At 49.8% G+C, this 71702-nt stretch overlaps 1 pseudogene; it reads right to left on the reverse strand.

Annotated features, from left to right (window-relative positions):
* Positions 1–28572: 28572 nt before the first annotated feature.
* Positions 28573–41198, reverse strand: LOC115659803 (annotated as a pseudogene).
* Between the last annotated feature and the right edge of the window lie 30504 nt (positions 41199–71702).

The following is a 71702-nucleotide window of genomic DNA, read 5'->3' on the forward strand; positions in this document are numbered from 1 at the left end:
TCTTGCCAGCACATCACGTTTGGCAGTTGAGCTATTCCTTCAGCTCCAAAGTGACAGTGAGGAGTCCGACGATGATATTGAGTCGCCTGACGCTTATGACACTAAATTGCTTGTGGCATTCACGGAAATGCTCAGCACCATGGAACGCCGCTTTTGGGCTCGGGAAACAAGCTCTGAGTGGTGGGATCACATCGTCATGGAAGTCTGGGATGACGAACAATGGCTGCAGAACTTTCGGATGAGAAAAGCCACTTTCATAGGACTGTGCTGAGCTCGCCCCCACCCTGCAGTGCAAGGACACGAGATTGAGAGCTGCCCTGCCAGTGGAGAAGTGTGTAGCTATTGCAATCTGGAAGCTGGCAACTCCAGACAGCTACTGATCGGTCAGGAACCAGTTTGGAGTGGGAGAGTTGACCATTGGAATTGTGTTGATGCAAATTTGCAGGGCCATTAACAGCATCCTGCTAAGAAGAACCGTGACTTTGGGGAATGTGCAGGACACTGTGGATGGCTTTGCACAAATGGGTTTCCCTAACTGTGGAGGGGCGATAGATGGGACGCATATTCCTATTCTGGCACCACTCCACCTAACGTCTGAGTATGTTAATCTGAAGGGGTATTTCTCTATGGTTCTCCAGGCGCTTGTGGATCACTGTGGGCATTTCATTGACATTAACACAGGCTGGCCTGGAAAGGTGCATGATGCATGCATCTTTCGGAACAGTGACCTGTTCAGGAAGATGCAGGCCGGGACTTTTTTCCCAGACCGGAAGATCACAGTAGGGGACATTGAAATGCCCATTGTGATCCTTGGAGACCCCGCTTACCCTTTAATGCCTTGGCTCATGAAACCGTATACAGGGAAGCTTGACAGGAGCAAGAACCGGTTCAACTACAGGCTGAGCCGGTGCCGAATGTCTGTGGGGTGTGCTTTTGGCCGTTTAAAGGGGCGCTGGTGATCTCTGTATGGGAAGCTAGACTTAGGGGAAAGCAGCATCCCTGCAGTTATATCCTCGTTCTGTACCCTCCATAATATTTGTGAAGGGAAGGGTGAAACATTCAGTCAGGAATGGACCTCTGAGGTTCAACTCCTGGAGGCTGAATTTGCACAGCCAGACAGCAGGGCTAGTAGAGAGGCCCAGCACAGGGCTCCAAGGATTAGGGATGCCTTGAGAGAGGAATTTGAGTCTGAAAACCAACAGTAATGTTTGGTGCCTTGCACGGGAGTGAAGTGCAGTGGTTACAATGTCAGCAGGAATCTGTTTTTCCTGAAATTATTTACAGTGCCTGTTTCTTTCCCGGGCTATGGTATCTTTCACTTTCTGCAATAAAAAAGACTGTTTTCAAAGCCATGAATTCATTTATTGAAACGAAAATAACTTTCTTGACACACACACAACATTTTGGGAACCTAAAAGGGCAGGCAGGTGTGGTGGTGAACTGTACAGTCACAGGTTTGAATAGGTCCTGTCTGGAGTGTTGTGCAATGACTGCTGCACTTCAGGATGAAAATACTGCATGGTGATGGGGGTTGAGTGCAGAGAGTAAGGGTCGTAGTTCTCAGGGCTGGTTGGCGAATGTACAGGTGTTGGGGGCAGCTGGTGGTGGTAAGAACCTCGATGCTGGGGAAGGGGGTTTGGAGCTGACATTGGGGCACAAGGGAAAGAGCTTTGGGACTGGGGGGGGAGGCCGGCACGGTAGTGCTCTGCCTGCATGGCAACTCATAGACTCATAGACTCTAGGACTGGAAGGGACCTCGAGAGGTCATCGAGTCCAGTCCCCTGCCCTCATGGCAGGACCAAATACTGTCTAGACCATCCCTGATAGACATTTATCTAACCTACTCTTAAATATCTCCAGAGATGGAGATTCCACAACATCCCTAGGCAATCTATTGCAGTGTTTAACTACCCTGACAGTTAGGAACTTTTTCCTAATGTCCAACCTAAATCTCCCTTGCTGCAGTTTAAGCCCATTGCTTCTTGTTCTGTCATTGGAGTCTAAGGTGAACAAGTTTTCTCCCTCCTCCTGATGACACCCTTTTAGATACCTGAAAACTGCTATCATGTCCCCTCTCACTCTTCTCTTTTCCAAACTAAACAAACCCAATTCCTTCAGCCTTCCTTCATAGGTCATGTTCTCAAGACCTTTAATCATTCTTGTTGCTCTTCTCTGGACCCTCTCCAATTTCTCCACATCTTTCTTGAAATGCGGTGCCCAGAACTGGACACAATACTCCAGTTGAGGCCTAACCAGCGCAGAGTAAAGCGGAAGAATGACTTCTCGTTTCTTGTTTACAACACACCTGTTAATGCATCCCAGAATCATGTTTGCTTTTTTTGCAACAGTATCACACTGTTGACTCATATTAAGCTTGTGGTCTACTATGACCCCTAGATCTCTTTCTGCCATACTCCTTCCTAGACAGTCTCTTTCCATTCTGTATGTTTGAAACTGATTGTTCCTTCCTAAATGGAGCACTTTGCATTTATCTTTATTGAACTTCATCCTGTTTACCTCAGACCATTTCTCCAATTTCTCCAGATCATTTTGAATTTTGACCCTGTCCTCCAAAGCAGTTGCAATTCCTCCCAGTTTGGTATCGTCCGCAAACTTAATAAGCGTACTTTCTATGCCAACATCTAAATTGTTGATGAAGATATTGAACAGAACCGGTCCCAAAACAGACCCCTGCGGAACCCCACTTGTTATACCTTTCTAGCAGGATTGGGAGCCATTAACAACTACTCTCTGAGTATGGTTATCCAGCCAGTTATGCACCCACCTTATAGTAGCCCCATCTAAATTGTACTTTCCTATTTCATCTATAAGAATATAATGCGAGACTGTATCAAATGCCTTACTAAAGTCTAGGTATATCACATCCACCGCTTCTCCCTTATCCACAAGGCTCGTTATCCTATCAAAGAACGCTATCAGATTAGTTTGACACGATTTGTTCTTTACAAATCCATGCTGGCTATTCCCTATCACCTTACCACCTTCCAAGTGTTTGCAGATGATTTCTTTGATTACCTGCTCCATTATCTTCCCTGGCACAGAAGTTAAACTAACTGGTCTCTAGTTTCCTGGGTTGTTTTTATTTCCCTTTTTATAGATGGGCACTATATTTGCCCCCTTCCAGTCTTCTGGAATCTCCCCCGTCTCCCATGATTTCCCAAAGATAATAGCTAGAGGCTCAGATACCTCTTCTATTAACTCCTTGAGTATTCTAGGATGCATTTCATCAGGCCCTGGTGACTTGCAGGCATCTAACTTTTCCAAGTGATTTTTTACTTGTTCTTTCCTTATTTTCTCTTCTAAACCTACCCTCTTCCTGTAAGCATTCACTATACTAGACATTCCTTCAGACTTCTCAGTGAAGACTGAAGCAAAGAAGTCATTAAGCATCTCTGCCATTTCCAAGTCTCCCGTTACTGTTTCCCCCTCCTCATTGAGCAGTGGGCCTACCCTGTCCTTAGTCTTCCTCTTGCTTCTAATGTATTGATAAAAAGTCTTCTTGTTTCCCTTTATTCCCATAGCTAGTTTGAGTTCATTTTGTGCCTTTGCTTTTCTAATCTTGCCTCTGCATTCCTGTGTTATTTGCCTATATTCATCCTTCGTGATCTGACCTAGTTTCCATTTTTTATATGACGCCTTTTTATTTTGTATGTCACGCAAGATCTCAAGGGTAAGCCAAGGTGGTCTTTTGCCACATTTTCTATCTTTCCTAACCATCGGAATAACTTGCTTTTGGGCCCTTAATAGCGTCCCTTTGAAAAACTGCCAACTTTCCTCAGTTGTTTTTCCCCTCAGTCTTAATTCCCATGGGACCTTGCCTATCAGCTCTCTGAGCTTACCAAAATCCGCCTTCCTGAAATCCATTGTCTCTATTCTGCTGTACTCCCTTCTACCCTTCCTTAGAATTGCAAATTCTATGATTTCATGATCACTTTCACCCAAGCTTCCTTCTACTTTCAAATTCTCAACAAGTTCCTCCCTATTTGTTAAAATCAAGTCTAGAACAGCTTCCCCCCTAGTAGCTTTTTCAACTTTCTGAAATAAAAAGTTGTCTGCAATGCAGTCCAGGAACTTATTGGATAGTCTGTGCCCCGCAGTGTTATTTTCCCAACATATATCTGGATAGTTGAAGTCCCCCATCACCACCAAATCTTGGGCTTTGGATGATTTTGTTAGTTGTTTGAAAAAAGCCTCATCCACCTCTTCCGCCTGGTTAGGTGGCCTGTAGTAGACTCCCAGCACGACATCACCTGTGTTTTTTACCCCTTTTAGCCTAACCCAGAGACTCTCCACACTTCCGTCTCCTATGTCCATCTCCATCTCAGTCCAAGTGTGTACTTTTTTAATATATAAGGCAACACCTCCTCCCTTTTTCCCCTGTCTATCCTTCCTCAGCAAACTATACCCATCCACACCAACATTCCAGTCGTGTGTATTATCCCACCAAGTTTCAGTAATGCCAATAATGTCATAGTTGTATTTATTTATTAGCACTTCCAGTTCTTCCTGCTTATTACCCATACTTCTTGCATTTGTATATAGGCATCTAAGATACTGGTTTGATCTTGCCTCCCAGCTTTGCCCTGACCCTCCTTCCTCTCTGCCATTATAGCCCGTGCTCCCTCCTGTTTCCAACCCATCTCCCAGGTCTTGTTCCCCACTTACCTGTGGGTTTTGCTCACCTGTCCCCGTCGAACCTAGTTTAAAGCCCTCCTTACTAGGTTAGCCAGTCTGTGCGCAAATAAGGCCTTTCCCCTCTTCGAAAGGTGAACGCCATCTGTTCCTAGCAGTCCTTCCTCAAATAGCATCCCGTGGTCGAGGAAGCCAAAGCCCTCCTAGTGACACCATCTTCGCAGCCAGGCATTCACCTCCACGATGCATCTGTCTCTGCCCGGACCCCTACCTTCAACAGGAAGAATCGAAGAGAATACCACCTGCGCTCCAAACTCCTTAACCCGTACTCCCAGAGCCCTGTAGTCACTCTTGATCTGCTCAGTGTCACATCTCGCAGTATCATTTGTGCCCACATGGATGAGTAGCATGGGGTAGTAGTCAGAAGGCCGGATAATCCTCGACAATGCCTCTGTAACATCTCAGACACGGGACCCTGGCAGGCAGCATACCTTCCGGGATGAACGGTCAGGGCGACAGATGGGTGTCTCCGTCCCCCTCAGCAGAGAGTCTCCAACCACCACTACCCTACGTTTCTTATCAGTGGTGGCAGCAGACCTCCCAGCCTTAGGGGTACGAGGCTTCACCTCCTTAACTGTTGGGGGTGATTTCTTCTCTCCTGTATCAAGAAGAGCATAATGGTTATCTTTTACCATAGCAGGAGGGTTCGCAGCAGCGGTGGAGCACTGCCTGCTGCTAGAAGTAACCAGCTGGCTGTGTCCACCCTGAGCCTCCTCCTCCACTGGTGTGTCAGATACACCCTGAGGCATCTCCTCCTCCACTGGAGTGTCGGTAGTCCTGTCAACTGGGACAGCACCGTCAGCTGTCTCCACATGGATACTGTCCAGGAATTGCTCATGGATATGGATGTTCCTCAGCCTAGCCACCTCCTCCTGTAGCTCTCCCACCTGCTGCCTGAGAGATTCCACCAGTAGGCACCTTTCACATTGGATGCCACCCCCAGCCTGGATATCAGTAAGTGGAAATTGCAAATTACAGTCTTTGCAAGCCCACACCAGAATCTGGGTAAAAGCATCCATGCTTTGGTACTCTGTCTGGCTACAAGCGCAGGTGGAGGAGACAGAAACAGTGCTGGCACAGGTGTTGCGGGTCCTCCTCACCATTGTAAGCCTCCCTCTGTCAAACTCTCTCAAATTTCCGTCTACAGCTCCCTGTAGTGACTGGATAGAATCCGCTTGGCGTGATAGGATGCTTATCAGCTGTTTTGTGCTTTTCTTCTTAGCCACTGTGTTTCTCTGGCGGATCCTGCTCTCCCTTTCCCTCCAGTCCTGCAGTTTTTTACTCTCTCTGGCAGAGTGATCCATAACTGCTTTCTGCATGTCTTCTTTGCTTTTTCGCGGCTTCTTCCTGAGGTTTTGTAGCCTCTGAGCAGTCGATGATGCGGGCAGTCGAGTAGTGAAGGACACTTTTCAAAAGGCAAAAATGGCAACAGTTAACAGAGGCAGCATTGTTTATAATCTCCTCCAGACAGTTATTCCCATACAGTGAAGGAGTTTACAGTCTTCACTTTAGCATGCTTTTCCCATACCAAACAGAGCGCACATAACCCACGGAAGCCACAAAATGGTGAGTAAGGGGGACTGATTGCTTCACGGATGTGCAGGGGTTTCTGTGCGTTGGGGAAAGCAAACAGCTGCTACACTGAACACTCTCCCAACATTTTCCAGAGGAGTTAATCCTGGAAGATATCTCGCTGCTGTGGGTCATCTAGGAAGGGGGAATGATTGCTTCAGGGCTGTGCAGGGGTTTCTATGCCTTGTGGAAAGGAAACAGCTGCAGGGGGCACCTACACTGAACACTCTCCCAACATTTTCCACAGGAGTTAATCCTGGAAGATATCTCACTGCTGCGGGGTCACCTGGGAAGAGCGGGAGGGTCTTCTACAACAATGTGGATTCTGCCCTGGCCCCTATGCAGCTTGTCTGTGTGCAGTAGTGGTCACCCCACCCCTCGCGACACAGTGGCACGGACGCGTTAGCCTGACTGGGACAAGGACCACAGTGGAGCTCCCTATAAACTTGCACAAGCGCATTGCCCACGCTCTGGCTGAAACTTTTGAAGAGATTACAGAGGCCGATTACCGCAATGTGATAGACCACATCAATGGGCTATTCCACATCTAGGCATGCATGCATGCAGCTCTAACCCCCCCTCCTCTCCTGAAACATTTCCAGCCTGAAAATAAAAGCCGCTTACCGGTAACCCACTTCTCTGCTTCTCCTTCACCAAGTACCGGCTGCTGCGACTGGCTACCTTCCTCCTGGCTTGAGAAGAGCTCCTGGCTGCATGCCTCCTGGGACTGCGGGGTGTCTCCCTCCACCCTAGTACCCTCACTCTTGGTTTCCTCCCCCCCACCCTCCCTCCCCCACGCTGAAGTGTCCATCATAGTTGTCGGATTGGCAGTGGGGTCTCCCCCAAGTATCGTGTCCAGCTCCTTGTAAAAATGGCAGGTCGTGGGGGCAACGCCGGAGTGGGGGTTTCCCTCGCGGGCTTTGCAATAGGCACTCCGCAGCTCCTTCACTTTAACACTGCACTGCACTGCGTCCCGGTCATGGCCCCTTTCCAGCATGGCCCTTGATCTCTGCCCATAGTTATCGTAATTCCTACGGCTGGAGTGCAGCTGTGACTGCACAGCTTCCTTCCCCCAAACACTGATGAGGTCCAGCAACTTGTCATTGCTCCATGCTGTGGCTCGTTTGGTGTGTAGAGGCACGTTTGGCGCGTGGAGGCAGGTCACCTGGAAAGATTCACTGATTGCACTCCACACCTGGCTAAGCAAACAGGAAGAAGATTTTTAAAATTCCCGGGGCATTTAAAGGGCAGGTCACCTGAGGCCAGGGCAGTAGAGTGTGAACTGATGAGCAGAGTGGCTGAACAGGAATTCTGGGATACCTCCGAATACCTCTGGAGGCCAATTACAGAGTTTTTGGTGGCCACACTGGTGGAGCAGCGCTACATCACCAGCGTTGCAATCGTTATACCCCAGGCAGAGCAGGAGTACAGCCAGCGCTGCAGCCAGGGAGCTGCAGCGCTGTATGTGCCTTGCAAGTGTGGACGGTGAGTAAGTTGCAGCCCTGTAAACCCACCATCAGCGCTGCATCTCTCCAATGTAGCCAAACCCTGGAAAAGGGCAAATATAGTGCCCATCTTTGACAGGATAACGAGTCTTGCAGCTAAGGGAGAAGTGGTGGATGTGGTATACCTAGACTTTAGTAAGGCCTTTGATACGGTCTTGCATGATATTCTTATCAATAAACTAGGCAAATACAATTTAGATGGGGCTACTATAAGATGGCTGCATAACTGGCTAGATAACCGTACTCAGAGAGTAGTTATTAATGGTTCCCAATCCTGCTGGAAAGGGATAACAAGTGGAGTTCTACAGGGGTCTGTTTTGGGACCGGCTCCCTTCAATATCTTCATCAACAACTTAGATCTTGGCATAGAAAGTATGTTATTAAGTTTGCAGATGATACCAGACTGGGAGGGATTTCAACTGCTTTGGAGGGCAGGGTCATAATTCAAAATGATCGGGACAAATTGGATAAATGGTCTGAGGTAAACCGGATGAAGTTTAATAAAGACAAATGCAAAGTGCTCCACTTAGGAAGGAACAATCAGTTGCACACATACAGAATGGGAAGAGACTGTCTAGGAAGGAGTACGGCAGAAAGGGATCTAGGGGTTATAGTGGACCACAAGCTAAATATGAGTCAACAGTGTGATGCTCTGGCAAAAAAAGCAAACATGATTCTAGGATGCATTAACAGGTGTATTGTGAGCAAGACACGAGAAGTCATTCTTCCACTCGACTCTGCACTGGTTAGACCTCAACTAGAGTATTGTCTCCAGTTCTGGGCACTGCATTTCAAGAAAGATGTGGAGAAATTGGAGAGAAGAGCAACAAGAATGATTAAAGGTCTTGAGAACATGACCTATGAAGGAAGGCTGAAAGAATTGGGTTTATTTAGTTTGCAAAAGAGAAGACTGAGAGGGGACCTGATAGCAGTTTTCAGGTATCTAAAAGGGTGTCATCAGGAGGAGGGAGAAAACTTGTTCACCTTAGCCTCTAATGATAGAACAAGAAGCAATGGGCTTATATTGCAGCAAGGGAGATTTAGGTTGGACATTAGGAAAAAGTTCCTAACTGTCAGGGTGGTTAAACACTGGAATAAATTGCCTAGGGAGGTTGTGGAATCTCCATCTCTGGAGATATTTAAGAGTAGGTTAGATAAATGTCTATCTAGACAGTATTTGGTGCTGCCATGAGGGCAGGGGACTGGACTCGATGACCTCTCGAGGTACCTTCCAGTCCTAGAGTCTATGAATCTATAAAGAATGTTTTCACCTCTTAGCCAGAAGTATTACAGTCATGCATGACTGTTTTTGTCAGTACATTCAGAAACTGACAGTAGATACCTGGAGGTTGGCAAATGCCTGTAAAATGTCTTCATTACCCCTTGAATGGCTCTTTAACAGTTTCAGTGTTGTGCTAAGAGGTCTTGGAGGCTGGAGGCTTTTTCTCTTTTAACGACTAGATCCCCTTCCCAGGAAGACTTCCCAGGAACCTGCAGGAAGGGTCAGAACAGGGATAGGAAAAGCAGGCGGGTGGACACTGTCACGGAGTCACCGGGCGATGCTCTGGAACAGCTCCCCACCAAGCCAGTCAGGACTTTGGGGAGCCTCCTCTCCCTTGGAGCAGACTTGTTCAGGGCAAGAAGCTCACACGTCTTCACCTCCTGGGTCTCTCCTTGGAGCATTCAGCATCCTCTGCCCCTCCGTGCGCTTCCCACAGCGAGTCCACCCCAGCGAGGTCCTGGGGAAGCCACCGGGTTCTGCGCCCCCACTTTGCAGTCAGACGTGAAGGAGGCTGGGCTGTGGGGGTGGCCGGAGAGTCTGTGAGGAGGAAGGGACAGATCAGCCCTGAGGATGGGATCTGGGCTGTGGGGGATGTGTTGGATCAGTTCTGGGCTCTCCCCTCCCCTGTGACCCCCCTGCCCCTGAGCCGGCCCCCAGCAGGATCCAGGTTTGTCTGGACTGTGACAGGGGGCAGGGGACATTTATCGATGCTGGTGATGAGGCCCCGATCTTCGCTTTCCCGCCGGGCTCCATCCCTGGGGAGAGAATCCGACCCTGGCTCCGGGTGCTGGGGGTAGGATCCCGGCTCCGCCTGTGTCCCTGAGACCATCGGGGTGCGGGGGGGGAGAGGAGCCTGACATCAGCCCTTCTAGCCTCACACAGTCTGGTCTCTAGGACCTGCCCCTGGGACTGTCTATCAGGAAGTCTCTGTGCCCCAGGCAGGTGCACCCGGGCTCAGCTCTGGGCAGTCTCTGGTGTCACACCATAGAGACCATTAGGGCGGGGAGGCAGAGAAGCCGATCTCGGCACTGCCCAGGGATGGTGCAGCCTGTTTGCTGCTGTACTCTATGGTACAGGAGGACTCTGGGGATCCCTGGTCAGTGTCACTCACATGGGGGGAGGAGCCCCTGGGAATGAAGAAATGGGCTTCTCTAGCCACAGTCATCCTAGTCTCCATGACCTGGAGGTCTCCTGTCTACCCAACCCCGATAGCTCATCTCTATGGCCCCTGAAAGCTCCTCCCCCCCTGCACCCCAGGGATGGGAGGGGGAGGGGGCAGAACCCCTGGGGCTGCAGGAGGAGCAGAGGGGCCCTGAGGGCAGACGTGGGGCTGCAGGGGCAGAACTGAGGTCGCGGCTGGGGGCAGAAGTGATGTGAGGCTGGAGGAGTAGAATTAACAGCCGGGCTGGGGACAGGCAGACGTGGGGGTGGCAGGGACACAGAAGTAATTAGGATTTGGGGTTTGGGGGAGAAGCTGGAGGCTCCCCGGGAGCAGGGAGCCTGGGAGAGGGAGACCCAGAAACTGGAGAGTGTGACCTACAAGTCATGAGAGAAGGGAGGCTGTAGTGGGAAGCGCTTATAGGGTGTGGAGGGTCAAGTACAGGGTAGGTTGAACCAAAATGGGGGAAAGAAATGAAAGAGTAAAAGAGAAAAAATAAAGTAAAACCAGTGCAAGGACAGAAGCCCGGAGAATTGGCGGGAAACTCAACTGAAGAGTGAAAGCGAAATTGTCCTGAGAGGGGAAATGCTGTGGGGCAGGCAGCAAGAGCGGAAGGGATCTCAAGCTGCAGTGGGGATTCAGGATCCAGATGCCTAGCAACTTTAATAGCTCTTAGGCATGGATGTCAGTCATGTCCATATTGACTGTTACCGGACAAGAATATCCATGGTTGTTAGGAAAGTGATACTCTCACCACTGGAGCCTATTCAGTTGCACTTAGTATTGGGCAAGTAACTGACTTTTTGGTTCACTGGCAGTTTTGCACACACACAAAAAACCCAGCAAACCAAACAGAAAAATCATTATTGGGACGGCAGGACTGACCTCGTTGGCAGGAGCAATTTTAATTACTTGGACGCATTTTAATGCTACGTAGGACTTGCTGATTATGTTTATAACATGTCTCCATTTATTATTAATTGCCCAAACATCTTCTCATTGTCTCTCTTGCTGAAGGCAGATTTCCAAAGGCGGTCAATATCCCAGCCATGTCATTTTGTCCCTCCGCTTCATACACTAACAGGCCTCCTTCTCCAGCATTTTTTCCCCTTGCTGGATAGAGAGATTCACTTACTCAGCCACTAGGTCTAACAGATCCTGATAAGATCACAGTAAGCAGTGATCAGTTACTCACAAGTGGGCAGCTCATCAAGATGATTTCGTCACACTTGCCCCCAGTGCCGGACAATGCAGCTTCAGCCTCCGTTGGTTTCACAAATGTATTGATCCCTTTGTGTTAGCTTTTCTTAGATTTCTCATCTCCATGCAGGGTGACCTGACAGCAAGTGTGAAAAATTGGGACAGGGGTAGGGGGTAATAGGCGCCTATATAAGACAAAGCCCCAGATATCAGGACTGTCTCTATAAAATCACGACATCTGGTCTCCCTATTTCCATGTTAACTCCCCTCCCAGGTTTGGGGTTAGTTCAAATCAGCTGCTTCTAGCTTTGTAGCTCCTTTATCTTTTATTGGCCTCACAAAGGTGATTACTCTGTAGCACTAAGCATCACTGCTCTGCCATTCCTTATACATGCATCATTCTCCTAAAGATTAGGCTGTGAAATGCTGTCAGAACAGATTCTTAAAAGTCCCAGCAGGCTGTATCAGGGCTAAATGAGCTTCCTCCCCTGTACCAGCTGTTCTTATTCCATGTTACTCTTTTGGCTTTTGTCAACCCATGCTGATTTGCGGAGGAGGAAGGGGGAATACTCTGTTCACTGTGATGGGGTCTACGGGCCCTTCACTGATCCAGTATTGGACTAGGGGTGCCCTGCCCCTCAACAGGTGCATAGCCTCCTCCCAGCGGAGGAAGAATTTAAAAGGACACCGATAGCCGAGGGGAAGGGGGAATGAACTGCATGTGCCACCAGGCAACGAGGCTGGTGCTGAGAGCTTTGCCAGGAGCGGCAACAGCTTTGTGAGAGTTTCTCCAGCAGCAGGGACTTGGATTCCTCAACACCCCCGCCCCTTTGGGAGATGAACCCTGAGAGAGATGGACTGACTGAACTGGAAACAGAGACAGAGGAAGTCTGCTACGCCAGCGACAGTGCCCCAAACTGAGGAGCTCCAGATGGGTAGGCGGTGACAAAATTTGAGGCTGGTCAGTAACTGAACTGGACACTTTGAGAGACCCTCAGGGCACTGGGCTAACCCCCAATGGAGTGGACAGGCCTGGGCCTAGGTTTGGGATGTATGAACTGTACAGGCTTGTCGGCAGTAAAGAAATTGACACTGCTACAAACTCCTAACATAGAAGCACCAAGTGGGATTTCCACCACTGTAGCTTAAGTCAACAACCACATGCAGATACTTACCAGTGTGCGCCTTCTGCAATGCGTCTGCACAACATACATTCCCTGATGAGGTCCAGCTCCTTACGTAGGAAATAATGGCTGACATGGGGGAAAGATTAGCATATTTCCAAGCTATCTGATTTGTCCAAATGAAGAAAATATTAGAATCCCAAGATAAATTAAGCGCCCTCATGAGTCATGAAAATCCCTTTCTTGATTTGATAAAAATTAACATAACGTGAAAATGCCCTGGCTTTGTTGAGGGCTGGCTTTGTCTGTGAGATCAGCATTAAGGCAAGGATAAAACAGGGGCTCTTTGGCTCACAGAGTCCAATCATTGGAGGAAGGAAGCAGCATCGCACTCCAGAACTCCTGCTTGACACACAGTAAGTACGTTAGCACGTCTGTGTGCCAACCACACACTCGCAGCTGAGGCGAAGGCATCCTGCTGAAAGCAGAGAGAGAGCAAGGTAAGCCAGAGGTAAACTGGAAGGGGGTTGAACTGCACCTTATTTGAATCCACCGGTTTTTCCCTGCAATCTTTGTTCACTTGTGTGATGTGTTATCTTGGGGATGCAGCTAGGTGTTTTCATGCAGTGACCCTTGTGTGCTGTGGCCATGTGCTTGTTCGCATGTTTGAAGTTTTTGGTGTAGGTTTTTCTGCACATGAATGTCTGTGTGCTATCCATCCATGTGAGCAGTGTTACACGTTCAGCAAACAGTATTTCCCACAAAGTGCTCTTTGCTGAAAGTACATGAAGCGTGCAACAAAAGGTAAGTTTCCATTCACAGTCTGAGCCTTGGAGCTTTTATCCAAATGGCTTCTAATTCTGTTTTCCCATGACTGAACTATAACCGCTACTACAATGTTGTTTTCATGGCAAAATAGGTATTTTCTGTCAATTCAGTTCAGAGCTTTAGAATTTTCCAATGGCCTGCAAAGTAAAACTGACTTTATCTGAGTCTGCAGCCGATGCTAAGAACTTCTTAAACAATCCCTCTCATCCCTTGTAGGTTGGGCATGCTCGGTTAGCTCCTGGATTCCAGGTGGTGGAAGAAAACAACACTGGCTATGTTAGGCATCTAGCCTGTGCATTGATACTCAAATAGTAACCTCATTGTTTAAGACTCATGAAACCTCTTGTAAAACCCAACTGGAAAAGAGTAAAATGGATCATAGTATCACTTGCAAGGGCGGCGATTGTACATGAAGTTATACCCCCGCCACTGGTGCACTCAGTTTTAAAAACTGTGCCCTGTGTGTCTTAGGCCACACCTGCTTCCTTCCCTGACCTGGTTTCTGCATGAAGTTCCCACTGCAGATTGAGCCAGCTCTGGAAAAGCAAAGTGGAGTCTTTTCTGTCTGTTGCATCAGTGGCAAATTGCCAAATTCTAGATGTCCTGATGGCAGAATCTTTATTGCTAATGTAAAAAGCCCTTTGATTTTCAGAGCCTGGCTTGGATTTTCAGGTTTCGCACTTTGCAGGGGGAAATGGCCTTTTGATTGAACTGAGCACTCTGCTCAAGCTGTAACAGCCACAGGTGGCATCACTGTCATTGAGAGGTCAACTATGTGACCCTTGAGCATCCCAGGAGCCGTAGGAACTAGAAATGGGCTGGGTGGCAATGCTGTTCTTCCACTGATACTCAGAGTTACCAGCTAAACATCTGCATGTTGACTGGTGTCCCCGGGCCATGTCCTGCAGCAGTGGGGCCTGGACTGCCCAAAAGTCTGTCTTTGTACTGAATGGGGCAATGGACAAATGCAGCAGAACCTGCAGCCAGATCCCACTCTCATTCCTAGTGCATCGGCTCCAGGGGCCGTCTTTTAAATGTCCAGACTCCACTGGAATGCTGAGGGCGATGCAGTGAGAGTGTGCCAGTTGCACGGGGAAGCATTGTTGAGGAGTTTTGACTCCCATGCCCGGTATGTTCGGTTGCATGGTTGCCATCACTTTGAACAAGAATGTAAGAAGCACGGTGTAAATTGTGCCATAAGGGGTGTGAAGAAGCCTCAGTGCTCAGAGTCCGTCTCTCTCAAGGTGCCAGAATGTATCTGTTATCTGTAGCTCAGAATTTCACATTTTAAAATGGAGTGCACACAGCGGCGGGTGCATAACTTCCTGTACAATTATCGCCGCATGCAGGAGAGAAACTGTGAGGACTAAAAAGGAGGTGATCAGTGGTGATACAGCCCAGGGGAAAAGAGCAGGTGTGGATGGACAGAAGGTTCTATAAAGATTAGCACATTTCCTTCCATTGGATATTTACTGCTCTAAGATTCAAACTCAGCAGCCTGCTGGCAGCGCTATAACTGCAATCAGCTGGCCTTTCTGGTAAAAGATTTCCAGAGTCACTTTGTTTCTACCTGGAGTCCCAGGGTGATTCCTGGCAAGGGGAAGGGCTATGTGACTTTGTCAGAGTAAATCACGCTGACAAATTGAAACCACACACCAGCTTGGTGGTGGGAGACATCGGAGTAAACACAAATCCTGCCTAGGGCCACCATCCGGTGATGGCTCGGCCAGTTACAGGTATGAGAGTCAGGGCGTATGCGGCTCTGTCACGGGACTCATCCTGCTCTCCCAAAGGGGTGCTCCTGCACTTCATAGGAATCAATGGTTCGTGATTTAGAGAAACAAGGATGTGGCAACTAAGGGCTACTCGAAACTAGGAAATTAACTCAACTCAGCTCACGTTGCTTCGGAGTGTGAAAAATGCACACCCTTCTGAGGGTAGTTAAGCTGACCTAAGTTCCCTTGTAGCCAGTGCTAGGTTGCTGGAACCATCCACCTAGCTACCACCTCTCAGGGAGGTGGATTAACTACACTGATTGGAGAATCTTTCCTGTCAGCATAGGGAGCATCTACACCAAAGCGCTACAGCGGTACAACAAGTGCGCTGCTGTAGCATTTCAGGTGCAGATAAGTCCTAAAGCACCTGACTTCCAGCCCTTCACTAAGGCACCTGAAACCCTTCTTAGGATGCCCACTAAGGGCCTGCTGATAGGGCTGGTGCAACCATTTAGGCAACCTAGGTGGTCGCCTAGGACACTGACATTTGAGGGGCTCCATTTTCTTCGGCAGCGACCGTGGCAGCCGGTTCTTCGGCCGCCCTGGTCGCCGCCGGCATTTAGGTGGAGGGAGTTGGGGCAGGGGAGTGCGGGGAGGGCTGCCTGCAGCAAGTGTGTGGGTGGGTGGCATGCAGGGGAACTCCCCGCCCCAGCTCACCCCTGCCCTGCCTCCTCCCTGAGCACACTGTGGCTGCTTCAGTTCTCCCATCTCCCAGCCTTGCGGCACCTAAGCTGATTGGCCCTGCAATCCTGGGAGGTGGGAGAAGTGAAGCAGCCACGGCATGCTCGGGGTATTCGTACGCGAAGCAGGGGTGAGCTGGGGCAGGGGGGTGCCTCAGGGCGGAGGTGGGGAGCTGCCTCGGGGGGGTGCCTCAGGGCAGAGGGGAGGAGCTGCTGCGGGAGGGGACACCTCAGGGCGGGGGTACGGGGCAGGGAGGGCGCAAGGTGGAAGTTTCTCCTAGGGCACGAAACATCCTTGCACCGGCCCTGCCTGCTAACATCCATGGAAAGACTCGCAGTGGGCTTTGGGCTGGGCCCTAGAGCTCCAGTGTCTGCAGTGTCAGACCTAGGGGTGTAGAAGGAGTCAGTCTTACAGTTGCCTTCGGTGTCACTGGGAACTTTTATTTTATTCTTTTATTTTTTATTATTATTATTATTATTTTTAACTGTGTGGCTCCTTTCCCACGCACAGCTATCAACAGGTAGCCTTCCCCACCGAACACCTTAATGGCATAATCCAGTTACATGGATTTCATAGCATAATTCAGAACAGTAGTTTGCAGGTGTACAGCCCCTCCCATCCTCCAAGGATCTCAGCGTGCTTAACAAACATTCATTAGGCTTCAGAACATGCTGTCGGGAAGTGTTGTTATGCCTGTTTGACAGACAAGAAAGTGAGGACTTAAGAGAGTGAGGGCCTGGCAAGGGTCAGTGATAGAACCAGAACCAGAAATCTACCAGTTCTGGGCCCCAGCCCAATGGTCTCAGCACTACCCCAACCAGCTTCGGGTTCTGCTGGCCTTAGTCATGCACGTGGGCTCACTGGCTCAGATCTCGGATCCCCTACAGCTTCCCCTATATTTTTCTACCCATTGCTTCATTAAATGACAGCCTGCCTCTCCTCCCCCACCCACCCCCAGCCCGAGTTTCCTTTTTATTCACATCAATAAGAAATGGCTTCCAAAACCCCCTCTCTGATGTGCTAGGGAAAGAATTAACAAGGTAGTAGGACTTGCCACTGAGACTGTAGGTTACAATGAACACTTACACTTGTGGTGACTCCTCCCGCAGCCAGATGACTTGGTCATTTATTTCCTAGGATGAAGACATCTGTCTATTTCTGAACCACTTCTGTGTTTTAAGCAGGTCAGTAACTTGGATAGAAAATAACAATGAACAGAAGTAATAGACCAGGAAGCTTTGCAAAGCAATTCTTTTCTTGCAATGTCTTATTGTCATTCACCAAGGACTATACAAAAAGAAAGAGCAATCAGAGCTAGTCAGGAATGGTTTTTCCTCAGTGTTTATCATCAGAACAATCTGATTTCTCAAAAACCAAAATTTATCATGCAAAAGGGTCAATTTTGATTAATTTCTTGACTTGACTTTTTTTGAAAATGTTCAGAATGTTTCATTTTGGCATTTCTTGAAATGAAAAGTTCTGATTCCTAAACAACTTTTCATTTCAAAATTTCAGCCAGAGATAGTTAAAAAAAATAAGGGTCAAAACTGAAATAAAACACTTTGAAATGATCAAAATGAAACATTTTGATTGATCCACACTGATTTTTTTTTTTTTTTTTAAATTTTCAGTTCAGGAAATTTTTGAGATTTTGACTTCTTATCCTAAGTCAGGATGGGGACAAAATATAAATATTGAAATATTTTTATGGAATGGGGAAAACATTTTGTTCTCACTTCCAATAACCGTGACCAGAGCGAGGGGCAGGAGTTCACCCCTTGCTCCTAGAGAGGAAGGCAGAAAAATAAACAGCAGAGGGGGTGGGGGGAATATGACAGGAGTATTTTATTTATAGGCAAAGCACTTTGTTGGTGCTTCAAAAATATTACAGAAGTTGGGTAAGTGAGGTTGTGGGGCCTGCAGTGTGCAGGAGGTCCGATTAGATGATCCTGATGGTTCCTTTTGGCCTTAAAGTCTATGAGTCTACACACATTGGCAATTGACAGTCAGCTTAGGACAGTATACTGACTGCGGTTGTTCCCTGACTTCAAGCTATTCCAGGTAGCACATTAGGAGATGGACAGAGGGGGAGACTTGTGCTATGATCCTTAAGATCTTGAGATGCCTCTAGCTGTACTCAGGTTGCACGATCGAGGCCATAGATGATGAGGGCTCAGAGAGTTTTTATGGTCCTTGGTGCCTTCAAAGTATGTAGCTTTTGCTGCAGGGCTCCGTCATCTCCAGGGCAAAGTAATCTCAAAACTCTGGGTCCAGAGCATTTACTCCCACCAACACCCCTGGTGGAAGGAGCAAATCCCATGGATTTCCCCAGAGGCCCCACTGCCAGGACTTCCAAACCCAGCAGCTACTCCGCGACTTTATGGATGGGTGGGCAGCAGAAACGTATTAGCCCTGGCTGTGTTCCATCTCTGCTATGAGCAACGCAAATGGATGGGACAATGCTGGCCTGCCCACTGCCCCCTTTGCATCCCCCCACTGCCTGCCTCTGCGCCAGCCAGCTCCTTGAACCCATGTCACAGATACAGTTACCAGCTCAAGGCATCGGTGCATGTGTCACTCTGGTGGTCGGGCTTGCAGCCTTTCAGTGTCCTTATCTGCCCTATAGTGTTGCTGCTGCGCAAGCGTCACCTTGTGGCCAGGGATGCTGTCATAAACAGATAGTAAAGGGTTAACAAGTCCCGAAAACCTGGCTAACACCTGACCAAAGGACCAATCAGGAGACAAGATACTTTCAAATCTCAGTGGAGGGAAGTCTTTGTTTTGTTCTGCTTTTGTTGTTCTCTGTTCTCTCAGGGATCTACGAGGGACCAGACAGGTATACAGACTCTCCAATCTTCTGTTCAATTTAGTAAGTACCAGTTAGAAAGGTGGTTTAGTCTTTCTTTGTTTGTTTTCTTTATTTGTAAAAGTGTATTTTGCTGGAAGGATTGTATCTCTTTTGCAACGTGTATTTGTGCTCGGGGGAGGATTCTCTCTGGTATCTATAAGCTGAAAGACCCTGTCACATTTTCCATCTTGATTTTACAGACATTTTTTACTTTTTCTTTCTTTTATTAAAAGCTTTTCTTTTAAAAAAAACTGATTGATTTTTTCCCCTTGTTGAGGCTCAAGGGAATTGAGTCTAAACTCACCAGGGAGTGGTGGGGGGAAAGGAAGGGAGGGAAAGGTGAATTTCCCTTTGTTTTAGATTCACAGAGCTTGAATCTGTCTCTCTCTCCAGGATAGCCCAGGGCGGGAAAGCCTGGGAGAGGACACGGTGGGGGGAAGGGTTTATTTTCCCTTGTGTTAAGATTCAAGGAATTTGGATCTTGTTTCATCAGTGAGTTGGTGAAGCCTCTCCAGACGACCCAGGGAGGGAAAGTCTAAGAAGGGGAGGGGGATAGTCAGTTCCTCCTTGTTTTAAGATCCAGGGGGTCTGGGTCTTGGGGTCCCCTGGGAAGGTTTTGGGGAGACCAGAGTGTACCAGGAACTGCAAGTCCTGGTTGGTGGCAGCGCTACAAGATCTAAGCTGGTAATTAAGTTTAGAGGAATTCATGCTGGTACCCCATCTTTTGGACGCTAAGGTTCAGAGTGGGGGTGCATACCATGACAATACCATGACAGATGCCTCTGCAGTGTCTTGCCTCTAGCAGCCCCTTATGGGCCCCTTAAGCACTCCAGAGAGTCTTGTACCCAAAGCCGCCAGGTCTCAGCCCTCTGGCAACTTTGCTTGCCCTCCTGCTCCTTCCTCCCTCTCAACCAGCCACACACCTGCCGCATCCTGCTGCCTCTTATATAAAATCACCTGCATCCACTCAGATGAGGCTCCTCTTTACTCCAGCCTGGCTTAGCGCCAGACTCTAGAACGCAGGCAAGCTGCCCTGTTACATGCGCACAGAGGAGGCGGAGTCACATGTGCACCTGTGTGTGGTTTCACAGGTAAGTTTAGGTCTCAGGTTTAGTTGCAGCTCCAAAAAGGCAACTACTCACTCACTGCTTAGAGTGATGTCAACTCTCGAAATTGTTTATCCAGTTTTCGGAATCCAGAGATCACACGAGACTCTTGGCTTTCATCAAAAATGGTTTTTCGCTCTACTGGCTGAGGAGAAAAGCTTGAAAATATAACCCAAGTGCACTGTAACAGCTCAGAAACCAGACTGGCAAATAAAAAGAAACATATGGATATATATTATGATCATGATCTCATGATTTGGGGGGACCTGACTCATGACTTTTGAATGACTAAGATGTCGTTGACAATGCTGATCCTGCATCCATTTCCACTGATGCTGGTCAAAACACTTTCAGGGGAACCTTTTTTCCATTGGAAAATGCAGTTTTGTCACAGTCTAGCTGTTTTGCGGGAATGTGTCAATTCTGACAACATTTTGGATGCATAAAGAACCAAAATGAACTGTTTTGACTTTCTGGTTTCATTTTGATAATGTTGAAGTGTTTCATTTTGATAGGTTCAAAACACAATGTTTTGAATCTCCTCATTTTGATTCGTTTAGTTTTGACTTTTATATTAAACCATTAATTTTAATGTCTTTAAGATTGATGATTTAAGAGTGTGTATTGTTTGGACATTAACTAAACTAAACTAAACAAAACATTTTAGGGAGGGAGGGAGGGAGGGAGGCAGGGATAGCTCAGGGGTTTGAGCATTGGCCTACTAAACACAGGTTTGTGAGTTCAATCCCTGAGGGGACCATTAAGGGAACTGGGGTTAAAAAAGATCTGGGGATGGTCCTGCTTGGAGCAGGGGGTTGGACTAGATGACCTCCTGAGGTCCCTTCTAACCCTAATAGTCTATGATTTAAATGGTTCCAAATTTTGAAAAATCTTGGAATTTTTTATTTTGCGGGAAATTTCAGCTTTTCAGTCCATTTTGGAACAAAAACCCATTTCAGAACATTGGTATCTCCATGTTTCCTCCATTTTCCGGGAAAGAGCTGTAATTCCTGTTATTCAGTGGGTGTCTCTCCAGAGAGTGGATTCATTTGCTTACCCTACCCCCACCCAAGATGACCGTCTCATTAACTCTCCTGGCTTCTGTTTCTGCAGGCTGGACTCACACCTTGCTAAATTCTGGCACCAGCCACAAGCCTTGGGTGAGCTGAAGGGAATGAAACTGCTGGCTGCCTGCTTCACGTACCTGCTCTCATCTGTCTGGCCTTGCCCAAGGCTGAATGCCAACTCCACGAGCGATCCATGGAAATCAGGGGTAAATCCCTGGAACTGCAGCAGCCAGGCCAGCTCCTCAGCTGGTGCAGACTGGAGCAGAGCCACCCCAAATGGCTATGCTGCCCCACACCCCCCTTATCTCTGCCCTTTCCCAGATAATTGGCTCCAGCACAGAAGAACCTAGGAGGTCGGGGACAGTATCAGTGGGTGGCATGGCAGGGTCAGTGTTTAATAGAGAGGCTTCTCCTGTCTCACTCGTGGTAGCCTATGTTCAGAGCCTGGTTTAGTCACATGGTGGAGAGTCTCCAAAGCGTCCAGGCGTTGACCAGTGTGTAGTGCCGAGGTGCAGGAGCAGTGCTGTGTGCGTCTGAAGCCTGCCCGCAAACAGAGCAGCTCAAGCCGCTCTGCCTCCTCTCGGCTCCCAATTGGGATGGTCCCCATACCTCCCCATGCACACTGACCGCAGCTGGGAGTGGGCCTGGCATGGCAGAAGCGGGATCCCCTTGCACACACACACACACACCTGTGTAAGGACTTGTCCCAACCTGACCCCAAACATGTGGGGTTGTTCAAATGCAGCAAAATTTTTGAAAAGACCTCTGGGTTAAGGCTGTCATTGCTGCCACCGTGTGCTCGGGCCTGTGTAGTCGCGCCCTCTGCCGGTAAACGTGCAACATTACGGGTTGCTGCAAGGCTAGAAGGCTGCAGCATGAGATGTCTGAGCTTTCTGTCCTTTTATTATCTAGACTTTGTTCTTGTCCCTCCAAAATCCCCCTCTGACTCCCCTCTCATCTTCTGCAACCCAATCCATCCCCCCCACCCAGCCACTCCGCTCTGGCTCAGTCCAGGAGCTGGACTTCAAAACGGTCCTTTCGAGGGACTTTAGACACTCTAAAACAATTCCTTACATCTTTTAACCCCGTTCCTCCATCCCATCCTGAAGGCCGTTCTCCCCAGCAAGGCCTACAAAGGGCCTGCAGACGGAGTTTCCTGGCCCAGCTGTGTTGCAGGTTCAATGAGCCAGGAAACTGCTAAAGGAACTTTCCAGACAGCAGAACTTCAAAACTTGCAGTTTTTAATCAGCCTGTCCAGCAAATCTCTTCCTACAACATGTGTCACGGCAGCACCCAGTGGCATCCAACGCGATCAGGCCAGCTCTGTGCTAAGCGCCAGGCACACCCCTGGCAGTAACAGCCCTTCCTTATAGATTCATAGATTCATAGACTCTAGGCCTGGAATGGACCTCGAGAGGTCATCGAGTCCAGTCCCCTGCCCTCATGACAGCACCAAATACTGTCTAGACCATCCCTGACAGACATTTATCTAACCTACTCTTAAATATCTCCAGAGATGGAGACTCCACAACCGCCCTAGGCAATTTATTCCAGGGTTTAGCCACCCTGACAGTTAGGAACTTTTTCCTAATGTCCAACCTAAATCTCCCTTGCTGCAGTTTAAGCCCATTGCTTCTTGTTCTATCATTAGAGGCTAAGATGAACAAGATTTCTCCCTCATCCTGATGACACCCTTTTAGATATCTGAAAACTGGTGTCATGTCCCCTCTCAGTCTTCTCTTTTCCAAACTAAATAAACCCAATTCTTTCAGCCTTCCTTCATAGGTCATGTTCTCAAGACCTTTAATCATTCTTGTTGCTCTTCTCTGGACCCTCTCCAATTTCTCCACATCTTTCTTGAAATGCAGTGCCCAGAACTGGACACAATACTCTAGTTGAGGCCTAACCAGTGCAGAGTAGAGTGGAAGAATGACTTCTTGTATCTTGCTCACAATACACCTATTAATGCATCCTAGAATCATGTTTGCTTTTTTTGTAACAGCATCACACTGTTGACTCGTATTTAACTTCTAGTCCACTATAACCCCTAGATCCCTTTCTGCCGTACTCCTTCCTAGACAGTCTCTTCCCATTCTGTATGTGTGAAACTGATTGTTCCTTCCTAAGTGGAACACGTTGCATTTGTCTTTATTAAACTTCATCCTGTTTACCTCAGACCATTTCTCCAATTTTCCAGATCATTTTTTAATTATTTCAGAAATGTAAAATGAACAGGTAGTTATGCAAGTTTCTGGGTGTCTATAACCCATGACGTGCACACTATCCCCATGACATAGACTGTTGTCTTCTCCTTCCTAATTCAATGTCTGCAGTATCTTGGCAGAATTTCTTTTGAAATTCTTAGACAAGAAGTGTCTAAGCACTGTAACTTAAGTTTTGATTCTTTATGACAAGACCAGCCATTTTAAGGCTAAAGGTTTAAAGAGTGGCTCCCATGCCTCCATTTTATAAATTCTTTAAGCTGTGATTTTTAAATTATTAATGCTTCAAGGGAATGCAAAGCCCGCACTGCACCACTGATTTTCAGCAGACGTCATCAGCTCACTGTCAAAACAAGGCATTTTTCTGCAATATGAAAACCTTTACATAACACAACCCAAACCAAGCTATATTTCTCTAAATCTGTTGCCATTGTTTCAGAGAGTCAGAGGATTATAATAGAGGTGGGAAACCTCCAAAGAGCTGAATTTTTTCTACAATGCTGCTGCTAAAAAATGTTTCATTTGATACATTCAGTACAGTGAGGGCTCATATACAGGAACCGTTTAATAGTGAAAATGCAAAGTTAAAAATAAAATAGAAATAGTTATCAGCTCAATGTCAACTGACTTGGCACTGCAGAGTAAAATAACTGATTTCTAATAACATTGGCTTTGCATTTCATCAGCCTGCCCATTCTTATAAGCACTGTATCATGTTTAAAGCAGATTTATACCAGAACAAAACTAAATGAAATTCAAATAAAAATTCTTGCAGATGTTTCTATAGTAAGTCAAATGAGTATCGTTTTCAAACTGATGCTGTGTGTATAGAAAAAGTCTAACCAAAGTCTAAATATGAAAACAGACATACTGGGTCACACCAAAGGTCCATCTAGCCCAGTATTCTGTCTTCCGACAGTGGCCAATGTTACATGCTTCAGAGGGAAAAAAAAACAAAACAGGGCAATTACCAAGTGATCCATCCTCCGTTATCCAGTCCCAGCATCTGGCAGTCAGAGTTGGAGGGACAAGAATGGAATATATTAATGTTATATTACAATGGCATGACAGTAGCACCAGATAAGCATGAAGCAATGCTTCAGTTTCAGAGTGCTTTTTACCTTCCCAGTGGCTTCCCTTAATATGAGTGTGACGTGGCAGATCCACATTACACTGTGTTGGTGGTTAAAATCCGTTTTAATGTCTACAGGTGTAGGGGCAAGTGAAAGGTGCTGGCAACATGCAGGAATCATTCTCACAATAACCACTCCCTTATGCAAATGAAAGGATTGTCCTCTGCTGGGCTGTTAACGCGCAGGGTGAGATTTCCCTGCAGTGCACACCTTGCTGGTTCTGTTGCAGTGCTGAAGGGAACATGGTATTGTGACGGGTTGGTTCACAGAAACCCCCTTTGGGACTGCCACTTGATGTGCTTTGAATACCTCTGAGTCTGTTTTCCCTGCCAGCTTGGGACTTCAGCACCCTGCCTGGTTTGAGCCAGACACGCTTGCCTGCTACAAACCCAGACCCAGGTCTGAACCATGTACCCCAAAAGCTGCAGGCTTAAGTGAAAACAGCTTAAGAAGTGCTCCTGTCTCCAGCACTTAGATGCACAGCTCCCAATAGGGTCCAAACCCCAAATAAATCTTAAATTGTTCGCCCTCTATAACACTGATAGAGAGATACGCACAGCTGTTTCCTCCCTGCCACCCCACAGGTATTAATACATACTCTGGGTTAATTAATAAGTAAAAAGTGATTTTATTAAGTACAAAAAGTAGGATTTAAATGGTTCCAAGTAATAACAGACAGAACAAAGTGAATTACCAAGCAAAATAAAATAAAATATGCAAGTCTATGCCTAATACAAACTGAATACACATAAAATCTCACCCTCAGAGATGTTTCAATAAGCTTCTATCACAGACTGGACGCTTTCCTAGTCTGGGCACAATTCTTTCCCCTGGTACAGCCCCTGTTCCAAGTCAGGTGGTAGCCAGGCGATTTCTCATGACTGCAGCCCTTTTTGTTCTGTTCCACCCACTTATATCTCTTTTGCGCAAGGCGGGAATTCTTTGTCCCTCTCTGGGTTCCCACCCCCTCCTTCTCAATGGAAAAGCACCAGGTTAAAGATGGATTCCACCTCAGGTGACATGATCATGTGTTACTGCAAGACTTCATTGTCCACTTGCCAGCACACAGGAATACAGGAAGACTCACAAGTAAAACAGAACCATCTACAGACAATTGTCCTGGTTAATGGGAGCCATCAAGAGTCCAAACCACTATTAATGGCCCACACTTTGCATAATTACAATAGGCCCTCAGAGTTATATTTCATATTTCTAGTTTCTGATACAAGAGAGGTACATTTATACAAATAGGATGACCACACTCAGTAGATTATAAGCTTTATAATGATACCTTACAAGAAACCTTTTGCATGAAGCATATTCCAGTTGTATTATATTCACACTCAATCTCCTAATTCATAGATTCATTGATTCATGAATCTATGAATTAGCACATTTTCATAAAATCATGTAGGGTGCAACGTCAGAGGTGTATTTAATGGGAACGGGCCCACTCCAGTCTCCCACCCTCCCCCCAGTTTGCTCTTACTGTTGAAGAAGTTCTTGGCCCTGAGATAGCTGACGCTGAGGCGCAGGATGGAGAGTTTATCCAGGGTAGAGATGACCTCCTCAGGCAAAGGCAACAAGCTAGCCAGCCGCTCCAGCTCCGAGTTCAGCCGATCCCTATGGCGCTTGGAGGGGTTCGACTTCACACCTTCTGGGGGCGGCGGCTTCACTCTGCCAGGGGAGGAGCCAAGGGAGACACATCACAAACACACCTGTGCCCAGGGAGAGGGTGGTCCTCAGCAGAGTTCACAGCACTTTCCAGCACATAGCAAGGGTGAGAGAGGCGGCTATGAGGACTGGCTGCTGACCTCCATTCTTGATTTCTTAACAGAATGGGAGCTCTTACTTCAACCCCTTATTCATTCCTACTATTAATATGCTTCTAGCACCATGCATGCTGATCCTCAGGTGAATAACATATGGCCCCTGTCCCTGAGCACTTACAATTAACCCCTTTGCCTCAAAACAAGAATGAACTCCAGCTGTTCTTCATGATCCCTGTCAAAGCCCTGCCAAGGGCAGAGGGAGGGCAGGGACTTCAGCAGACGTTACTGAGCATGCTCAGTCTGTGTGAGCACACTCAGTACAAGCCAAGCAGCAACTCGGGGTGGGGGGCATGTGACCTTGCATGCACCCCCCACGCACACATGGCCTCTGATTCCAGTTGTTCCTGCCATCATGCTACCAGACTTCCCAACCCTAACAATGGCCTTTGTCGGTCACTTGCCTTTCATTTACCTATGCAAAGGGCCATATCACTTTTTCCAAGGACATTTATCTGTTTCATTTTAAACAAATAAATCCAGGTTCAAGAGAGCACTTGCTCAATGCATGAGGTTGGGCGCCCTGCTTGCTTCCTTCCTAAACCCACTCGAGAAGCTTTACGACTTTGAACCTCTTCCCTTCAATATTTTAGCTTGCTCTTGGGGCTGCAAGGAAGCAAGTGTGAGAGTGTCACAGACTTTAACCAGGCAATCCTGGGTCACGGAGTTCCAGCCATTCAGTTTCTACTGGCCAAAAAGGCTTCATATATTTAATGTATTTTAAAGATTTCTAGTCAGCACTTTAACCAAACTTTTTAACTGAGTATTAAAATTGACCATTCGTCCCAATGAATAGATGCAAATCAACAGGCAAACCATTTGTGCCTGTTAAATTAATAATTAGCTCATACTACATAGTAACCAGTCTTTTATTTTAATTGCACTGACATTTTAGTAAATTGTGTCTCTTGTACCTATTCCCTAACCGTGAAGAAAAGCAAAAACATGAAACTCGGTTTAGATGGTACACATCTGGGTAGAAAGCACAGCCCTCAAGTTCATTTTCTCCTTCTGAAGATGTACCACAATATTTTATCAATAGTAATAAAATAATCCAGTCTCACTACTAGAAAAAGTGAAGGATAACCAGAAACTCACACACTCCAGTTACAAAAAGGACATTTGTCTTTTTTTCAGAAGTCTGTAAAATAACTAAAGCACCTCTTTTAATGCCAAATATCTGCCATGGTCACATTCACAGGATCTGATCTGGTCTAGCCAAGCAAGGGGGCAACATAATTAGTCTTTGGAAAGGTTATCAACTAACATTAGGTCAGCCCTGTGAAAGGAGAACTATTGTTCACTAGTATCTTGTTTTTCAAACAGAGGCTACCGATGATTCAAACAGAGTTCTTTATCAGAACATGCCCCATGCGAAGTCTTTGAAACCTTGATACAGAACTTCCCAGACCAGCCGTGGATGCTCTCTCTAGCCTATCTTGTATGGTGCAATGGCCATGCACTGACCGTCCCCCTGATGCACATGCAGGCAGACCAGAGATGGTGCATATGTTTTCAACAAATAGCCTGCACAGGTTCTCACGAAAAGGGTTTTTTTAGGGAAGGGAAGGAGTTCATCGGCACCATTTTACCAAGGCAATTTCAGCTTGCTGGCATTGCATCACAGCTGCTCACCAGCCTCAAACTTTGGCTTTTCCTCCTTGGCAAGGAACATCCGCAGCTGGGAAATACGCAGAGAAATCTAGTTTCGACCGCTGCCCAGCGGAAGTCCGTAGCAGCGGAGCTAGGGAGCAAGGACATGAACGAGCAGTTGGAAGAAAAGTCAAAGAGAGAAGTCGGCTTGTGAAGATTGCAATGGGGCGAACGTCTGCAGGACGGGGAGCGCTGGCAGCTCCGGGGTCAGCCACTGAGGGCACAGACTTTTGGCAGGCGGGTTGGACTCATTCTCCCCGCGAACCCAACACTTGCTCTGTCAAGTTTTGGGAGCTAAAAGGGCAAATTACCGCCTCGGGAGCAATACCACCTCCCTCCCCCATCCGCGCACGTGCACCCCACTCCAGACACCCCACCCCGCCCTGCGCTGCTGCCCCCGAGGCAGAGCTCCCAGGTTCGAGCCCCCCCACCCCAGGCTCCCCACTTACATCCTCTGTACCGGCTTCCTCCTCTTGCGCCCCGCGTACATTGTCCGTCTCCTGCGGAGCCGCCTGCCTGCCGGCTCAGCGCAGGAGGAGCGGGGCACCCCGGCCCGCCCGCCCCAGGCCACTCGGGGCAGCAGCCAGCAGCGCCTGGCTCAGCGCGCTGCGCCCAGGGCGCACCGGGGCCGTGCCAGCCGGGGGCGCATCTCCTCTGCGCCCGGCTGCTGCTGAGCGCTGAGCCGCCGGCCCGCGGGCAAGGCAGCCCTAGCTCCGGGGCACCGCAGCCGCTTCTGGCCGGCCCGGGCCTTCGGGGCTGCTCATCGCTGGGCAGGGCGCAGTCACGACCGCTGCCGCCGGGCTGCAAAGCTCCCTTGCCAGCCCCGCTTCTGCTGCTGCTCCAGGCGGCCCAGCCCGGCGCCCCCCTCCCGGCGGCTAGCGCACCCAGCCGCCGCAGCAGCACCTTAGGCGACCCCTGCTAGGCCAATGGGAGCGAGGGGAGAGCCGGACGCCGGGCATCTCCTGGGAGCCGGGCTGCGCCTCCCTCTCCGCTGGGCGGGAGAGGAGGGGGAGGGATGAAGGCGGGGAAGGCAGGCGGCTCCGGTTGGGTGAAGCCTCCAGGCTTGGCTGCTGTTGGCGCAGACGGGTCGCGGTCTGAGCAGGTGCCTTGTTGCGCTGGGACTGCGGGGGCAGGGCCAAGGCCAGGAGCGGAGACTGACTTGCCACTGAAAGTCCCTGGAAGGGCTGGTTGCCAGCTGAGCCCCGGCCACACACATTTGTGCCCAGCGAGAGCTGGAAAAAAGGGCAAACCAGCCAACTGAAAATAATGCCCCGGGCTGAGCTCTGTTAGGCCTGAATGCAGGAGTGCTTTTTCATAGCCACAGGGACCACCGTGACCAGCTAGTCTGACCTCCCACAGACCTGTCCCAAGGTCACTCCTCCAGCAGTCTTGAGTTCAGAATTGTCAGCGATGAAGAACTCTGCTCAGCTGGTGCAGCCGTTAATTACTCTCCCTGTTACAACATGCATCCAAGGAAGTGGGTATTCACCCGGGAAAGCTCATGCTCCAATCCCTGTGTTAGTCTATAAGGTGCCACAGGACTCTTTGCTGTTAAAACTGTACATCTTTCTTCCAGTCCAAATGTGTCCAGCTTCAGCTTCCGGCACCTGGATCCTATTAGATCCTTCTCTGCTAAATTTGAGAGCCCGTGATCCACTATTTGTTCCCCATGGAGTTAGTTATGGACTAATCAAGTCACCCCTTCACCACCTCTTTGTTAAATTAAATAGATTGAACTCCTTGAATTTATCACCAGAAGGCAGGTTTTCTAAGCCTTGTGGCTCTTCTCTGAATTCTCTCCACCCTAGAACTGGACCAAGTATTCCAGCAGCCATATATAGAGGTAAAAGAACCTCTCTGCTCCTACTCAAGATTCCTTAATTTATTCATGCCAGGATTGCATTAGCCTTTTTGGCCGGAGTATTGCACTGGAGTGTCATGTTCTATAATTATCCACTCATATGTTTTTTCAGAGTCCCTGCTTCCCAGGATAGAGACCCCCATCCTGTAAGTACGGCCGACATTCTTTTCCCCTAGATGTATACATTTATACTTAAAACACATGTTGTTTGCTTGCGCCCAGTTGGCCAAGCTGTCCAGATGGCTCTGTATTAGAGACCTCTTCTCTCCATTGCTTAAACTGAAAGCATAACTTGGCTGCTTGTGCAAAAAGGACCCAGCTGGAAACTCCCAGGAATTTTTTTGGTTTTCAAGACATTTTACAAAATATTATTTTGAAAAATTGATTTTTTTCATTTTTCCTCTCTCTACCTTTTCACCACTGTGTGGAATAAACTTAATAATGTCCAGGCAATATCCCTCCAACTTTTTTTTTCTTCCTCTCTAACTTTTCAAACCTTCTCCAACTTTGGAAAAATTGCAAGGGAGCAAAAGAAAAAAACCAACAACCCTCTGGTGCTTTCAAAAACATTCTCAACTTTTGCAAACCATGCAGCCTTGATCCAGTCCCTTTGTACATAATTTTTCCACAGCATCCCAGGCTCCACAGTTTGAGAGCTGAATTAAGGTTGCCAGGACAACTATAAATCTGGCATTTCCCCAACTTTTGCATACTTAATTTTGAAACCTGAATAACATTCTTTGTATGTAGCCCTTGTATGTCATTTGTGTATATATTCGTTTTTGGGACAAGCACCCAGAGACTGGCGTAGGTGCTTATGATCCAACTGAAACAGAAAAATAAAGGAAAATGTGCATTTCAAAAACATTTTGAACATCCTGTAATGGAACAAATCCGTTGGTGGGCTGACATCTTTGTGACGTGCACTTATGAACATGCTTGATCCAAAGTGCATCAATGTCAGCAGAAAGACTTCATCATTCTACTCCAGAACCCCACTTTGAACAGCATACTTATTTATGCAAGCACTGAAGATTCAGTCCCCGTCCCAGGGTACGCCTGGGACATCAGCACTTGTAATGCACACCTTAGAGCTACTGCTCCTTTCCACCTTTTCCCCACCCTCCCTTTCTAAAGGAGAAACCTTCTGCACCAATAGCAAGTAAATCCCATGGCTGGCAGAGATGTTCATGCTAGGAGTGGTGACTCCCTCATGGACTGGCTATGGCAGTTCTGCAGCTTCATCTGACTTGACAATGAATCCCTGTTCGGAGTATCTCCCTCGATATTTTGATCAGCTGGAGTAAAAATCTTTCTGGTGTCACTTACCTGGTGCTTGAATTCAATTTACAGCTTTCTCTAGGGACCACACTTGAAAACTATGCCTTTAAAAAAGAAAACCGATAATGCCTTGAACATCTCAGCATATCACAGTTTGCTCTCTAAATCCTCCCCCTTAAGAGAGGAAATATTTAGCTTTGCGACAGACATAACACATTATATTAAGTGATATACTGTGCCTTGTGGTAACTGCCTTCACCTTTACGTCATTTCCCACCTCTCAGTATCACCAGCAGCGCAATCTGGTTAGGACAGTTGAGGAGTGAAGTGTTTAGAATCAAATAATTGTAGAGATAAGACCAAGAAAGCCAGACTGTTTAGATTCCAGTGCACTGTAGTGCTGGATAACGAGAACGGATACTAGGGACTGTGTTTAGTAGAACCTCTGCCATAGCGTTCAGTGTCTTCGAAGAGGGGCCACATGGAGCTCAGACAGATACATGGACAATGTCTGCATGTTAACATAACATAAGAACATAAGTGAGGTGGAGAAAGTGGATAAGGAAAAGTTATTTATTTATTCCCATAATACAAGAACTAGGGGTCACCAAATGAAATTAATAGGCAGTAGGTTTAAAACAAACAAAAGGAAGTTCTTCTTCATGCAGCACACAATCAGCCTGTGGAACTCCTTACCTGAGGAGGTTGTGAAGGACTATAACAGTGTTTAAAAAAGAACTGGATAAATTCATGTTGGTGAAGTTCATAAATGGCTATTAGCCAGGATGTGTAAAGAATGGTGTCCCTAGCCTCTGTTTGTCAGAGGATGGAGATGGATGTCAGGAGAGAGATCACTTCATCATTGCCTGTTAGCTTCACTCCCTCTGGGACACCTGGCATTGGCCACTGTTGGTAGCCAGATACTGGGCTGGATGGACCTTTGGTCTGACCTGGTATGGCTATTCTTATGTTCTTATATTATTAAAATGTATTACTGGCTCACGAAAGCTTAAATTAGAGTGAATAAATGAAGACTCGGCATAGGACTTCTGAAAGGTTGCCAACTCCTGTGCTAGAGCTTTCTCCAAGCAGTTTTATTAATAGGAACAAACATGAGAAGACTCTAGTGTTCTAGCTGCCATGGCAATGCAGTTTGCCATATGTGCACTAGTGCAGGGTGAAGCGGGAGGCATACCCCACATTTGAATCCCCATATGGTAATAGAGGGTCAGCTGGCTAACATCTGTGGGGTAAGCTACATATCAGCGGCCCAGGAAGCTAAGTAGGTGAGACAGAGACCCAGGGTTCCAGGCGTGCATGTGGGGAAGAAAAGGCTCATAGGAAGAGTCTACAAACTGCTGGCTCTGGTTAGCCTCCCATGAAACCAGTCATTGGTAGCTTGGCAGTGGTTTGCATTCCTGTGAAGGGAGGACTGACCACTCGGGGCTATCTCTGGGCATAACTGGTTCTTGGGAGGGGGCTGGATGTGTCTGTCCTCTGAAGAAAGAAGAAACCTCAAAGACTCTCTGGGCCAGTCCAGCTGAGTGATGCTGACTCAGTCTAGCTGAGCCTCTGACTCTGTTGCCTAGCCCTGTGGTTCTCAACCTGGGATATGCAGAGGTCTTCCAGGGAGTACATCAATTCATCTAGATATTTGCCTAGGTTTACAACAGGCTACATTAAAAAGCAGTAGCTAAGTCAGTACAAACTCAAATTTTATACAGACAATGACTTGTTTATGCTGCTCTGTGCACTATACACTGAAATGTAAGTAAATATTTATATTCTAATTAATTATGGTAAAAGAGAAAGTAAGCAATTTTTTCGTAATCATGTGCTGTGACACATCTGTATATTTGATTTTGCAAGTAAGTAATTTTTAAGCAAGGTGAAACTGGGGTATATAAGACAAATCAGGCTCCTGAAAGGGGGACAGTAATCTGGAAAGGTTGAGTGCCACTGTCCTAGCCGATTTGAGGGCTTTATTCTACACCCGAAGGAAGAAGGATGCAGGGATCTTGTTTTCCAGCCTGGGTGAGGCCTCTGATCTCTGGCCTGAGGGATGAAAGAAACATGGTGGTTTGTCTGGGGATCATAACTGGGGCCAAGGGGAATGGGTCTTGGAGAGAAGAGATCCTCTGGGAGTGACCGTGAGGAATCTGGGGAGTGGGGAGAGATTCCCACTTTCCCATTGCTAGGGTCAGTGACTGGTGTTCCAAAGGGTGGGTGAACCTCCTCCCATTCAGCTCTTGGCAGCTGTGATGCTTGACAGGCCGGAGTGTACCCAGTCACCTCTTTGCATTGCCTCTATGCATAGACCTGCTGCATTCACAGTAAAGACTTTCCAGTTCCTGGACCTCTTCAGGTCAAGTGACTCAACCCTAATTGCCCCTGAACAACTGGGAGTAGACAAGTAGTACTGTTCTATAGCTCACAAGGCAAAGAGCTGGCACAGACCTCAGCATCTCTCTACTGCTGTTACCTGTCCAATGGCTTCTCACTTGGAACTTACCTATGGCCATAAACACCTCGGTCACTTGGTTGGATTTTACTGACATTTCCATGTAGATTAAGCTTTTGCTCTTTGCAAACTCCTCCGCCTCCTAGTTGAGTGGGGAAGGTACAAAAACAGGGTTATTTCAAAGTAGACTTAGGTGTGTTCTGCCCAGTAATCACATCCAGCTTGGTAAATATCCTGGAAAGTGGTGGAAATAAGGGCTCCATTTACAAGGTATTGGATCTTGTCGTTAGGCCTGATGGAGAGACATAGCTCCTCCCTGTATGATTAGACACCGCAGGCATGACAGAGCCCTGCCCAGTAAGGACAGGGCTGCAGGGTGCCAACCTGGAGAAGCGAGCTCAGAACGGACACAAACGCTAGTGTAGCAGGAGTACCGCAACTCACCCAGTCTGACTAGTGGCTGAGAAGTAGGAAGAGGAGCATGCAGAAATTTCCAGGTATTTGCAAGGGTGGCTCTGGAACAGATCTCCAAGCTAGATGCTGCAAACTGCCTTAGGGCCTCGTACCCCCACTTGCACTGTCAGACTAATGATGGTGGTTGGATTTTGCTGACGTTTCCATGTAGATTAAGCTGTTGCTCTTTGCAAACTCCTCTGCCTCCTAGTTGGGTGGGGAAGGTACGAAAACAGGGTTATTTCAAAGTAGACTTAGGTGTGTTCTGCCCGGTAATCACATCCAGCTTGGTAAATGTCCTGGAAAGTGGTGGAAATAAGGGCTCCACTTACAAGGTATTGGAGCTTTTCCTTAGGCCTGGCAGGGAGGCACAGCTCCTCCCTGTATGATTAGACCCCTCAGGTGTGACAGAGCCCTGCCCAGTGTGGACAGGGCTGCAGGGTGCCAACCTGGAGAAGCGAGCTTGGAATGGGCACAGGAGGAGTGTAGCAGGAGTACCGCAGGAGTACTGCAACTCGCCCTGTCTGACTAGTGGCTGAGAAGTGGGAAGAGGAGCATGCAGAAATCTCCAGCTATTTGCAAGGGTGGCTCTGGGATAAATCTCCAAACTGGATGCTGCAAACTGCCTTAGGGCCTCATACCCCCACTTGCACTGTCAGACTAATGATGTACAAGGGAACCTTAAGACTCAGAACTCATCTGCATGGTGCATTAGTCTGCACTGGAGTGGGACACATTCCAGGGTGTTGTGCACTAACAGGCCTGTGCGTGCTGCAGTGACGCACACTAGGGAACTCTCCGTGCGTGTCAGCAGGTCCTTAGGGGCCAGTTAGTGCACAACACACAAGTGCACCCTAGACCTTGCCCCCCGCTCGTGCGGACAAGCTCTAAGTTTACACTGACTTTAGTTCCCCACCTTTCTGAAGAGCCGCATGTCCGGTGATAGAGCCACCGTTGCATTCCAGCAGATTCTGCTGCAAACCCTAAAGCTTTTTATTTCCCCAGCTCACGCTCCTTCTGTTCCAGTCACACGGTTGCAGCCGAACTGTTTAGGCCACGCTTGTTTTCTCTGTTGCACAGCTCAAGGCATTGCAGCCGCTCTCTGGCTGGAACCTGTTAAAACTCACTGGAGACACGAATCCGAGAGCTAAACCCTCGAGCTTCTTTTGTCCCATGCAGTTCTCATTCCTTGAACTTGGTGGTCAGTGACGCAGCATCAGCTTCTAGTGAGGCAGCTGAATTTTTTTAATGTAATTCAAAGCATCTATGTTTTTTTTTTTCTGCATCAACGCATCGATAGCAAATTTTGAAGCAAAATCTGGGAACATCCTCTCTGACACGGAAACCTACCGATGCACACTCTGAACCCTCTGAACAAACTCACCAAAGCTCAGGAAAGTCTCTAAGATCAAAGCAAGTTATGACCTCTAACATCCCTGACACCCAGTGGGGCCTTGCTATATTGCTTGCTGCTAGGGGCTAGGGGAATCGTGTTCACCTAAACATTTACTTATAAACTGTTTGATGTGAAAGCCTGAAGTGCAGCACTCGGTGAACACGCTGCCGTGGTGTTTTTGAAAGAAAGAATCTGCCAAGTGCTGAGATCTTACTGCAGTGACACTTTTTACCTCAAAGGTGACTTCCCGCTGAGCAGCAAGATCTGCCTTATTGCTGACTAAAACAATCACGAGCTCATCAGGAAGAAATTCCTTCTCTAATTCCCTCAACCATAGCTTTGCTCTCGCAAAAGTTGCCTGGAAAGGTGTGTGAGAGAGAGAGACAGACAATAAACCAACAGATACTCAGGAACTGTCACATGCCCCAAAGGAGATTGGCAGGTGAGGGCTAAAAACCGTAGAAACAAATAGGTTATGCGCATGGAACCAGCTCAGCATGGAACCAGCTCTAAATATACTTCCTTCCCCAAAGCCAAGGATGACTTCTCCTCCATCAGACATGACCCAACCACCATGGATCTCCAGTGGGTCATAGACCCAGCCTACAGGTGATGGGCTGAGGTGATTGGGCCCTTTTGTGATAGGGCAAGGATTCTTCGAAGCTTAGTCTACCTCTTCAATAAAGCTCTGTTACTGTGAGATGTTACTCGCGAGCAGCCTATGGTCTCCTCCTCCTGTAACTACCATTGCAGTAATAGAAGCATATGGCCCTCGGTGTTGCAGTTCCTGTGTGTTGCCTATTACAGGTCTCTCGCAACTTACGTGCATTTAACATGCAAGATTTCAGCTTTACGCTGAAAGGCCTGGAGTCCGGGAGGGGACGTGGCCTCAAGTAGAAGAGGCATCGCCTCAAGATTTAAAGGTCCTGGGGCACCAGCTGTGGCTGGGAGTCTCAGGGCCTTTAAATCACTCGGGGCTCCCCGCTGCAGAGGTGGCTGGTATCCCCTGGGGCGAACTAAAGGGCCCAAGGCTCCAGCCACCCTGGAGCTCCAGGCCCTTTAAATTCCAGCCCCAGCCCGACTGACAGAGCTGCGGACGGGATTTAAAGGGCTTCCCCGAGATCCCTGCTGCAGCGGGAAGCCAGGGGGAGCCCTTTAAATGCCCCCCGCCCCACCGCCAGAGCTGCAGGCTGGATTTAAAGGGCTTGAGGTTTTGACTATACGTCGTTTTCCTTTACATGATAACCGCGGAACGGAACCCCCGCCTAAGATGCGACAAACCTGGACCAGTAAAAGGGGAAAAATCCTTCATAACGTAGTGGGAGATCATGCAACATATCCCCCTGGAACAGTCCAGTCCATCAGAAACAGATATTAGTATAAGCCAACTAACAGATGCACTTAATCTTTGTCACTAGATCATCCTTAAAGTCTAGGGAGCTGAGAGTGAGTGTAATGCCAACAGACCCAGGTTGTCAGCAGGTGGGATTCAACCTGGGGCCTCTGGAGCTCAGGGCATGAGCCTCTACTGCATGAGCGAAAAGCCAACTAGCTAAGGTTGTACAACAGACTCATTTTATCTCTAAGTGGTCTCGGTGCCTCTAGATGGGACAGACGGCCACACTCAGGTGTGTGGGTTACATGAGGGTAGGGGAACAAAGAGCACTTAGTGATGCTCCCTCATTACCTACTTGGCTGGTGAGGTGGATTGGGCTGGGAGGTAGGGGTAGACAGAGAAATCTTGGCTTTTAGGGGGAAAAGGTGAGCATTTATTGTCCACTGTAAGTGAAATGTCTGTACAAGTTCCTTGCATGTCTTCGACCATCTTTACCAGTAGAGGAAGGATAAACCTGCCCATGATATGTAGACCTTACGTGATGTGTGCAGGAAAAAGCAGTCTTGGTTGAAATGTCTGGGGATCTATTGGGAAGACACCTTACACAAGAATTATTGCAGCCTACCAGCGGCGTGGCTGCATTAGCAGGATTCAATCTGGATATTTTAGAAAGTTAAAGGCAAACCCTTCTGGAGGAGAGAGGCAGAAGAACAAGTCATCACCGCTCTTACCTTTCTGGCTATGTCATATACAAGAAAGGCAGCATTCGCCCCCCTGTAATAAAGGTGACAAACACTATGGTACATCTCTTGTCCTGCAGTACCCTAGATCTCCAGCTTGATCGTGGCAGTCTGAAAACATACCAGCTGGGTGAAGAAAGAACCTGGAAGCGACAGAGATGAGACAGCTCCTTGAGAAAGCCATAGCATGCACTTTAATGAATGTTAACCTTCATCTCGGTGATCTGTGTGAAAGATGGGTGTCGAGATTTGGTTGGAAAGGGCTGCGTGGGGAGGGAGGATGAGAGAGAGAGAATTAAAACATCCCCTTCCCATCAAAAGCAATGTAACAAACAGACTGGTGAACTGGTATTACTCACTAACAGCCTGGTACTACACCAATGCCCGTCAGCAGGGTGTAGCTGGGAGAGGGGGAGGGGAAGAGAAATGAGAACAATGGTTCTTGCTCAATTCGTCAATATTGGTGGCATTAGCAAGCTTTGGTTTTGCAGCTGTCTAGCTGGAGGAAATGTGATGGCAGGGTGGGAATTAGGAGTCTTGAGTTCTAATCCAGCTGTATAGTGCCTGGCCCCTGTTGGGTGCTGCTGTAACAGAAATACTGCAGTCTCCCCAACACTGATTTGTATAACCTTGGGCAAGTCACTTAAGGCTCACATGGGCCCCTAAGCACAGCCCTGATTATATGTAAGCAGCGCTGTCCCAGAAGTAGCCCCAAGGAGGTGCTCACATGCTTCTGAGCTACAACTGCTTTTTCTTGCTCTTAGCCCATGCCAGCAAACCTGCCCCACCCCCAAACTGGCAGGGCTCTGCTGGCCAGTGGGCAGGGGTGGCACCAAGGCCATGCCTGCTCGCCCTGTCTACCTACTCTAGGAAAGTGAGAGATGCATGTTTACTCCTGCACACCTGGCCCAGAGGTGTAAAGGTGGGGGCAGAGGCCTTTGCTCTCCCATACTCCACCAGGCAAATGTGTTTAGCCCTTAACCTTTCTGTCTCAGCATGCCTAGATGGAAAATGGGTCTAATTTAAAATCCACCTCCCTAGGGTGCTGTAAAAGCCAGCAAATGTCTGCCGACTGTTTGAAGAACCTTGGTCTGAAAATGTTAGAGAAGCTCAAATGTGAGGCTGTGCACAGTAGATAGGCAGAAGCTATCCATTAAGGGCCAGGTTGTCTAACAAATACATGGGCTTGAGGTAGAGGGGGCAGTACAGAGACAAAGCTCTCTGAAGGGATAGAAGCCTCCTCTGAATGCCAAGCGATGTAGGCGAATGACACCACACTCCTTGGTACAGGCACCAGGACTGCCTGGTTTGTGTGGCAGCGTGGGAGACCCCTTGGGCCTCCATCCCCACTCTCCTGGCAAAGGTCAGGGCCCTTCTTTAAAAAAAGAAGAAAAGGGTCTTTCTGCCTATTTCTGACGTAAAGACACAGAGCCAGATCCTTGCTTATGTAAATTGGCCTTGCCTCCATTGAATTCAACATCTAACCGGTCGGGATCAGTCCCATGAACATCAATGGCCTCCCTAGCTCATACCAGGGTCTGTAAGCTGCAAAACTTCCTAAAGAGACTTAACTGACCCTGTGTTAACATCTCCAATAAAAACTAAAGCCATGTTTTCCACCAGTGTTGCCTACTGAGATGAATCTTTTTGCATCTGATGATTGGAGCACTTAGCAGAACTGGGTGAATAATGGTGGTTTGGTTTTGTTGGTGGCAATCTGAAAAGTCAAAAAAAAAAATTCATTGCAAGTCCAACACCATATGAAATGTTTCAAAGATTTTGACTCTACGTCGAGAGAAATTTTATGCTGGGTCGAATGAAACATATATTTTAACTATGATCATTCTAAATAATTTTTTTAAAAATAAGACTAAAGAAATTTTTGTAAGTCATTTCAAACCAAAAAAATTAAACATTGTGATTTTTTTTAAGGTTTTTTTTTAAACAATTTAGTGAAACTACCATGAACTCACAAGGTGGGTGAGATAAGATTTTATCTCGGACCAACCTCTGTTGGGGGAAGGGACACACTTTCATGCTACACAGAGCTCTTCTTCAGGTCTGAGGAAGGAACCGGTGTGTTACAGCTAAATACTCCGCTTCCTACCCAGACCCTGAAGAGCTCTGTAAAGCTCAAAAGCTTGTCCCCTCTAGGGTGATCAGAGAGCAAGTGTGAAAAATCGGGATGGGGGTGCAGGGTATCAGGCACCTAGATAAGATAAAGGGCCAAATATTGGGACTTTCCCTATAAAATCGGGACATCTGTTCACCCTTGTCCTCTCGACCAACAGAAATTGGTCCAATAAAACACCCACCTTGTCTCCAATATTCTGGGACCAACCTGGCTACATGAACACTGTTACCATGAACTCATAAAATGTGGTGGCATCCCTAGATCAGCAGCTTTTTCAGAAAAAATCTTCCGCTGAAATTTCACCTAGTTCTAGTGTGAGTGGGTTTCTGTTGAAACACCAGGAAAATGTCAAAGGCAGGTTTGCTGATCACATTGGGGAGGCTAGATGGGGTGCTTTGACTAGACTGACTGGAGCAATATAATGGGCAGAGCTGCTGGGAGTCTGGGAAGATAGCCTTTTAAATGTCATCTGTTGGAGGCTCCGTTGTCATACGTCCTCTGTCCTCCGTCCCAAACAGGGCAGAATAGAGTGTTACGTCTGTTTTTTCTGACACCCAGGAATTAAACAAGGGGCGATTCCAACCCAAACCCACTGGATTGGACTCTGAAGCACAGTTCCTAGGATTCCAGGATGCGCCAGTGTCAGTTTCTGCAGCGCGAGTGAGAAGGTGGTGCAATTTCGCAGTGAGCGCTGGGCCTGGGGCTGGCACACATCCACAGATAATTCAGTGCAATTGGTAGTATTTCTGTGGGGGCAGCTGGGACAGCCAGGGATGGGGACGCAGAGGGGAAGATCTATAACATTTAACAGTAAATGGTGAACGATTTCTTGGGTTACTCAGAACTGCAGGTGTAGACCAAAACTCTCCGCTGATACGACATATTTAAATACTGCACTACCTGCAATGAACCACTAGATGTCACTCTAACGCCACAATGAACACAGCTGTGGTGCTGGTCCCCTGTTCAGGATTTCTTGGTCCCTGTCTCCAATCTACCCCAGCAGAGAAATGTGTCCTGCATGTGGCCTGAGCCTCCCAGCCAGTGAACTCCAAAGGCACTTTGCCACTGGTGTTGGTGGAGTTGTAGATGCTGAGGCCTGACTTTTTTCAGACGTGCTTCTTAGGTTGGTGCCTAAAGATCCAGCTCTGAAGAGCAGCGTCAGACAAGGCCCAGCTTTTAAAATGGGCACATCAGCCTGCACAGCTTGTGCTTCCTTAACAAGACTTTTTCGTATCTCAGTTGTCAATCCTGTGCCTGAGCTGAGAAACCAAACTAACCCCGCGCTCACGGGCTGTAAAGTTGGGGTCTGTTGGGTCATATTCCATTAGCCGCCAGAGCTGCCAGCTGGAGCCCCTAACCCTGCCTCCTGAGTGACGTCCTGCTGCTTCTCTGCTTGGCCTGAGCGCTTAAGCAAAACCAAACTTCACACTAGCGTAGCTCCGCTGACTTCAGCAGAGACACTCCTGCTACAAAGGAGACGCAGATCAGGCCCTTTGCATTGCACCAAACGATTTGGTCATTGCTGCCACTCACTCACATCCCACAGTGGTCATGGATTCCCTGATGTCATTTTTCACATAGCGGAAGGCTGTGCTTGATTTTCCCACGGCCGTGCTCCCCAGCAGAACCACCTTGGAGATGTAGGCTTGCTCCGTGGACGGCCTCCCTGCCCCCACCTGCTGCGTTCTTCTCGGGGCCATATTCTGCAACGAAGAGAGAACCCTGTTCAAAAGGCATTGATAGTGCGCTCCAGGGCCCTCGGATGATTAGCTGCGTGCACTCTAAAGAGTTAGGCCCCAGGCCTCGATTTCCCACTCAGCACAGCTGGAGACGTGGCTCCAGTTTAATCCTTCCTGCACCCCTGTTCCAATCAATCAAGCTCAACATGCTTAAAAGAATCATAATGGGTATCTAACCTTATGGGTACATGTACACTAAAGGGGGGGGGCTGTAACGGCATAGCTCTGTCGATGTATAGGCCAGTATAACGCAGTGGTATAGACACAGCCAACACCAACAGAAAGGGGGTTTTCTTTAGTGTAGGACACCACTTCCCCATCAGACAGGCGCTTCAGCGATGGAAGCATTCTTCTGTTAACACAGCTGCATCCACCGAGCTGGTTAGGTTGCCATGGCGACGTCACGCAGGAGTGTGGCCTACCACAGGGCAACGTGCTGACCTAACTTAGGTGTGAACCAAGTCTAATCCATAGACTCATCAACAGCCTGAGCTGCTGTGACCACAGTCACAATGTCAGGTGGCCTCTCGTAGCAGCACTGTGAACTCCATAGTCCCTATCCTAAATACTGGTCATAGCGCTCCAACCTGTTTTTCCCCTCCCACCAAATACCTGACCTCCTGAGAGAGCTCTTCCGTCAATATGCTGGCTTGGGCTCTTGGAATAAACTTGATACAGATGGTCCCAAAGCTTCCAGCGCTAGGCTCACAAGGGGCAGTCCGGATGCACAGCCATGAATCAGTCGGACATTTTCCTTGCCAAGAAACCTCACTGGCCCTATACCTGTGGTTCTCAGGAGTCTCAAAGGCCAGGTGAGGTTGGCTATGGTGGGAGGCTAGGGGGAAAAACCCATCAGTGGCTGAATTTTTAACCCTAGCAAATAGCTTCTCCTGAAGTCAATTTCTCGTGCTTGGTGTTATGAAGATGGGCCACATTTTCAAGGCTATATTCAGTCTCTGGTTGGCTCAGCTCAGTGCACCAACGGAGTGTGTGGGGGAGAGGTGTGCAAAGAGGTCGTTTCTGCAGCTGGGGGTCCTGTTCTGCACTTTAGGAGCGGAGGGTTGCTTAGAGTTCTTGCTAATCGGCCATATAGGGTCTGGGCATTTTGCTACATCAATAAATTAGCACAGAAGTCTTAGCAAACTGTATTTCACCCCTCTAATGTTGGTCAAGATATGCATGGTGCCTCCATGGGGCTCCACTGCTGAAACCTATGAGACACCAATGATGCCCAGAGATCAGCAACCACTACTCTGTGGTGTGATTCAGCCTGCCCACCCTTTCCGGTGTGCAGTCACTGGAGCCCGCTAGGCAAGAAATGGAGCTGCTGAGTGCAGAGCCGATCTCAAGGCATGTGACTAGGTCAGCAGCACACACGAGACCATGACATGGGCATGCTGAAAGGAGGCAGTTGTATCTTCCAGGGGTATGTCTCCCCCGGAAGCCATGCTGGTGGCTTCATCTCCTGCTCTGGAAGGGGCAGCGAGGGCAGCCCATGGCAAGTGGAGATTGCAGGAGGAGAGGCACGCAGCTTGGGAGAAGGGAAATGGAAAGCAAACTGCGCAAGTCCTGGGGCGAATGAGATTCGTATGTTCGATCCTGTAGCCGTGAGGTTTTCAGTTCAGTGTCTTGGTGCCTTGCAGAAGCCTGTGATGACCCATCGACGCTGAAGAAGATGCAGCCTCACGGCACTGCAGTTTTACTAACAATGCCCAGCCTCAGCTCAGAGCTTCACCTTTATTTCCCTCAACACATTCTCCGAAGGACTGGACAGAGAGGAGGAGGCAGTCCCATGGGACAGGGAAATCCTGCCGAGTTGTGCTCACAGAGCTCTGGCTCCACCTCGCTACCCAAGCAACCATGTCCCAGTAAGAAACTTGCTGCCTCTTCCTGATAGGATTTCCAGCTCACAGTGTCTGGCAAAGCAGCCCTAGCTGTTACACCACACACCCACTCTGTCTCTTCTTCAAGTCTCCGTTGTTGTGAAACCAGGGCGCCTGTCTGCATTTGAAAGCAGCGTTGTCAAGGCTGAGAGCTGGGAGGGTTAACTCATTGGGCCAGATACATGCTGGGTGTAATTCTGGTGGCTTTAGTGGAGTGAGTTGTTTTCCTCTTGGGTTGGTGCAGAGAAGTCAGTGATTGGACCCAGCAGTATTCAAGAGTTTGCAGTGGATTTAAAGTGCCCACTTCCCCACTGCCTCGAATGGGCGTCACGTGGCTAAAAGCCAGCCCAACACTTTGAAACTGTGCTGCAAGACATTTGCAAAGGTCACTCTGCAGTTCTCCAAGTTCTGTTCATTCACCCGTCTCCCCCCATGGGCCGGAGCGACAGAAGCTTCCTAAAAGAGGGTTGGAGGCCACCTCAGTATTTTAAAATGGAAACATTTAGTTCAAGAATGATCCATGTGAATCCTTGTCTGAGTAATATGTCATTGCATTAGGCTCTGGTCATAAGTGGCAGTACCGAACCTCTGCATGTACGTCCTGCAGTCACTTCATTGCACCATCAGTGAGCAGGACCCAAAGTTACCACATCACAGGAAATTCTGTGCTTTTGGGCATTTTTACCCTTCTGAAATGGAACGACAACAAAATATTTGATCTCCAGCGGAACCAAATTCCAAAAAAAGGTTGGGAGTCAATCAAAATGTTTCATTTCAATAAAACTGAAACATTTAATTCCCATTTCGATCTCAAAACTTTCAAATGTTTTTAGATAAAAAAGGGTTTTTTTGAAAAAGTCATCTTGAACTGAAAAATGAAAATGTTCTAGTCTCAATATGTAAAAATTGGATGTTTCAACGTTATTAAAATGCTTCTTGGGATGCGGAGAAAATTCATTAAAATGGACATGTTTTTCAAAACATTCTGATTTGACAAAATTTGCAATTTGGGGTAAAAAAAAAACAAATTTTGATGAAATTTTGCAACTAGCTGTAGTTGTGACCAACTCATAGTATTTGTATCCTCAGCCTACTGTTCTTATTCTCTTGGACATGAGAGCTGAAATGAACCAATGTGACTTCTCCACAGCTGCTGCCTCATTTTTAGTAGAATTCATGTAGAAGCTACTTAAACGCTCAGATTCCCTTCGTGATCCTTTAGAAGTCATTTCAATTCTTACTAGTATAGTCCAAGCTGAGATCCTGAGTTCTCCTAAGTTGGCATATGGCTAGGCTGTTCCAAGAAATAAGTATAATTATCTCTATGTTAGAAACCAACTTCTAGCCACAACCAGGTCATCACAGCACCCTGCAAATAAATTAAATGATCATTTGTATATATCTCACCACTGAGCTGACATCAAGCATAACCCAGTGACCCAGATCCTCAACTGGTGTAAGGCAACTCAGTTGAAGTCAATACAATGATGCAGATTTATAGCAGTTGAGAACCTGGCCTGGTGTTTTTTTAAAGCCACAGTACAGTACCACCTTGACAATAAACACATCCTGTGCTATGCACAGTGTGATGGGTTGGATCACAGAAACCCCCTTGGGAGCTGCCACCTGATGTGCCAAGACTACTTCTGCCCCTGCTTTCCCTACCAAGCTCGGGACCCCAGCACCTTGTCTTGTTGAGCCAGGCACGCCTGTCTGCTCCAACACAGACCCAGGGTCTGAATTACTTGCCCCAAAGCTGCAGACTTGACTGAAAGCAGCTAACAGAAGTGTTCCTGTCTTTAACACTCAGATGTCGAGCTCCCAATGGGGTCTAAACCCAAATAAATCCATTTTACCTTGTATAAAGCTTATACAAGGTAAACTCATAAATTGTTTGCCCTCTATAACACTAATAGTGAAATATGCACAGCTGTTTGCCCCTCCCTCTGGTATTAATACATACTCTGGGTTAATAATAAGTAAAAAGTGATTTTATTAAATACAGAAAGTAGGATTTAAGTGGTTCCAAGTAGTAACAGACAGAACAAAGTGAATTACCAAGGAAAATAAAATAGAACACGCAAGTCTATGTCTAAGAAACTGAATACAGCTATAAACTTGCCAGTTCCAGTAAGCTTCCTTTTACAGACTGGTCTCCTTCTGGTCTGGGTCCAGCAATCACTCACACCCCCTGTAGTTACTGTCCTTTGTTCCAGTTTCTTTTGGGTATCCTTGGGTGTGGAGAGGCTCTCTCTTTAGCCAGCTGAAGACAAAATGGAGGGGTCTCCCAGGGGTTTAAGTAGACTGTCTCTTGTGGGTGGAGACCTCCTCCTCTCTCCTATGCAAAGCTCAGCTCCAAGATGGAGTTTTGGAGTCACATGGGCAAGTCACAGGTCCCTGCATGACTCCGTTTTTACAGGCAGCAGCCATGGCTCACCTGCTACCTTGAACGTCCTGGTATAGACTTCTTATGTGGATTGGAGCCTCCCGAGATCCATTGTCTCTTAAGTGCTTCTTGATTGGACACTCAACTTGCATATTCCTTTCTCAACAAGCTACTCAAATGCTTTATAGAGGCTACTTAGAAATCAAGCAAGTATACAGCCAGTATTCCTAGCTTCAAGTACAAAAATGCTACATGCATACAAATAGGAGGAGTGTATTCAGTAGATCACAACCTTTGCGTAGATATGTTACATGGCATGTGTAGCATAAAACATATTCCAGTTCTATCATATATACAGTCATGAGCATATTCCCATGAAGCCTTATGGGGTTCACCGTCACCCGCAGTTCCACCTTTAGTTCAGTACCAGTCTAGCAGAATCTCATGACAAACCTCAGCAATGTAAAATAAGACTCTAGCTTTTAGGCCATTGTATTTATCTCCTTTCATCTGCCTCTGTCTCTATATATCTGAACATATGATAAGTCTTACAATAAAGCCAATTTTGTGGTAGGAGATCCTTGCACCCCATTTTGCATCTGCGTTCCTCCCTCTGGATCTTGGCAGAATTGTTTGCCTCTCCGTTGACTTTTCTCACTTAACCAGGCAGTGCAACTGCATCATATTTGCAAAATGTAATTGTTAAAGTACAGGAAATGAAGCTGTGGCGTTGAAACAGAGGATTTGGGAGCAGGGGTGGAGAGAAATACATTCATTAACCAGGCATGGATCACATGCCTGTGTTTTCACACTCATTCAGGAGCTACAGAGGAGACTTATCAAACAATGCCCCATAGTGTACTTGCCCTATTGGCTGCATTTTGTTATCTGGGTCCTGTGCCATTGTGTTTTAAGCACAGGAGCTCCCAGAACATCCATGGATTAACAAATGGGATTGATGCATAAAAGGAAGTAGGAACAGCAGAAATTCTTTAGAACAACCCTGCCCCCAGCCCAACAAAAAAGGTTTGATTTATTGGCACATTAAGTTCTCTGCTTATTTGAATGACCACAGCTCTGCAAGGACCAAACAAATCACATTCTGATGCTGTGATCTAATTAGGGCTCATGCAGTTTGCGAGCAGGCAGGTTACATCGTGAATCCCATCAGCTGAGCTGGTGAGCTGTTCAAAACGGCAAGCTGTAAAGTTGAAAACCATGCAAGAATTCCTGGATACCCAAACCAGAAGGGCTGTGGTTTATTTTTTTCTCTAACGACTGCCTTACAAATTGTGGGACAGAATGGCTGATTTATGTAGCTTAACTACAGTTACACAGTAATTTCCATGAGAAACATCCTCGCCTCTCAACGCTGCAGTGCACTTTCAATTCTGGAACAGGACAAGCGCTTCTATAAAGTAACATTTCCTTGTCAAGGCTCCGTTGACGGAAATATCCCACCCGCTATGACTAGTTTAGCAATATCTGTGTCTATTGCCACTGTAGCCAAGACCTTTAGAATCCAGCTTTTCCAGCTGAGCAAAGCATATACTGAGGTTTTGTCCTGATTCCAGTCTTCAGAGTAGCTGGTCTAATACAGTCCCGTTGTAGACAAAGTAAATGGTATCTTGAACTGGTGTAGCTTATCTCTGCATGAAACCAGGATAAGCTACCCTGGTGACAATTAGCAGCATTACCTTGTTTACACTTGGGGTTTTGCACTGGGGCCTGGAAACAAGCCAGATCTCTCAGTGTAGAGCAGTGGTTCTTAATCCACGGCCCAATCAGCACACAGCTGTGGCCCATGTGACATCCTCAGAGCCATTCAGGCAGTATATATGTTGTGTGGATGCGGCCCACATATACAGAGAGCTGCGTGTGCAGCTCACAATGGTAAATAAGTTGAAAACCACTGGTATAGAGGGAGCCATCGAGAGGATGGTGGGATATAATTGGTTAAATAAGCATGTTACAGTATGTTAGGATTGGTTAGTTAAATTTCAGTAAAATGACTGGTTAAGGTATAGCTAAGCAGAAGTCAAGTTTTTCTATGTAGTCTGCAGTCAATCAGGAAGTAAGGGGGAGATGGGACCAGGGACTTGGGGTGGGGGAATTGGGATCATGCTTTGCTAAGGGGGGAATGAGAACAGGGAATAGGAACAGGGACATAGGCAAGGCTCTGTGGTGTCAGAGCTGGGAAGGGGGACACTAAGGAAGGAAACTGCACTCATGCTTGCTGGAAGTTCACCCCAATAAACATCAAATTGTTTGCACCTTCAGACTTCGGGTATTGTTGCTCTCTGTTCATGCGAGAAGGACCAGGGAAGTGAGTGAGTGAAGGAATAAGCCCCCTAACATCTTTCAAGGACTAATTCTTAAAAATAAATATCAGTGAACTGCAACGCAATATAAAATCACTGCCGCTAACATAGGTGGGTGATAAAATACTAGCAGAGTGGTAATTAATGCTGAGGAAACGGCAGTGACACAGAGCGATCGGATTCCTTGATAAGCTGGACTCATTCAAAGCAAACAAGTTTGAAAAGAACCAAATGAAAGGTTCTATACCTATCAAGAAAGCATGCAGGCCACACCTACAGAATGGGGAAGTGTATCTAGGAAAGCACTAACTGTGAAAAGGATTGAGAGACCACACTGGGCAAGCCATTCAACATGAGCACCCAGTGTGATGCTGTGGTGAACAGGGCTAACGCCATCATTGGATGTATGAAAAGAGCAGTGAGTAGCATAGGGAGGTGACACACCATCGGTAAGACTGATCATAGAATACTGCATCCAGTTTTGGCGTCCGCCTTTGGAAAAGATTTTGAAATATTGGAGATGGGGCAGCAAAAAGCAATGAAACATTCTGAGGGCTGACTAAAAATGCCTGCTAGTGAACTACTGAAAGAGTTCATCTTGTTTAGATTATCAAAAAGATCAGGAGGTGATGTCATTGAAGTGTTGAAGTGACTTCATGGAGAGAAAATATCTGATATTAAAGGGCTCATTAAGCTGGCAGAGAAAAGCACAACAAGTCCCAGTAGCTGGAAACTCAAGAGACCAATTCATATTAGAAATAGGGCACAAATATTCAACAGTGAGGGGGACTCACCAAAGGAACAAACTAGAAAGGGAAGTGGTGGGCATTCCCCATTTCTTGATGTCTTCTAATGAAGACTAGATGCCTTTCTGGAACGTGTTTAGTCAAAAACTAGCTACTATGCTCTACAGAAAGCATGTGATATGCAAGGTGTCAGATTACATGCTCTAATTGTCTCTTCTGTCCATAAAGTCTACTGATTTATGAACAACTGAGTGTAGCATGGGGAAGAGCGTCTCGTGTTCTACTGTGTAGTTGCTGTCATCCTCACAATGAAGACTCATCAAGTGGGGTGATCCAGGGGAAGCAGCTCAAACATCCAATGTGGCTGGACAGCGGCAGGACATCAGCACTGCAGGGGAGGGGTGGGTGTGGCAGTGACATCACAAGGGCCTTTGGCAGGACCTCAGCCTATTGGACAAAGGTGGTGGGGAGGCGATGATCTCACAGAGAGATCTTGACATCAACCAGGCAGGACAGGGGTGCAGGACAGGGGCAACCTTGGAGATCCCTGTGGCTTTGCTTTAGCACGTCTTCATCTCGAGGTCTCTCCTTGAGGACCGAGAGAATTGACTTTCACTTACGTGAGCACAAGGAGGATCCTCTTCGGAGTTGTCTCCTTTTTGTTTATTGATTTTGCCAGAAAAGATACGTCCCTGTATAGAAGGTAAGAGCCTCCGAAAGTTTTGGAACCTCTTCAGTCTGATCCATCAGGTGCTGGCTGATTTTTAGGAAAGGAAAACACTAGCTTGTGGGGGCAGCATTTTATTTCTGACCTAGGACTTAGTCCCTTAGAATCACTGGAGACATTGGGGTTTCTCCTTTTTGTTTTCCCTTTTCTCTCTCCCTCCTACCTTTCTCTTCTTACTTCCTTTCTCCTTTTCCTCTGCTCTCCTCCTACCACCAGAAGCTCTGTGTGTGCAGTGGGAGCCGGGAGGTTTGTGGGAGGCCCTCACAGAGAGGTGAGACTGGAATAGTGCTCTGAGAGTGATCCCCTCAGTGGTGACTTGTGCCATTTTAGGGCTTTTTGATGAGAACCCTTAGCCTCCCACCCCTCAAAGTCTCAACCTTGATGGCTGAGGAGGGGGCTATTGACAGGGAGGAAACTCTGGTCTTTGTTGTTCTCTTTTATGACCAAGCAAATAAGTCACAACCAGTTATATGTTTCACCAATGTTAATGCTGCTCTCAATTAATTGTCTCGGAGAAGTTCATGATCCTCTCTAACATTCCAATTCTTCTGAAATAATTGTTGAATAATTCCTATGAATAATTGTTGGTCTGTAGTTCGTTTGAGAGCAACTCTGCTACTGACTGGCTGCATCAGCTAAGACAAGTCACTGTGTTCATGTAGCCAGGTTGGTCCCAGAATATTGGAGACAAGGTAGGTGTTTTATTGGACCAATTTCTGTTGGTCGAGAGGACAAGGGTGAACAGATGTCCCGATTTTATAGGGAAAGTCCCAATATTTGGCCCTTTATCTTATCTAGGTGCTTGTTACCCTCCTCCCCCGTCCCGATTTTTCACACTTGCTGACTGGTCACCGTAGAGGGGACAAGCTTTTGAGCTTTACAGAGCTCTTCAGGGTCTGGGTAGGAAGCGGAGTATTTAGCTGTAACATGCCGGTTCCTTCCTCAGACCTGAAGAAAAGCTCTGTGTAGCATGAAAGCATGTCCTTTCTCAGCCTTAGTTTCTCCTTCTGTCAAGTACCAATAACAATCCTCTCCCACCTACCTCACAATGGGTGTATGATGGGGATCCACTGATGAGTGTCACTAGTAGCAGTGCAGAATAGGAGGTGTCCTATCACATTGAGTCATATCAGATTATGAGATACAGTGAAACCCCGCTATAACGCGACGTTTGAGGTCCAAAAACTTCCATTGCGCTAAATGCAGGGTCACGGAATAGCAAGGTTTGTCAGTGGTCCCCAATGCGGTGCATTGATGTGCACCGCCTAGTGCCCCTAGTGCCAAGTAGGGGAGAGGAGCTGCGGCTCCATGCCTGCCGGGGACAGAGAACTCCGGGGCTACAGCCGCCGGTGTTCTCTGTCCCCGGCAGGTGAGGAGCCGTGGCTCCTCTTGAAGCCAGAGAGAAGGTGCGGCCCCGCACCTTTTGGGACAGAGAGCACCGGAGCCCGCAGCCCTGGATTTCTCCATCCCCGGCAGGTGCGGGGCCGCAGCTTCTCTCCCCAGCCATTGTGTTGGGGACCATTGGTACAGAACCGTACTTTATTATACCTTAGAGGGGAGCCAACCTGTGATCACATTCCATGCGATTTCGCGTTATGGCGGGCGCATTATTGCCAGGTGTGACTGTAATATTCTATTTTATTTGTATTTTATTCTTTTGAATTTGTTACGAGTGGCAGCTACTTATCTCAGACTGAAGCATCTTATCTAATTTTCTAAATCACAGTGTCTCCTCTGTGTGTACGACAAGACAGTTTAATGCACTGTGACAAACAGGAGATGCTCTTTTTTTCCCGGCAAATAATTGTTTGCAAAGAATTTTCATCCTATGTGTTATGATTTCAAGAAACAAAGTGGTTTAATCTGAATGGATTTTCTGACAGAAAACGGTTTCCATGAAAATGTTCACTCCTTGTTTCCTGGGCTCTGTCCCTGCCTCTGTGGGGGTTGTTGTCTGTTACTTAGAAAAAGAGTCAGAACTGTTGGCTTCTCTTTCTGACACTGTCCCCGCTTTGTTGTGGGACTCCTTGGCTAGGTCCGATGGGAATAGGGTCGATTCTCTAACTCTTGGCAGCAGTGAGCCTGAGTGAGGAGGGAGGCTCAAGCTGTCTGAGAAGGAGAAAAGGATGTTTCCAGGTGTCCAGAATTGTAAACTTTGCTAAAATGGCTGGTGGAGAGAAACAAGAAAGAGTTGGGGCCAGACTTTAACCATTGTCTTTTTTAAAGCCTATTCGGGGATGTGAGGCCCAGAGAGCCATAGAGAGGTGGAGTAACTTGCCCAGTCCCACAGATCAATAGGCAGCAATGGAGCCAGGAGTGATACTCCCTCTCAAAGGCTGTGGAACTGGACACTAGGGCCTGGTTGCAATTGCCAATTGTGGGAGGGAGTGTGCAGTGGAAAGTAAAGAGGAGGGCGAGGGACATCTACTGACCCTGAATGTCCGCCATCCATCAGACCATCACCTCAGGAAAGTGAGTGGCATTAGGGTTCCTCAGTGGCTTCTCCTGTCTGTCTGGAGAGAGGCTGGAAGAAGGGGAGAGAACATCTCCAAAGGGAGATTTCATTTGCAAACAGCCCCCAAGAGCCCCTCACTCTCCGACTGGGCAGGGGCTTCTCCAGAGCCATCTCCAGTGTGTTTGGAAAGGTCCCAGCAATGGGCTCCTAGCCCTTCCCTTGTGGGACACTCTTCCCCAGGCTGGGAGTCTCAGAGCTGGGCCAGACCCTGTGAGCTGCAGAGCATGAAAATCAATGGGGAGTGAGGATGGCCCTGGGCTTCCTGTGCCTAGGGTCTTTGTGACTTTGACGTGGGGAATGGTTCCGAGGAGAAGTCCGGACTCCTGGGTTCTGTTCCTTCTCTAGCCTTGGCAGGGGACTGTGGCCTGGGATGACAGGAGGAGGCTGCTTGTCCAGGGTAACCGATGGTCTTTGGGGCTGGCTCCATTGCTCTAAAAGCAATGAGGAGGGAGAAGGTTGAGGGGGAGCAGATCATGCAATGAACTCCTGCCAGTGTCTGTAGCTTGCACTCCCTGCACTCCTATGTGGGGAGAAGGGGCTGCTCTGGTTGGAGCAGGGCTGAGGAGGGACCGAAAAGGCCCATGAGTGACTCCAGACTCACACTTGCTCCCCGCTCGATTCCAGGATGGCCAAGCTCCTGCGGAGATTCAGGAGGAAGGCTCTGCAGGTGGCCCCAGGCACCTCCCACGGAGTCCTGGACAGTGGAGGGCAGAGGGGTCTCTGCTATGGGCTTCTGAAGCTGCTGGGGCTGAAGGCATCCCTGAGAGGGAGGTGTGGGGCCCGATCTGCCCTGGGTGCCTGCAGTGGGAAGGGAGGTCTTTAATCCTGCTCTCCCCACCACGCCCCTGTCCTTCCCCCAAGGAGCAGCAGACATCACCCTCTTCCCTTCTCTCCCTGGTGCAGGGACCCCCACGGATTCAGCGCAGGAGGAATGGCTGGAGATGACCACAGAGGAAGCTGCTCTCAAGGTCATCAGAGAGCAGCTCCAGTGAAGAGAACAGGTCCAAATGTTCCCCACCTGGGCTGGGACCAAGATTGTCCTATCCCTTCTCAGCATCCCCACCCCCTGCCTGAGGGTCTTGTCCCTGATGATCCACCATCCCTAAGGGGGCCCTTTTCCATCCCTGATGTGGGACACCCAAGAAGGGAATGTTTGTCCCACAACAGCCGAGATCTCCTCCCCCCACAAGCACTGTCCCAGTTCTCAATCATGGTTGTGTAGGAGTTGTGGGGTATTTGGAGAATAGACTGCTCCCCACAATCTCCCATTGAGGCCTGAGCCCTGGAGCTGGTGTGGGTGGGGCAGGAAGGTCCCTAGCTAACAGGTTCTCTCTCACTATCCCCCACTCCTGGTGGATACAGGATGAGGGGCAGCAGCTCAGGTTCCTGCGGGCCATCTACCCCGCGTGTCTTGCTGCACAGGACAAAGGGCAGGACACGCTGGAGCCGCACTGCTGCAAGGTGGCTGTGGTGGAGAGGATTTTGGTGAGTGAGACACGTCATCCGGCAGCTGGAGGGACGAGAGAGACATGGGATTGGCAGGGGTATCGCCGGGTTAATGGGTGGGGGCTGGGTGGTGGTGGAGGTTGGCAGCAGAGGGCAGGGATTGCTGAGGCTGAAGGCTGGGGAGAAGAGAAGGGAGAAGTTGTGAGATTGGGCAGTGGGGGAATTGTGGGGCTGGAGGGCAGCTGTGACTGGGGGACAAGGAATCCCATGGTCCCAGCTCGGTAGTGGGTTGGTGCTGAATGGGGGCAGGTTTGACAGGGAGGAGGAAGGAAGGGGATTGGGACTGAGCTGGGCAGGAATCCTGGAAGGGGGACAAGTCTGATGGGCAGGAAGAAATGGGTGGAGCAGGAGGTAGTGGGGGATCCTGCTGGCCATGTGGGGCACTGGCTGTGTAATCTCCTCACTGAGAGGTGTCAGTAGGGCCCGAATCTCTCATGCTCCTTTGTCTCCTTCGCGTCTCACAGGAGCTCATTGAGGAGCTTCCGAAAGACTCTCCACCCAGCACCATCCTCGCCAGCTGCCTGGCTGCTGTGGGCAACCTCAGGTACTGAGACAGCCCCCTCTTCCCCCCCCCAGCTCCCGCTGGCTCCCCTAACCCCAGTGCTGCTCAGGCTCAAGGCTGGGAGTCACTGTCCCTCCCACTCCCAGGTCGGTCACCTCCCAGGAGTGGCTCCTCTGGCAGAGCTGGTGGGGCGGGAAGGTTCACTCTCTCCTGGCTGGGCTCGTCTTTTCACTCCACTAACATTCCAGGGGCCTTGGGGAGGGGCTCACTCCTGAGCTCAGATACAGGAGAGGCAGCAGGCTCCAGGGAACAGACTCTATTCCTGTCCTGCCACTATCTGTCTGTGACGCCTTGGCCTTGTCATTCCCTAGCTCAGTGCCTCACTATCCATTCTCGTCAGCCTGTGCCTATATCCCTGTGGTTTCGTGTCTGTGTTAGTGACAGTCCCACCCCGTACTGCGCAGTCTAATACCAGCTCCTCTCTCTTGCCAGCACCATGAAACCAGCCCTTCAGCCTGACCTAGAGTCCCGCCTCTTGAAAGCTGCCCTTGGCTCGGTCTTCACCCTTGGCACAGAGATGGACACCATCGACACCCAGGTACATCCCCCTCCTCTTCCAGAGTGGTCCTTGTCCCTGCTCCCTTGAGTCGCTGGAGCTCCAGATTTAGGGTGGGATAAGCAGAGATGGAAGAAGCTGCAGGCTTGGATCCTTCCCTCCAGAGGATTACCCCCTTCTTTCTTTCTTTCTTTCTTTCTTTCTTTCTTTCTTTCTTTCTTTCTTTCTTTCTTTCTTTCTTTCTCTTCCATATGCCGTGTTTTGCCCAGCAACCCAGCTTCCATCCATAGCAACTTGGCTGTTTCCTACTCTTCTGCCTACAAGGCCTTCTGCAGAGACCTGCTAAGCTCATGGATCAAAGATCCAGGTGGCATCAATCCTTGCTAATTGCCTGCAGTGGGATGTGAATGAGAGAGGCCAGGACATGTGTTTGGGAGTCTCACCAGTGCTTCCCAGAGACCCCTCTTCCCATCCTGTGGCAGGTGTTGGCCCAGTTTCCCTAACTCTGACCCATGCTTTGCAGGCTCTGCACAAAGTCATACCAGAGCTCCTGGATGCCATGCTGGGGAACCTGCTGGCAGAGTCCCCAGATGCAGACAGGCTCCACTTCATCGTGGAGGTGAGTCCCATAAGGAGGGGTAGGAACTACTTTTATCTTAACTCTTTGGGGGGCTGGTAAGGAGAGACTGGCAGATCCATTTCCTATTCTCTCTTCCTAACTGGGTCCCCAGTGCGGCGTCCTTGGCTGGGGAGGTCAGAGCAATGCAGGGTCAGGTCCTGCTTTCTGGAGGGATAGAGGAAGGAGCTGGGACTTCAAGCCAGAGCTCTGCCTGGTTCTGTTGAGAACTAACCAGAGGGCCCCTGGTTGTCTTGGGGAGCAAGAGTCTGAAACCCCCCCTTCTCCCACCCCCCCAACACACACACCCCATGAGATTCCAGAGATGGTTCTCAGAGAAGAGGCACACGCTTCTTCCTAGAGAAACAGGAGGACCCCAGGAAATCAGCCCTTCTCTCTGACATGCTCTGAAATTTCTGGGGGGATTGTGCTCTCGGTGACTCCTTACATCCCACCAAGGATTTTAGTGGCAGGGAAGGGAGAGGATTCAGTCTCCTTTCTGGTGAACTGTTCAGGAATCAGGAGTTCTGGGAGGATGGGAACAGCCCCGATACCGAACCATGTCCCAATCTAGACAGACCCTGACAAGTTGTGACCTGCAGGATACAAGCTGCGTTCTGGGGGAAAGAATCCCCTTCTAAAGCTCTGTGATCAATGACTCAGCTATTCTCCCTGCGCATAATGTCTCTGTCCCCTGGGGCTGGGGCAGGGGTTGGGGCTCATTAGCAAAGCACCACCTGCCCATTGATCCTGACCTGCCTCCTTTCCCCACAGCATGTCAACCTCTGGATTATGTCCAGGGTGCCCCAGGAAAGAGTCAGGGCCATTAAGAGCAGCACGGCCCTGCTGAGATATGCAGTCACCCTCCCCGAGTTTGACGTAAGTGACCTTTGACCCCAGCTTCCTGACTCCAGGCGTAGGCGGGCTGGCTCCAACAGGCTGTAGGATCTGCTGCTGCAGGGGCTGTGGGTTCGGAGTGTTCCTCTTGGGGAGGCAGAGTCAGAGCAGGGAATGACATAGGCTTGAGTTTAGGCTCTTAAGGGTTAAGAAGCTCAGGTAACCTGGCTGACATCTGACCCAAAGGACCAAGAAGGGGGCAAGATACTTTTGAATCTTGGTAGGGGGAAATCTTTTGTTTGTGCTCTTTGTTTTGGGGGTTGTTCGCTCTTGGAAATTAGAGGGACCAGACATCAATCCATGCTCTCCAATTCTTTCTGAACCAGTCTCTCATATTTCAAACTTGTAAGTAACAGCCAGCTGGAGAACAAGTCTGTCTCTGCCTCTGTTCTTCTCCACTCCGTTGGGCAGCCACCAATGGGATTAGAAGGACACAGAAACTGCAACCAGAATAATCAAAGTCTCTCTCTCTCTCTCTCTTCCAGGGCTGACAACACACGAGGCAGAAGATCTGTGGTGCTGCGACTGGCACCAGGACAGCAGGCTCCTGGGCTATAAAAACACCACCAGGGTGGGGGAGGTAAGGACACTGTGGCAGGGTAGGACACAGCTCTGGGCGTGGGGCTGGCTGGGGTCCCTGCAGTGGATGCCTCCTGGAGACAGGAGAAGGCGTGTTAGGTTTATCTTTGTTTTCTCAACTTGTGAATGTTCCTTTTTGCTAAGAGGATTTACCTCTGTTTACTGTAACTTTGAACCTAAGGCTAGAGGGGGTTCCTCTGGGCTCCTTGAATCTGATTATCCTGTACAGTTATTTTCCATCCTGATTTTACAGAGATGATTTTTCCCTTTCTTTCTTTAAGGAAAATCCTTCTTTTTAAGAACCTGATTGATTTTTCCTTGTTTTAAGATCCAAAGGGGTTGAATCTGCATTCACCAGGAATTAGTGGGGGGAAAGGAGGGGGAATGGTTAATTTCTCCTTGTTTGAAGATCCAAGGGTTTGGATCAGTGTTCACCAGGAAATTGGTGGAGAACTCTCTCAAGGCTACTCAGGGAAGGGTTCTAGTGTTTGGGAGGGAGATATTCTAGGGGGGAGGTCGACAGAGTTTCCCAAATTACTCTTAAATGCTTTGGGTGGTGGCAGAAAAACCAGATCTAAGCCGGTAATTCAGCTTAGAGGTTCTCATGCAGGTCCCCACATCTGTACCCTAGAGTTCAGAGTGGGGAAGGAACCTTGAGAGGGAGCATGCTCCAGCCCCTGCTTGGCATCCCAAAGCATCTCCTGGCTCCCTTGGCAGCAGAGCAAATGAAGGGTCTGTCTCAGGCTCCTCTCCCCCAGCATCTCCTGCAGAGGGGCTAAGGGGAAGGAGCCTTCTGGCCCAGAGGGGACAGGGAGCTGACAGGAAAATGCTGATGGAGTCTCCTCTCCTCTCCTTCCATTAGATCACAGCAGAGTTCCCTAGGCTGGGTCACCACGTGGCCCAGCTGGCTCTCTTTGTGAGTGACCCAGACCAGGACATCAGCCGACAGGCCAGGGAGGGGACTTATCGGCTGTACCAGCTGCTGCTCGAACAGAGGGGTAAGGAATCCACTGGGACACGGAACCCAAGACGGGACAGAGAGTGACCACAGGTGGATAATGAGACCCCAGAAAATTTCTCTCAGCCTGACCCCAGCTGGAGAACAAGTCTGTCTCTGCCTCTGTTCTTCTCCACTCCGTTGGGCAGCCACCAATGGGATTAGAAGGACACAGAAACTGCAACCAGAATGATCAAAGTCTCTCTCTCTCTCTCTCTTCCAGGGCTGACAACACACGAGGCAGAAGATCTGTGGTGCTGCGACTGGCACCAGGACAGCAGGCTCCTGGGCTATAAAAACACCACCAGGGTGGGGGAGGTAAGGACACTGTGGCAGGGTAGGACACAGCTCTGGGCGTGGGGCTGGCTGGGGTCCCTGCAGTGGATGCCTCCTGGAGACAGGAGAAGAGCCCATTCCTTATCTCCAGCTCAGAGTTCCTCATCCAGCAGCCAGTGGGACAGGCTGGTGCTAAAGGTCCCACATTGGAACCTCGCTAGTTGCTGTCATTTGAGTGTCTTACACGGAGCCATTGCTACGTGGCATAAGGAGAATCCCCAGGTGGGTGAGTTAATAGAGGATTATGGCTCTGGGTGTCTCTCTGCTCCTTGTCCCCCTGGCTGATCCCCAAGTGTCTGAGAGGAGACCACTGGGTCAGTCAGTCATTATTGCTTGGTCAGACCCTTGTTTAATTCCCTGCACCCTGTAGAAGCAGAGAAAGGAGGCGGGATTTGCCCAATTCTTTTGCCAGTCAGGAAGTAGAATGCCCCAACCTGGGAACTGGGTAGTGGATACAGTGAGCTGCAGAGCCAATATGCACCACATGCGCCCTCCTCGTGTCTCCAGACCCGGCCAGGGAACGGCAGAGTATCTGGACCTCAGCCACTGTGCCAAAGAAGCACATTGTCACTGACCCAACTTGCGACTACTTGCTGCACATGTAGAAAATCAAAGACCCCGCCCCCTCCCCCGTCTCACAACTGTGCTGAGACCATCCAAACCTTGGAACACACCATAACCCAGTGCCCCCAGATTGGAGTCAAAGGTGAAATGGGTGATTTCCACAACATCACGGAGGAGGCCTTGGAATGGCTCCTGGATCTACAAGTGCATCTACACAATGCTGCTCTATAGACGCCATGTGAGAGAGGCTGTGTGAGCTTGTCCTGCCTCCCACAAGCTGAATTGCTGCAGCAGAAAAAAAGTTTCCTAGGAGTGTCTGTGATGGGGACTGGGACATGAGTCTCCTTATCCTGCTCAGGTTATAGATTGGATAGCCTTTGGCAGATACCAAGGTGCTGCCGAGGCCATACCCAGCTATTAGAGAAATCACTAATTTGGGAGAAACAGACCTTTGGTCTGTCATCTCCAACCTCCCTCCCAATCCCGTCACGCACACTCCTCTAGCCACTGAGGTGCAGAAGATCTCTCTGTTGGAAGCAATACAGGGTCCCCTATCATCTCTGTGCGCTGCACAGCAGAGTGGGCCCTGCTCACCCACATTAGAGATCTATTTCCAGCCCATCATGGCCCCTGCGATCAATTGCCCTCCAGAAAGAGCCACTGGAGGCTTTGGTCCCTAAGCATCTGCCACCTTTTCATAAAGGGGTTTCCCTGAGCCATGGGACCCTCAAAGCCTCCTGGGGAATGAACGGCCTTGGCTACAGCAGCTCTCTTACCCTCCCTTTGGGGTACCAGATGCTGAGGCCATTCTATCTCCAGGGCTTGGAGGCTGGCTCTGGGCTACCTGCTGCAGCCTCATGTCCTGTTGGTTTTAGGTCTTTGGAAAATTCTTCTCTGCGGGGCAGAGAGAACACTTCCTTAAGACAGCAGTGGCAGCGATCCACCACCCCCTGCTGTGTATTTGCCAGGCTGGGCTTCTCCTCACATACGCCATCCTGGGGGAAGCCGAGCAACTGCTGGGGTACAAGGTAAGCAGCTGCATTTGACTCAGGATATCAGGGCAGGGCCCAGGCCTCATTCCCATCCGATCACCATTTGCTGGCCAGGGAGCAGGGAGCCTAGTGGGGACTTCTGAACTTCATGGACTTGTGTTCTTACGATGTGATGTTCTGCTCTCACTCCTGGGAAGGGCAGGAGACTCCTCTGAGTGCCCTCTGTGAACCTTTCCTGCCCCACAGAGCTGCACACATTTCCCTATGGCCTAGTGTCCATGTCACCCTAGCCACCGCCTAGAGTTGCTCCCATCACTGGCAGCCTGGGAGGCCAGGGACTGATGGGTGATGGCGACTGGCCAGGTAGTTCTGAGTGTGGGGGAAGCTTGTCCTGCTGCTGGCAGGGCTGGACTCACTCCAGAGAGAATGGGAGGATTCAGTCAGCAGGGGCTGCTGACCTGCCCCGTTCACAGGGCTGCCATCCTGTGGCATCAGCATTTGTCACTGGGGTGACTTGGGGAAAGGTCTCAACCTCCCCGCATGCCACTTCACTGCTGTCAGAATCCCTCCTGCCCTACCCGGGCGGGGATGGAGGTGGGGGTGGAGGAGAGGGTTCTACCAACTTGAGCGGTGTCCCCAGGTGGGTTGGAGGTGGAACAGCTGTCAGGAGCGCTGAGGGGGAGGTGGCAGGAGCTAACCCTACAAGGAGGGGGGCTGGCACAGGAGGTCATTAGAGAGGACAAGAAGCCTCCATCCTGAGGATCAGGAGGGTGAATCCACCACTCAGACATGAGCAGCTGCTGGGTGGAAATGGTGCTGGTTCCAGGGGCCCTTAATCCTCCCTGATTCCTGGGCAGTGTCTCAGTCTCTGACATGTTCTCCTTCCCCTGCAGGGGGAGGATGTCACCGCCAAGCTGATGGGTCAGCTCCGCAGCATCCGGCATTTGCACCAGGTGCCTGAGGTGCTGCAAGGGCTGAGCCTTTTCTGATGCCCTTCAAGGTTCCCCTCCCACGTTCAGCAACTCCCGCTCCCTGCTGCAGGTACTGCTCTGTCTCACTGTAAATGGGGGGCTAGTGGAAGGGGAAATGGAGGCCCCTGTCACTGACAGAACTCTCTCCCCTCTCTGTGGACCAGGGTCCTTCCCTCTCACCCCAAACTTCCTTCATCTGGGGCATGAGCTCTTCCCCTCACTCCCATACCCCTCCCCTCTTTCCTTGCTCTGACCCCCATCCCATTCCCCGTGCTCCCAGGCAGAGATCTCCCTGCCCCATATGGCGCGGAAGGACCTTTGTGCCAGAGCTACAGACTGTCTGCCCAAGTGAAGCTCAGGAAGCTCCACATTTGAGGAGGGGAGGATGGGACAGAGGCTCAGGGCCTGCTTCACCTCTTGCCCTTTATTCCTCCTTTGGCCCTTCTATGGGCTCTCAGAGGGTGACATGAATTGGAACCTCCTCCCCACCTGTCTTCTAGGCCCTGGGGTGTATGACAGCCTCCCTGATGGGGGCAGGCAGAAGCTGGGCCACCTCAGGGAGCAGTGGGGACAGGTCACCTTGTCTTAGGAAACAAACAATGCTAGTTCTCAAAGAGGCTGAGAGGGAAGACCCCGCTCCCTCATTGAGGTAAGAGCCATTGACTTCTTTGGGCAAATGGCAATGGTGAGCTAGAACTGGTTCACAGGAACCGGTTGTTAAATTTAGAAACCCTTTTAGAACCGGTTGTTCCAGGACAACCGGTTCTAAAAAAGCTTTTACATTTAACAAAAGCTCAGGCAGCTGTCCACCCCGGCCCCGCTGCAGCTCACCTCCCCCTCCTCCCCTGAACACTCTGCCTTCCTCCCCCTCCCTCTCCCATGCTTCCCGCGAACTTCTGATTCGCGGGAATCCTGAAACAAGCAGCAGGTAGGTAAATTGGGGCTGAGGGCGCGAGGAGGGCTCCAAGGAGGCACGACGCGCCCCTGTCTGGCTCCAGCTGAGCGGCTCCCCTGTCCCTGGCCTGGCCCCGGCCGAACGCCCGAGCCCAGTCCTAGCCAAGCACCCCTGTCTCTGGCCCCAGTTGCTCCGGCCCAGCTAGGGCCCCATGGCGCCAGTCCCGGTCCCGGCAGAGCGGACTCGTCCCGGCCCAGCCCGGAGAGTCGGGCCCCATGGCGCTGGTCTCAGTCGAGCAGACCCGGCCCGGCCTGGCCCGGGGAGTCAGGCCGGGGTCACCGGTCCCAGTCCCGGTCCTAACTGAGCAGACCCAGACCCAGCCCCAGGCAGTGCGGTAAGGGGGCAGGCAGCAGGGAGGGGTTGTTGGAAGAGGGCAGGGGAGTTCGGTGGGTTGTGGGGGGTTGGATAGGGATTGAGGTGGTCAGAGGGCAGGGAACAAGGGGATTGAATGGGGGCAAAGGTCCCGGGGGGTTTTCAGGAAGGAGCAAGGGTTGGATGAGGCGGTGGGGGGCAGTCAGGGACAGAGAGAAGGGGTGGTAGGATAGGACAGGGGTCCCGGGGGGCCATCAGGTATGAGAGGAGGGGTTGAATTGGGTGGCAGGGGGCAGTCAGGGGACAGGGAAAGGGGGTGGATGGGTCAGGAGTGCCGGGGGGGCACGGCCCCCTCGTGGGGTGAGGAGGAGGGACACCCTTTGAACGGATAGGTTGGACTTAGTGGGGCTTTTGGAGAAGTGTAGCTCTGGCCACAAGTATATCCTGGTCATCGTTGACTATGCAACACAGTATCCAGAGGCGGTACCACTACGGTCCGCCACGGCTCCAGTTATCGCCAATGAACTCTTGCAGATCTTCGCACGGGTCGACTTGCTGCGGGAGATACTGACGGACATCTTCGTCTACAGTGCCAACTGGAAGGAACACCTCCAGCATCTCACAAAGTGCTGCGGGCGCTGGGCAAAGCAGGGCTCGCCGCAAACCCAGCCAAATGTCACCTGGGCCAGGAAGAAGTGACCTACCTGGACTATATGGTGCTCTCTGCGAGAACGGCTGACGTGGGATCCAGTACTGATCCAACCTGACTTCACAAGGCCCTTTATCCTCCAGATGGACACCACGGAGGCAGGAGTGGGGGGCCGTACTGTCGCAAGAGGTGGGGGAAGAACACCACCCCATTTTGTACCTGAGCCACATGTCCCTCCAACCCTATTCCGTCCAAGTGTTACACCGGCCAGGAAAGGCTCATGCGAATGTAGATTTCTTTTCCCGGGGGGGGAGGGGAAGGGGAGGAGACAGCCAAGGGTCAGCCGGCCCAGGCAGCTGTCTTAAGGGGAGGGTGTGTGACGGGGCAGAGCGGCCCCACACTGGTATAGCAGGGGTTAACCCTTCCTTCCTGGCAGAGGGAGCCCTGCCCCGGAAGTTCTGCTGGCCATGCTCCAACTGGAGCTCAGATATAAAAGCCTGCAGATCAGCTCAGTCTGGGCTGACCCCCGGAGGGGAAGGACACACGCTGCTAGTTCCTGCAGAGAGAGGGCCTGTGAGCCAGGATCCGGGCCTCTGCCCTGCCCCTGCACCACCGGAGACCCTGATGGAGGACGACCCAGGGGAGGAACAGACCGGAGGATCCCTCACCGCAGAAGCACTGACATTCCCAGGAGAAAGTAGAGATAAACAGTGTTAAAGCTGTATTGCCACTCGGAGTCTTGCAGGTGGATCCCCACCGAGCGAGCGGCAAGTTGAGCTTGATGCTACCAGGGCCCTGGCTTGGGGCTCAGTAGAGAGGGTGGGCCCGAGTTCCCCTCCCCCTGAACCGTGCAGGATTATATGGACTCTGGCCGTTAGGCCATGCTACACCGCCGGCAAAGGGGGATTATATAGACTCTGGCTGGTAGACCACACTACCCCACCTGCAAAGGGGGATTAAATGGACTTTGGCTGCAGGGGAGGGGGAGAGGGGAGGAGGAGAGCAGGGGAGGGGCTCTGGCTACTGGAGGCCCAGATGTGAGCGGCTCAATCCAGCCTGGCCGCCGTGTCAGCTGAGTCGCGGTCTGCATTGGGTGGGGCTGCCCAGAGGATTCAGAGGCCCCAGGGTCTTTGGCGGCAAGTCCCAGGGCAGAAGGAAGCCCCGCCGCTGAACTGCCGCTGAAGAACAGGAACGGAAGAAGCTCTGGGGGCCCAGGCCCCGCGACAGTTTTCTGCGGCCCCCAGAGCGTTGGGAGGGAAATTCTGGACTTTTTTAGATTTTTACAAATTCCTCCCAGATGGCTATTTAAAAACCAAAAAACTGGACATGTCCCGGAAAATCCAGATGCACGATAACCCTTCCATGGGGACTCCAGGATCTGCAGCTGCTGCCAGCTATATGATGAATCCTCCAACTCAACACCAAACAACTCTTCCACATGCTGCAAACTGGCCTCACTGGCTGACTATGTAGGAGAACAGAAACCCTTTGTTACAGCAGGAGAGTCTCTTCAATGCTGCATTCTTTGCATGGCTTTCAGAGGTCACTGTGAAACACCACTACCCTGCCCCAGCAGTCTCTCAAGGAGCTGCCTGTGCACTCACCTGGAACCCACCAGTAAAGGTCTCTGATAATGGCATTGCAGAGGGAGCTTAGCAGACCGTCCCTTCTATAACTTCCTGAATTGCTGCCAGGACTGATTCTAAGAGAAGAGCGGATTTCTCCTCTGCGCTAGGGAGATTCCCATAGAAAAAGCAGCTGTGGTGGGGGAAGGGGCAATACAAGCACTACACCTGAGCCCTTGAATAGCAGCAACTAGGACTTTGGGAGCCAGGGGATTGGTGTGTCTTGCTGGGAGAGCAGAGCTGGACAGCAGAAAAGGGCATTGGAGGAATTGTAGAAAACTCAGTGTCATGGCCAGGTCATGGCCAGCCAGACCTAGTGCTCAGAGGCAGAGTCTACACTCAGAAGACAGGAGTCGAGAGTCAGCTGGGTTAGGATACTGGAAGAGCAGAAGCAAAAGACAAAATTGTGTTCAGACCTTCAAATCGGATGAATCGCAGCGAGTCACATGCTCCAGAAGACAGGGTAGCTCTGGTGTTCAAACAGCTTCCTGTTCCTTCTGTTGGTTTAAGGAGGCCCTGGAGGCCGATTAGCTGCTCTGGGACTCTGCCAATAGACATCAGGAATGGAGCCTCAAACTGGGTCTGGACTTCGAAAGTCCTAGGTAAGCAGTTTTTCGTAGGCTTCCAGGTGGCCTGCTGGAATGTGGCTGCTCCCATGAACCCTGCAGACCCGGGTTAATGACCCATGGGTCATGACTCTGAGTAATCTCTCCCCGCTCTAACCTCCTGCAGGAAACAGTCTCCAGAATCCTGGACACATCCTCTGAGAAGAAAAAAACAAAGTCATGATGACAACTAGGCTATGGAACAGGAGTCCTCTCTTTGTTGCAACAGCCCCAAGTGCCCAGAAGAGTGAACGGTTCTTACCTCCAGAAGATACATGGGATTTTCCATCTAAGCCTCAATGGGACCCATGTTGCTTGGTTTGACAGGATGAGATCATCTCTCCCCACTGCTCTCTGAGCTGGGTTGGCTGCAGCATACATCTGTGGAAGAGGCTGGGCCAGAGACTGGAAGAGAGATGTTACAGTCAGGGTCCAGGCACTCCAGAAGGAGAACAGAGGGTCTGAAACCGAAAGGCTAAGCAATCAAATCAGCAGATTCGACAGAGAAGTTTTGTACCATACAGGGACATCAAATAAGTTCTGTTAGGCAAGCGGAGATGTTAGTCTGGAAACTGCTAAGGCCACGATTGTGACTCTTAAGATTCAGTTGGAGTCACTACAAAGTGTGTTTTGTTTTGTTTGTCTGTTTGAAATTTGTCTCTCTCTTGCTTAGTATCACTTAAATCTCTTCTTTGTTACTATGCTTCCCAAAGCACCTCAGTGTTGTGTGTGTGTGAGTGAAATGTGAGTCTCCAGCCTACCTAACAGGCTGAGCTGGGCCCTGTTTCTTTGAAGGTAGCGAATAATTTCAGAGTGGTGCTGGGCACACAGTCCACAGGCAGTTCACCAGACATCTTCTGTGAAGCCCAAAGAGAACAAAGGAGCAGGGGAGATTCAGGCCCCACTGACGCATGGGAACTTCCCATAGAAGAGGCTACATAGTGCTCCAGACACAGCCAGCAGGATCCCTCCCACAAGCTGGGCCATGTCCTTCTCCGCCCAGCCCCACAGCTTCTTCCCCACCCCAGCCTCTGTAACCCCTACCATCTCCCTGGTCTCTGCACCCACTCTCCAATACCAGGATGTTTCCATAATGGAAACAGGTTTGTACCAGAGTTCACTGGCCACTAGTTTGTGGCCACTAGATCCGAGGCTGCTCTTTTTGTCCATGGGTGTAGCAGGTTGATTTCCCTTTGCAGGATCTCTGACAGGTCTTACTGCTGCTCCCTCAAGATTCCCGGCTGCATCTGTAGCTCTGACTGCACTTCCTTCTGCTTCTGGTGAGTTTCTAAGAGCTGCTGGAGAAACCCCAAGCCCTGCTTTGGCTGCTTAACCAGTCCCTGGAACTCAAATGGGAAATCCCACTTGTGGGGAAGGACTTCCTTCAGTAACCAAGACTTCCATGAGCCCTCACAGATGACAGGGAATTCAATCCTGCTGACTATGCCAATAATCAATGAATCTACTCATTGTTAGGTGTCCTCTGGTCCTCCATCGATGGTCACCCCAGCACCATGGCAGTCTCTCTGCCTGGTAATTCAGCCCTCTGGCCGGCTCACTACCTTTAGTCCACTCTTCTGGGGCTCAGTTTGTCACACACTAAAAGTGCAAAGAGGTCTTCCCAGAGAAAAAAGTTCTTCTGCTCTTGCTGGGGATCTGGCTCAGCCTGCAGCCCCCTTGCTGGGCTTGGTAACCTCTCTGGGTGCATTTATGCCCCCTTCTTTGGGGCCAGTAGAGGAACCCAGTCCCACCCTGAAACTGGTAGCAGCCCAGGGCTCTGTACTCAACAGCTAGGTCTGCTCTTTTCTCTTTGCTGCAGGTTTCTCTAGGCGCATCCTACCTCTCTTCTCAAGTTCCCTTCTAGGTTTTCCTTGCTGCTTTCAACTTCCTACCTAGTTCTCATTCCAGTGCATAGCCCAGCTAGGCTTTATCACCGCTGCAGTCTGATTCTTTCGGGGCCAATACATGGTCCCTCTGAGGTAGGACTCATTCTGTAATCAGTTTGGCTAAGCCCCAGGCTCTGCAGCCCAGGGGAAAGCACTCTCCTTTCCCTCTTACAAACCTGCTCTGCCCAGTCCTGCTCTTACTGGGTTGAGGTTAGTCTTGCCCACATGCTCAGGGTTTAGCTGATCGCCATATTTGGGCTTTTCACCTTTCTCCGCAGTCTAGGGCACGGTTCACTTGCTGGAGGATGATTCTCTGCACCTTAAAGTCTTTAAACCATTATTTGAGGACTTCAGTAGTTCAGACATAGGTCAGGGGTTTATTACAAGAGTGAGTGGGTGAGTTTCTGTGGCCTGTATTTTGCAGAAGGTGAGACTAGATCAGGGGTCGGCAACCTATGACACGTGTGCCAAAGACGGCACACAAGCCAATTTTTAATGGCACGCTTGAGCCTGCCAGGACTCCAGCATGCCATTAAAATCCTGCCCAGCCCGGCGCACTCTCCTCTGCCCTCCACTTCCCCCGCAGGGGCAGGGAGCAGAAGCATAGCCGTGCGCACAGGGTGGGCAAATGGCCCCACTCTCCTGGCACAGCAAGTCGCGGGGTCCGCGCTCCCGGGCCGAGCGCAGCAAGCTGCCGGCCCCTCCCGGAGCCTTCTCCGCTCCCCTGGAGCCCTGCTGCCGCGCGCAGCGCTCTGTGGCCTGGGGCTGCGCGCTCCTGCGGGGCAGCGTTTGGCTCCGCGGGGAGGCAGACACGCTCCCCGCTCAACTGGAGCCATGCTGGCCCCGCACGCAGAGCTCTGAGGGCCAAGGCTGTGCTCTCCCGTGGGGAAGCGTGTCTGGCTCTGCATGGAGCCTCACGGGAAAGGGCCCAGGGCTGGGGGGTTGGATAAGGGGTGGGGGCAGTTAGGGGACAGGGAGCACGGTGGGTTGGATGGGGGGGTGGGATCCCGGGGAGGGTCTAGAGGCAGGGGGGGTTGGATGGGGCATGGGAGTCCTGGGGTTTGTGAGGGGGCAAGGGGTGAATAGGGGTCAGGGCAGTCAGGGGACTGGGAGGAAGGAGTGTCCTGGTGTGGAAGTTAGGGTGGGGGGAATTTCTGGAGGGGACAGTCAGGGAGCAGGGGGGGTTGGATGGGGCATGGGAGTCCCAGGTTTTGTGAGGGGCAGTGGGTGGATAGGGGTCAGGGGACCGGGAACAAGGAGGGTCCTGGGGGAGGAAATTAGAGTGGGGGGGTCTCTGAAGGGGGTGGTCAGGGCACAAAGAGCTGGGAGGGGTTGTATGAGTTGGGAGTTCTAGGGGTCCTGTCAGGGGGCAGGGGTGTGGAGAGGGTGGAGAGGGGTTGATTCCAGGAAGAGATTTGGGGGGGTTGGATGGCTCGGGAGTTCTGGGGGTCCTGTCAGGGGGCAGGGAGTGGTTGGATAGGCATGGGAGTCCCGGGGGTCTGGCTGGGGACGGGGCTGTGGATAAGGGTCAGGGTAATCAGGGGACAGGTAGGAGGTAGAGTCCAGTCTGGGGACAAGGAACAGGGAGGCTTAGAGAGGGGGTGGGGTCCCAGGAGGGGATAGTCAGGGGACAAGGAGCAGCGGGGTTGTGAGTTTTTAGGGGGGCAGTCACCCAGCACTCTCCCCTGACCCCCAACCACCCCACGCAAGCATGCCCTCTGCCCTGAGCCCCACACCCCCAGACCCCTGCTCTGAGCCCTGTACCTTCCTCATACATATCCAGCCCTCTGCTTGACATCTTCATCCCCCCGCCCACCTGCAACCCTAGCCCTGACTCTGGCACCCCTACCCATACCCAGCGCCCCCTCTCCCCTGACACCTACACCCCCTCACATACCCAGCCCTCTGCCCCCAGCCCTCTGGGTCCTGGCTGCCAGCCCCGCGAAGCCCACTGCTGGTCGGGGGTTCTGGCTGACGGACCCTTGCCAGCCGGGGTCTCGGCCGCAGGCCCCATTCAGCCGGCTGCCGGCCTAGGTGAACAGAACCCCAGACCAGCAGCGGGGTGAGAGGGCCGGCAGCATAAGATCAACATTTTAATTTCATTTTAAATGAAGCTTCTTCAACGTTTTGAAAACCCTGTTTATTTTACAATACAACACTAGTTTAGTTATATAAAATATAGACACTTAGAGAGACCTTCTAAAAAATGTTAAAATGTATGACCAGCACGCGAAATCTTAAATGAGAGTGAATAAATGAAGACTCAGCACACCGCTTCTGAAAGGTTGCCGACCCCTGGACTAGATGATCATAAATGGTCCCCTCTGACCTTAAAGTCTAGGAGTCTGCAGCGGGCCTGGCACCGCAGCGCCCCTTTGTGGTAGGTGCTGGAAGGGGGCCGGGGCCTCCCCTCTCTGTAGTCTCGGTGTTTGCCTCTCTACAGGCCATCTGTTACTGTCGCTCAGTCTTACGCTCTTCTGTCCCCCCAGTAGGCGCAGTAGCACGACCTGGTGGGCAGAGTCTATATAACCCCTCTTATTGGTGGGGTGGCACAGCCTAGCCACCAAAGTCCATATAATCCCCCTTTGCAGCAGGGTAGAACAGCCTAGCGGCCAACATTCATATAATCCCCTCTTGCAGGCGGGGTAGCGCTACCTAATGACAAGAGTCCACATAATCCTTCATAGTTGAGGGTGCAGGGGTAGTGGGACTCGGGCCCATCCTCTCCTCTGAGCCCCAAGCCAGGACCCTGGCAGCGGCACGCTCTACTTGTCACTCGGTCGGCGGGGATCCGCCCACAACACGCTGAGTGGTAATACAGCTTTAACACTGTTTCTCTCTACTTTCCCCTGGGAATGGCAGTGCTTCTGCGGTGAGGGGTCCTCCGGTCTGTTCCTCCCCTGAGTCGTCCTCCGTCAGGGTCTCTGGTGGTTCCTCGGCAGGGCTGACGCCTGGATCCTGGCTCACAAGCCCTCTCTCTGCAGGAGCTAGCAGCATGCGTCCTTCCCCTCCGGTGGTCAGCCCAGACTGAGCTGATCTGCAGGCTTTTATATCTGAGCTCCAGCTGGAGCATGGCCAGCAGAACTTCCGGGGCGGGGCTTCCTCTGCCAGGAAGGAAGGGTTAACCCCTGCTATACCAGTGTGGGGCCGCTCTGCCCCGTCACACACCGTCCCTCTTCAGACAGTCGCCTGGGCCAGCTGACCCTTAGTCATCTCCTCCCCTTCAACTCCCCTTGACCCCCTCCCAACACACACACAACTCGGGAAAAGAAATCTGCATTCACATGAGCCTTTCCTGGCCGGTGTAACAGTCGGAAGGAATAGATTTGGAGGGACATGTACTACCGCATGATCCGTGTGTTTGAGTCCTTCATGCTGTTAATCCACCTGAGGAGTGTGTGGTCTGTTACCAAGGAGAAGGAGTTCTCTAATAGATAGTACATCAGCGCCTCGACTGCCCATTTCACTCCCAGGGCCTCCCGCTCTATGGTGGAATACTGGGTCTCCTTGGGGAACAGCTTGTGGCTCCGATACAAAATGGGGTGTTCTTCTGCCCCCACCTCTTGCGACAGTACCGCCCTCAACCCTACCTCTGAGGCGTCCGTCTGGAGGATTAAAACCGTTCCCCTACCCATGGAGTGTCCTCTTTTCTGAAAGTTCAAGTATGGTAACCCTGCCCTATGGGCCAAGCCTCCACTGCTGACAGTTCAGGGTAACCTCCCCCAGCTGCTTGGCCTGCCTGCTGAGACAGAGGACTCAGGCCTGGTCCACACTACGCAGTTAAACCGATTTTAACAGCGTTAAATCGATTTAACGCTGAACCCGTCCACACTACAATGCACTTTATATCGATTTAAAGGGCTCTTTAAATCGATTTCTGTACTCCTCCCCAACGAGAGGAGTAACATATTGATTTAGGGTTAGTGTGGCCGCAAATCGAAGTTATTGGCCTTCAGGTGGTATCCCAGAGTGCACCACTGGCCGCTCTGGACAGGTATCTGAACTCTAATGCAGGGGCCAGGTATACAGGAAAAGCCCCGCGAACTTTTGAATTGCATTTCCTGTTTGGCCAGCGTGGAGCTCTCATCAGCACAGGTGACCTTGCAGTCTCCTGAGAATAGAAAAAGAGCTCCAGCATGGACCGCACGAGAGGTACTGGATCTTATCGCTATATGGGGAGAGGATTCAGTGCTAACAGAACTCCGTTCCAAAAGACAAAATGAAAAAACTTTTGAAAAAATTTCCAAGACTGTGATGGAGAGAGGCCACACCAGGGACTCAGTGCAGTGCAGAGTTAAGGTGAAGGAGCTCAGACAAACCTACCAGAAAACCAAAGCAGCAAACGGAAGATCCGGGTCAGGACCAAAAACATGCCGCTTCTACGCTGAGCTGCATGCAGTTTTAGGGGGCTGCGCCACCACTACCCCCCCTTGTCCGTGGATTCTGAGGTGGGGGTTATAATCTCAACCATGGATGAGGATTCAGCGGAGGGGGAAGATGAGGAGGAGGAAGAGGAGGAGGAGCTTGCAGAGAGCACACAGCACTCCATTCTCCCCAACAGCCAGGAGCTTTTTGTGACCCAGACGGAATTACCCTCCCAGCCCTCCCAAGCCACTAGCCCAGACAGTGAAGCCATGGAAGCGACCTCTGGTGAGTGTACCTTTGTAAATATAAAACATGGTTTAAAAGCAAGCATTTTTTAATGATTGATTTGCCATGAGGGCTTGGGATGCAGCCAGTAAAGTTACTGCAAAAGTTTGTTAACATGTCTGGGGATGGAGCGGAAATCCTCCAGGGACATCTCCATGAAGCGCTCCTGGAGGTACTCCCAAAGCCTTTGCAGAAGGTTTCTGGGCAAGGCAGCCTTGTTTCGTCCACCATGGTAGGACACTTTACCACGCCATGCATGTAGCAAGTAATCGGGTATCATTGCATGACAAAGCATAGCTACGTATGGTCCCGGTGATTGCTGGCATTCAAGAAACATCAGTTCCTTATCTCGCTCTGTTATCCTCAGCAGAGTGATATCATTCATGGTAACCTGGTTGAAATTAAGGAATTTAATTAAGGGGACAGAGATGGCCATCTTCCTACTGGGCTGCTTAAAATAAAGCCTTCCTTGCACGTAGCAAAGCAGGGGGACTGGAGGAAGGATAGCGCTGAGCTTTTTAGCGTTTGGCCAGCAGGAATCTTCCCAGCTACCAGCCATGCGGTGGGGGGAGGGAGAAAGGGGGGTGATTAGCAGTGATCTTCCATGATATCAGCCATGCGGTGGGGGGAGGGATAAAGCAATCCTAGAGAATTGGATTGGGGAGGGGAGGGGTTGGCGTCTGCTGCTCCTTGTTAACAGGAAAGAAGCATCAAAGGGAACTGTGTATATTAAGGCTGGAGAAGCTGTGGCTTACCATGACCGCATTCAAGCTGAATTGTGATGCCCGGACCTGCGTCTGTGAGATCTGTAACACCAGAGCTGCA

Source organism: Gopherus evgoodei, chromosome 11 (genome assembly GCF_007399415.2).
Source record: "Gopherus evgoodei ecotype Sinaloan lineage chromosome 11, rGopEvg1_v1.p, whole genome shotgun sequence".
In the NCBI taxonomy this organism is placed as follows: domain Eukaryota; kingdom Metazoa; phylum Chordata; order Testudines; family Testudinidae; genus Gopherus; species Gopherus evgoodei.